The 72,089-nt window shown below is 39.2% G+C and overlaps 3 protein-coding genes across 3 annotated transcripts; 2 read left to right on the forward strand and 1 right to left on the reverse strand.

Annotated features, from left to right (window-relative positions):
- Positions 1-2,514: 2,514 nt before the first annotated feature.
- On the reverse strand, positions 2,515-53,336 carry LOC146450914 (uncharacterized). Its single transcript, XM_085099721.1, has 30 exons — positions 53,240-53,336; positions 53,130-53,157; positions 50,457-50,716; positions 48,480-48,621; positions 46,903-47,316; positions 46,346-46,529; positions 44,300-44,784; positions 42,213-42,347; positions 41,052-41,251; positions 40,099-40,240; positions 39,415-39,878; positions 37,849-38,071; positions 36,546-36,718; positions 31,748-35,685; positions 30,619-30,917; positions 29,708-30,060; positions 28,959-29,159; positions 27,919-28,044; positions 25,926-26,135; positions 16,990-17,253; positions 16,078-16,491; positions 15,170-15,391; positions 14,537-14,761; positions 12,847-13,790; positions 11,903-12,050; positions 9,819-10,208; positions 9,009-9,321; positions 7,900-8,127; positions 6,387-7,358; positions 2,515-5,751 (listed from the first exon to the last, which is right to left on the reverse strand). Exons 1-30 carry the CDS (start codon positions 53,303-53,305, stop codon positions 4,970-4,972), a joined length of 12,945 nt encoding a protein of 4,314 aa, XP_084955847.1. The 5' UTR covers positions 53,306-53,336; the 3' UTR covers positions 2,515-4,969.
- Positions 21,924-23,306, forward strand: LOC146450915 (adenosine receptor A3-like). Its single transcript, XM_085099796.1, has one exon. The coding sequence runs from the start codon at positions 22,040-22,042 to the stop codon at positions 23,057-23,059; it is 1,020 nt and encodes a 339-aa protein (XP_084955922.1). The 5' UTR covers positions 21,924-22,039; the 3' UTR covers positions 23,060-23,306.
- A 3,529-nt stretch (positions 53,337-56,865) lies between the features above and the next one.
- LOC146450916 (major facilitator superfamily domain-containing protein 6-like) lies at positions 56,866-63,735 on the forward strand. The gene has a single exon (XM_085099819.1). It carries the CDS (start codon positions 58,427-58,429, stop codon positions 60,194-60,196), a length of 1,770 nt encoding a protein of 589 aa, XP_084955945.1. The 5' UTR covers positions 56,866-58,426; the 3' UTR covers positions 60,197-63,735.
- Positions 63,736-72,089: the final 8,354 nt, after the last annotated feature.

The raw sequence follows: 72,089 nt of genomic DNA on the forward strand, positions 1-72,089 counted from the left end.
ACGACAAAACAAAAACACTAAACAAGCAAGCAATCATTTTGTTAGAGAGAAACTAAAATCGCCTGGCTATCACTTCTTAAACTTAAACTTCTTAAACTTAAACAAACCCGTGACTCGCCATCTGCTTTTAATTATTGAAGCAAAGTTAAACAACTTTTAGCGAAACAAATGACCGAACACGAAAATTCAACTAATTTGATACTTGAAACTTGACTTCCATTTCAAGATTAACTCATAAAAAGAGAATAAATCGTAGATAATTTACCTGTCTTAAAATGCCGAACGGAACGTTCTTTGAAGTTTCATCTTCGTTAATCCACTATTGATGAACGTCAAAGCCTTGCTCTCTGCGTCGTTTTATCTGTCAGTTTTGTAGTCCCCCAGCGTGTTCCTGTCGCCTTGAGGTGCATTAATACAGATAATACTCCATAAAAGCTCAGAAACAAGGATTTAGAAACTCGAAGGCTAACTTTGCGAACGGCACCATGTGCCTGAATATGAGAGATGAATTAAAGATCAATTTTAGCAGTATATTTGCAATTCAAATTGCTTGATGAGAAATGCAGATTACAAAGACTCGAAAAGACAAGTAAAAAAATACAACGATTGAGTGGAAATGACGACAAAAAATGAAAACTGTAGTTTAGGACGTCAGGAAAAGGACAAAATTGCAAACTTGAAACGAAACTTAGTTTGCGGTGGAAAAATTCTTATTAAAATTGCAACCTGCAAGCACTAGAAAATGAAAAATGTTCAAACTGACAAAATGCACGTGCTTTCCGTTCCCTTGCACGTGCACTTGTGTTGGTGCACGTTTTACTCGTCCACTGCAAAACAACAACGCAAACTGGTCTAATGACGTAATTCACGCCTTCTAACAACCTTTTTTCAATTTAATAATCTAATATACACATCGGTTGGACATCTGCAGTAGATCCCCCAACCATTCTAGGAAAACAAAAACAAAACAAAACAAATCAATCAATCAATCAATCACCAGGGCCGGGTTGTTCGAAAGCCGATTAACGCTAATCCACGATTAGATTTTAATCGAGCCTTTCACTGGCTCGCTCGTTAAAATTGGTTTTAAAGGCTAATTTCGAGCTAAAGTTAAAGAAAGGTCTAAGTAAAAATTGAGGGCCAAAAATCTTTTGGAAGAATCTTTATTGATTATTAATTAAACTCGAGTCAAAGTTTGCGTTAATCCAGGATGAGTTCAATCGGGCTTTGAACAACTGGGCCCAGAGGATTGTAATGGATGCTGAAATCACTTTATTGTTAGGATGAAATTCTAGGGTGTGACCAATCAATCGCATAAAAGCTGTTAACAGAAACGCAACAAAAATCTCGGAGATATACCTTGAGCAAACACAAAACAAAACAAAGCGGAGAGTATCAGAAGCACAAGAAAATAGTCACTTTACCAAGTTTGAGGTTCTTGCAACCGCGTAGAAGGCTTTCATCGGAAATTTGAGGACGCCATCTCAGAATTAGAGACATTTGCATGAAATCTGGGCGACCTCTGACAAGTCACATCCTGGTTACTTCGCAATGAAACAACCAAACTTGGTAAACGTACGAATTTTTGTGTGATCTTTCTGGTGATGGGGTTCATTTCTTCCCATGCGCTCTTGTTACCATTTTTTCCGCCTCTTTCTGGATGTGGATCCACCCTACTGTACCCTACAGTATTTAGACGACTGAATCTACACATTGTTCAATAGATGCCATTATGTAGCACGGTAATTTATTATATGTACTAAATTAATTAGCACAGCCTACAAGTATTCTCTTATTTCTAGGGATGGAAGAGCGAGCAAAACATGCAAGCATGCAGCAACAAAGGCACTCCTACCTTGTGAATCAGAAATAATAACCAAAATGGATCGCAATCAACCAATCTAAAGCCATGAAAGCTGTTGAAAGAAACTACTTGTTTTCTAAGACGTCCTCTCATTGATAGCAATGCACGACTAATGAAAACTGGAATCGTAGACATTCCCGATCGTCTGGGATGGTCGCAGACAAATTAAGAAAATCGGGGGAGTTTCTACTTTCACGACGCGTACCGTCGGGGTCGTCGGCAGTTTTAGCTCGTTACCAATCCTCTAAATTGCTTCATTCCAGTTCCCCACTTCCCCCAACAAATTAAAATGGCGTCTGTCACCGATCAATACCTCAAATCTGGGACAGACGTCTGGCAATTTCCCGATATCTCGGCAAAATCTGGGACGTTCGGGAAACAGTGAAATGCCCATCGTCTGGGATTTTCCCGACATATGAAAACTAGGCATATAGTTTACACCAATTAGGGTGCGTTCAATTGGCCCTTTTCCGGAAAAGAAATACGTATAATGATTACTAGAAATCCCTCATGAAAGGTTTTTGGAGTTACTGGGGTACAAAATGGCTCTTAAATTCAATGAACTTGTGCCAGCGAAAGTTTGCAGAAATAGCTTCCCAAATGTACTTCAAAGAGAAATCTAACGGCCATTCTTTTTCAGTTCTTATTCCGGAATACGGTCTATCGAACGCAACCTTTGTGTTCGCGCGTTGTCGAAAGTGGCACATATATGTTCTCTCAAGAGCCACAGGAAAAGAAATTTTCTTACAGTGGGATTCTCACTGCTCGATTCCATATGCCATAATAAAAAACAGTCTTGATATCCTGATTTCAGTGATATCATGTTGTACATTGTCCTTGAAATCTGTGCATGTACTTTTTCCCAGATGAAGTATTCTATAAAGAAACACTTCAGACAAGACCTGGTTTAAGTGAATTGAGCTTTATTACAAGCAGGTCAATGCTCTAGCCTTCTAAACAGCTAAGACAAAGTGTTCGATAAACTATTCTAGTTTATCAGTTTATTAAACTGGATCTTAAAGATCCTTTGAGGCTCAATAATGAACCAGCATCTAATCCTCCTTACAATGTCTGTACTTTATCGAACATACAGGACGTGAGAATGAAGTATTTGATCAGCAAAGGCCTTTTCGGAGTTGCTTTGAACCTCATTACGAAAGTGAGGCTATATGCAAAGCTTTTCATGTGAAAATTAGTTTTGTTTGCATATGAATGAAAACTAATTTTCATAATAAAGACTATGCACGGAGCCTCGCTTTCATAATGAGGTTCAAAGGAATTCGGAAATGGCCTATAGGGAACTTTATCACTCGGCGGCCAAGTTGAGTCTCAGGAGAATAAAAGCTTTGTTTTTGCACGGCAAGCCTCGTCCAGACGCGAATTCAGTGCGAGGCTTGCCGTGCAAAAACAAAGCTTTTTATTCTCCTGAGACCCAACATGGCCGCCGAGAGATTAAGGTGTTACTAATTTCGGGGCTCCAAGGGTTGAATTAAACAATCGACAACAAACTAAGTTTTCTACCGTGGTTGAATGGTTTAGCCTCGTACGACGAAATATTGCACACAAATAATCCCTTAAAATCGTTGCGAGACAGTGGCTGTAATCGCTGCAGAAAAGAAGCATTGAGTTTTGTTGGCCGTAACAGTCAGACATGCTTTGTAATGATTTTGCACATTGCGTTTGCCCTTTTCACATCTTTTTGCAATTTGCCTTGTCTTGTTCCGCCAGAAATGTTACACGAAATATATATAACTTCGTGTAAAAGAAACGTGTTCAAAATTAGCGTAACAAAGACTTGATATAGATATCATGATAAATATTTTAAAACAAGTTATCCGCCTGCGTCCTCTTTCAATTTAACCGTCCCCACAGTTGGAAAACATGGTTTTCCTTTACATATCAAGGTTTTCGGTGACATTTTGAAGTACGCCGCACCAGATAAAACTGTAGCTGTCGATAAAGGGAAAAGCGTACTGTACAAAAGCCTTAATACGAGCTGAATTAATAAAGAAAATTATCAGGTAGGGATTGCATTAAGTTGTTTTAAGAATGAGATGCGATACGAAAATGCTTGAGTTTAAGCTTGGACCAAAGGCCCATATCCTCCCATTGGGGATAAGGATTTTAAGCCAAGTAATTCAAAGGAATGACCGTCCAACAAAGTGGTCATAATCACTTCCCAGTTTTAAACTGTTGTCTAAAGCAAAGACATGCAGTGTGAAGCTTTCTAACAACGGCGCAGCAAGTTTACCGCTCCTTCAAAGACGCGCACCCTAAAGCGGGTTCGTTTTTAAACAAGAAACTCTGGTATAAAAGCCCCTGGCCATTCTTATCTTCAGTTGTCAATCAACCATCAGAGCGTAAACAACTGACAAACAACATGCGTCTTTTCAACGAACATAACTGATAAAATTAGCTTAGTTTTAGGAATAAACCCTGTTAACCGAATTAGAAACCGCTGTCTTACAGTTTTGCTGAACGGTGTCTAAATTTGCATTTCACACTCACAAAGGTGGAAGGAGGGGCTTGCCCTTTTATAGCAGAACTTCTTGTTCAACGCTTCCGCATACATCTCGGCGGACGAACGGTTTCCTTCAAAGGCTTCAAAAGACCCAGTTCACGGGTTGTGGTTGTTCCATCCATTTTGTGTTTCTGTACTCGGTATGTTTCCGACAGCCATCGATATTAAGATCGTCTACAACAATGTAAAATGAAAGTTCTCACTGAGCTTCAGAGCTTGCGTGTTGAGGAACAGTAGCGCTCCCTTGTTCGGTCTCTTCGGGCATAAGAATGAAAAAGGTTGGAATTGTTTGAACTCAATGAACTCCCACTACTCCTAACAATCGAAGAAGAAAAATTCCGGGAAAACCGGTCCTCAACAAAGTAATAAATGTCGAGAGGTTCTAGATTGCTCTTATTCTGTAGTAATTTTCTGTACAACATTATGCAAGGGAAACTGTAGCTAATCTAAAACTTTAAATGCCTCGATGTGTTCACTCACTTGTCGATTGTCATCACGTTATTTGTGCGACAGATTCATTCTACACAAAGTAGGATAATGAATGGAACGCCATTCGTAAGCGCATTTCGGAATACGACAACCTACTATAATATTTCCATGTATATATCACTGAGAGAGGATTTCCTGTTCCGGGATGACGCCGTTCCTTCGGTGCTGGCATGCGAACTTACAATACTAATGCTTCGAGACTGACTGCTTATATCTTCACTGCTTTCGCGAGAGCTGTTCGGACAGGATCGATCTCTTCCCTGTTGATCGGTATGAAGTGATGCTGCAGAGGGTTCATCAATTGTTGAGTAGATGTTTCCAGCCTCGCTCGGTTCCATCTCCTCTTCAATCGAGTCCAAAGATCGCAACTTCTTCGGTGTCTCGTCCATTAACCCGTATGTAGGTTGTTCAATGGCAATCCAGCCCTTCAAGGTAGAGCCAATATCGTCGTCCGGTATGGAATCGTAGTCTTCTTCATCGGAGTCCTCGGTCTCGCAGGTGCTGGAATGGTCTTCCGAACAAACGGATAGCGCATTGAACTTAGACATTATACCTCGTTCGCGTTGTTTGAAGTAAAGGTCTTGCACCTCGTCCATCGTATGCTTGGACAGGAACTTAACCATGAGCGGGATTGCGTTGGAAAAGTCATCCTCATCGAAGTTTGCGTCACAATGAAGTAGATAGCGAATCAGTGTTGTTTTCTTCTGGTTTTTCTTTTCGACCTTGAACCAGTTTGCCTGGCGTTGCTCCTCTAAACTGATATTGACTACTGTGTATTCGATATGCTCAACGCGATCCTCGATATCTGCCATCGCCCTCTCAAAGTCTGTCAAATTCGGTTTGTATAGCGGCTTGAACGGAGACGTCACAAGCCTCCCTATATGATAGGCAAGTATGAAAGAAAAGAGAGAATTAGGCAGGCGCGTGTCACAATAACTTACTCGTTTGATAGCCTCACTTCTGTTCATTCTATTTATACTAATTGTTGTGAGTTTTGCCAAAACTGCACATTTTTCGAGGATTATCGAATTTCTGAAGGCCTTGCTCAACATTTTCAAAGATTTCCGAGCTGCGCTTATTTTATCAAACATCGCGCAGGACTCCAGGGATCTTTTCTGAAGCGACCGAAACGTCATCAGAACAACTGGAACCAAATTCCAGACAGTTTGTCAGAGTTCATTACAGTAAACTCCCGCTATCTTCAACACTCAAGGGAAGAAAAACATTCGCTCAAGAATGTTTGAGATATTGCAAGATAGACAGTAGAAATGAAAGTAAACGGTACCCAAGGGGCAGGGGAACCTCTTCGAGACAACGGAGGTTCGGGTTGGTTGTTATTGGAGAAAGCAGTAGTCTACTGTATGCCATCCCGAGGACAACTTGCCACACGCCCAACTATTTCTTACATGCTATGTTGCACGTTGTCATGTTTCCGGCAACTTGACCCGAAAGGCATTCCGAGACAAGTCGAAAAAGAAGCGCCATGCAAGAAGCAATACAGTCGACACTTACCAATGTGTTCCTTGACCAGGTAGATGACGTAGTCGAGTACCTCATGTTCATTGGGTTGATTGCAGACATCATTGGCCACTTCAGCAAAAGAATCGTTCACAATCGACAAGAACACGTTCACTATGATCAGAAAAATGAACACCATGTAGGAAACGAAAAACATTGGTCCAATGAGTCGGTTGGAATTCTGCAGCCCTATGAAATCAAACCCTCCAAGAGTCATGGATAGCATGGTCTCTGCTGCTGTAATGAAGGTAGCGTAGTCTTCGTTCACTGGACCGAACACAAGGAGGGCTGCGTGGGTGTACGCTATGAAGAACAACATGAACATAAAGAAGAACGAGATGAGTGGCCTGCTGCTGACTTTGATGGTCTGCACAAGCAATGATATCCGCCGATTGAAGCGAAGCAGCTTGAGAAACTTGAGGAATGCACAGAAAACGCTGAATCCTAATACGCCCAAGTACACATCGTCAAGGAAGATAATGTAGTCAAAGCTGATGAATTTATCAGGATTTGCTCGCATGCGCTGGATCGCAAGTTTGGTGAATCCCAGCTCTGCCAGGTATATAAAAATGGCGGAGAAGGAAGACAGAATTACGAGGCATTCGATGTAATTCCAAGGATCTGAGAAGTACTTCTTGCCAAATACAAAGAGTTGCTTGCACTCGCTGTAACAGAAAATGCAAAGGAATGCAAAGAACACAAATTCGAACGCCATCACCACAGTGGATTGTACGCCTTGGTAGCGGTAGAGCCGGACAGTCCTAATCTTGGGGGAGTGATGATAGCCCCCGGTGGGCAGTACTTCCGTTAGGAGAGTCACTATACTGAAGAAATTTGTGTACGCGTTGTACACCGTGAACTCTGCAAAAACAGCGCGAGTGTATCGGTCGATCCAACCGTCAACTTGAAGATCTTGTATTTTCTCTTGGGATGTCAGCCGCGCAGAGTCAAGATTGTACACAAAACCTGCAAGTGAACACTGTTGGTCATTATCTTATATCTCGTCACAAAATTAAAAACGAATTCAGTAGAGCCCACAACTCACGTCATTACCCCATTAGAACAAACAAATTGGCCAGTAATTCTATTTGTAATCATTTTGCACTTGAGAAAATAAATTGTTTCTTGATCCCGTCATTCGAAGATTGGAAAACAAAATTAGTTTTCAGGATCTAATTTTTTTAAGCGTTACAAGCTTACGATTCCTTCGCGGAATCTTTTTCAAGTAAGTGGGAGGTTAATTCATGTCACGTGGCTGGAGGTGGTGTAAGTCACGTGATAAAATGTCCAAAGAGGACCGCTGGTAGGTCGTGGTCGTCGATCCCTTACAATCCCTTTTAATATTAGTGTTAACAATTCTGCTTATTGAAAACTCCGCAAAGCAGTCGCCTGTGTAATCCCAGTAAATGCTCTTCGGAAGGTGACTGCTTCAAAGAGACTTGATTGTATAACTACCTACCGCTATCGATTGCAAAGCCCTCCAGCTGCATGACGCGAAATCACCTACCTCCTCCCCAGTAATTTGCGAATTTTCCCCACAACGGTGTGCCATTCAGATTCAAGGCGCTCTGCCAGATCCATGGAGACTGGTGTTTATCCGGGAGATTTTCGACGTCACTGTCCTTCATGCGCTCCCAGCCTGCGTAAAATGCCCCTTCCTCCTCGTCTTCCCATGAATAGTAAGAGGTGCAATCTGGGATGGTGTCAGTCAGGTATACTGGAAGGGTGCAGCTATCTGCAAAATGAAAGGCATTTTAATCCAGAGCAAATCAAACACGCATCAACAGCTGTTATTCGTATTTTCAACCTAGTTATTAAACAGCAAAATAGCAAGTCTATAGAGTGTGTGCACGACGGCCATGTTGGAGGACCAAAACAATACAATGATTTTCCTTTGGGAAATATATTCTATTTTTATGCAAACATCTTCTATTGTTTTAGTCCTCCAACATGGCCGCCGTGCACACACTCTATAGTCGGTATTCATTTATAATACACAACGCAGCAAAAGTGAAAAGAATGCTCACTCAAGACAGTGTTATGCTGCCAAAGATTTGAAAACGATTATGTGTAAGCGATACTTTGAATGTAATACACATTTACAAGGCCTTCTTGAAATGTACATCTTTCGAACTATGACTTCTTTATGAAATTTTTTGTTTGTTTGATTTTGTTATCGAAATTGGATAATTTTGGATTGAGTGTAGAAACATTTCCGGACATTTAACCACCCACTGTTAATGTCATAATGTGAAACAAGGAAACGTGAACGGATGTGGTGCTTTCAGCGTGGACTGCAGCATCTCTGCAGCGTCTTTGAAACTTGTTTTATAACAAGTCCCCCGACTATAACGTCATGGCAGAGATTCTGTGTGAGCTCATGAAATAGGTAAACCATGCGACCCAGTTGCCTTTTCCTTTTTCGTTTTCTTTTCCTCTGCAGTTTCTTTTACGTTTGTTGGTTTGTTTTACGACAATTAGTAATGCGACTCTCTTTGAATGGTGATAACTGTCTCTGCTTTCACAAGCCGCTTCGGCAGGAGGTCCGCTGTTAAGCAGCTTATCTTTTTACATTAGCCACTTTAACCAGTCCCCAATGGATAAATGGACACCTACCATTTTTTACTCTCAGCTGACGTAACCGCGCTACACCCACGACATAAAACAATCCTCTGTCAGCGGTAACACTCTTGGGGAAGCGTTTACTTTGGTCAAAGGACTCGACGTAGTCATCAGAGTAAGAACCGCCACCTTTTCTTTTAGACGACAGTTTTTGTCCTCTTCCTCGGCGTGTTTTCCGTGCTAAGGCCTCCTCTGTCCACATTTCTTCCTCTCGTTTGTCAATGAACGGGCCATACCAGTACTGCGGCTTCAGCGAAGGAACAAAGGTGTTTTCAATCCACGCCCATAACTTTGATGCATCAGTATTCTGAAATAGCAAGGAAATCACAGGAAGACTTAGTTTACTAAAACTATAAGAATGACTGTGGCCAATCACACCAAACGTAAACAACTCACTAGGCAGAACTCCAGGCAAATACCAACTAAATGGGAATAAAATGACTGGGAATTTCAGTGGCACATCCACAGAGTGGCTATTCGCCCACTGTTTCCAGATCGAATTGGAATTTGGAATGTTGGTTTTTGTGGAAGGAGGAAAACCGGAGTGGAGAAAAACCCGTTTTATTGGTTACACGGGATCAGTAATGAAAACAAGATGGAAACAGTTCTCCAATTGATCAGGACGGATCAGAGGGAAGAAATTCAAATTTGGTGCTATTGAACTATAGCTTAGTCTGATAAAAGTAGTTTCCCGAAGAATATTCCGCTCCTCCGGTGGATTTTCGATCCTTTCGATTTTGTCACTAGTCCCGCCCAGACTAGTAAAACGTGGGTCTCCAAGGACGCTAAAATTCTTGTAATTACCGTGTCAAAAGGGGACAGCAAAGTGTAGTCACTCTGAACAAAGATTCCCGTGACTGCTTCATTGACAGCAAAAGCTTGCGTATCACGGCTGCCGTAAGCCACCACACACATGACAAGAATGAATATGAAGTACAGGAACATCTCACGGATAATGGCGTTCATCTGCTTTTGTTTTGTCCGCTTTTGCCTGGAGAAATGCAACTCTTCTTCACACGGCGGTTTCAGGACCTTGCTGCCTTTTCTCAAATCCAAGCCTTTCTCATCCTTTCCGTATGGATCGTGAACCCATTCTTCGTCTTGGTCGAGTTTTGTGCTTTGTTTTCCATCGTCGTCGATGGCTTTATCAGGATCTTTGACGATCAGAGCAAACAATATGGCAACGATAATGACCTTTAAGATAATAACAAAGACGTAGTTTATTTTTACCGGAAAAGGTTTTTCCAATCCGACTTTTTTGATCTCAAGGGCCTAGGTCAATGCCAAATTTTATTTTGCAAAAGTACTAAAAAACAAGTAAAATTATTGATTTTACTTGAATGGTCACTCCTCTGCATTTATAAAAAAAATTGTTTTAATGTAGCTACACTGTAGCACTTTATTCACAAACTCATGTTACGTTTACATGGTCAGATTTTCCATATATTTCCAATGTTTAGAACCACCTACTATTTAAGGAAAAAAAATTGAGTTGTTGTGTCTTTATATCTACCCACATTTAAAAGATGATAGCACCTTGTTCTCCGGGCCTTCTGAGGTGGTAGGTGTAGAGAGACCATTGCCTAGTTCCTAGGCCTCTCTCTGTTTTTCATCTCGGTCAATCCGTTTCGGGTCACTTGGTCCGGCCGTTCGCCCCGGATATGTCACCGAAACGAATTGACCTTGAAGGCCTGGGAGAAAGCCGTACAGGGACTAGGCAAGAGAGAACACAAGCTGTAGGCGAGAGTTTTATTGGCCATTCACACTTTATGTGCACATTTGAAAGCCCACTTCAGAATCAAGTATACTCGAGGTCTACTTTCGAAAGCCGAAAGAATAGATCTTCAGGCATTTATTGCGCACAACTGAAACATGAATAAATGGTGTTCGTCCGAAAACCACTTCAAAAGTTCTCAATTATTGTTTTAAATACTTTCAACTCTTGGGAATTCTAATTTTAGCTTCCGAACAGGAATACAATGAATTTTTCTAGGTTGCGCGTCTTGAGTAGAACATGTCCTCTGCATTGCCGTCATAAAAGTTAGTAAGTGTCTTGTATCCCTGTGTCTTGTACAATGGGCCATTGTACAAACCCAGAATTGATCCAACGACTCCAGGAAAACATTGAAAAAAAAAATAGTCAAGCAAAAACAAAAGAGACACACAGCGCAGTACCCGTAGAATAAACATTTGCTCGCCCATGTGCTTTTTTATGTAGAGCTGTACGGTCACCAGTCTAAAACAGCTATAACAATTGGAGAAAAGTACAGCAAGAACCACCCAGAGAACAGTTTCTCGGCCGTAAAATGAGGATCGAGAAACTAAAAAAAACTCAAAGCCGATCATCGTGCGACAAATGATTAATAATAATAATAATAATAATAATAATTATAATAATAATAATAATAATAATAATAATAATAACAATAAAATTAATTCATCTCCTCATCTCCACATCTCCACATAATACATTTGAGAAAAATAGTATAAATATAACGGGGAAGGGGCTAAAATAGTTTAACTAATACTTAGCCCTAAAGATCGAAAAAAACAAGGATCATATATTATTGATTTTCAAGGGAGAGATTATATAATATACGTAATAGAACATAAACACACATACAAAGACACGAAACGAAAAGTAGAAGAAAAGAAACAAACATAAGCTTAATATTGGCGATCTTTCTCCCGAGCTCGAGATTTCGCGGCCATCTTACTTGGCCGCTGAACAATGTCAAAGTACAAATGATTACGCCCATTCAGTCGACGTCATTGCCTGAGGTAAACAGTTTACAAACGAAACCTCGCCATTATTAAAAACGTACATTACTGATTATCATTAGTGCTTAGAGCTGCGTTTAAGGATGCGTAAAATCGAAATCCCATACCTTGACTGGCTGTGATATAATCACGTCTTGCCAGAAGGAGATCATCATACTTGAAACCCACCTCTGTGATTTGACCTCACCAAATGTCAGTGAATAGAAAATCGTAAACGCTGCTGAGGCCGTGGAAGCCAAGAAAATCAGCACGTATCTTTACGAGAAATAGAAATACAAAATACATTAATGTTAGTACTTATATTGATTTGTATCTTTGATATTATAGCTCAGTCTGCCTTCTTACTTAGCAGTTAAAGTCATTCTTTCTTTTTGTCATCCTGGCCCGCCTAGATTAGCTTTGCTACCTGCGGCGCCAAGAAATGGTACATGTAAATTTATACAAACACCTAATAAAGTTGAAGTTGAATTTCAATATTTTCTAGGCTTAAACTAGTTCAATTTCAAATTGTTTATTTAATTTTCCTTCCGGTTTAGTAGTGTTTAACGCATTTTTCTCCTCTAGTTTTATTTTATTTGTTATTAAATATTTTAGAGTTCTTTAGATTTTGTAATCAAAAATGCACAGCATTGCTCTAGGTTAACTGTAGACAGAACTACCCAGCACACCCAAAATTCAAGCCAAAATATGACCGTAGTAAACTGTAAACAGAAATTTAAAACTAGTGTACCAAATACCTATATTTTAGTGTAAACGTACTGCGTATTCTAGACCCATGCACTGTATATCCGAAGCCACTGAACGACCCTGGTTGCTGTTATTCTTTCTGTATTAGCAATCGAGTAAAGTTTAGCTTTTCGCTTGTTGTAAATATTGACTTTAATCTCGGAGTGTGACATTTGAATGAAAATTAGGGAATGATTTTTTTCAATTATTGTTATTGTTTTTCACTATTTGGAAAGCAAACTTTTGTTAATTTATTTTGTTGTTGTTTTTTTGGTCGTGGGAACTATAAAGACTGAAAGGGTTACTACAAAAACTCAGTACGTACGCGATATAGATTGTATAATGAGGAAGAGTAAACTCTTTCTTTTCTCCTTTCTTGTCCTTATTTTTCTCATTCTTCTTTCCCTCTTTTTCCTCCTCAGGTTCATCGTCAGTGTCGCTGCTGTAATCATCAAACTCTTCACGCTGTTGAGCTTTTCCCTGAGGATCTTTTGGGGACACGTCTGGGATGGGCAAATGTTTGGGTCGGGCCTTCCTGAAGATGTTCACAACAAGCAGATTCACAGGAAATACCACAAGGCTTGACATGACCCCAATCCCGATCTGCCTGACGGAGAGCCTGATAGGTCCAATCTTGACTTCCACTCCATCAGAGTCACCTCCCTCGCCGTCCTTATAGAACATGGCGTTTGCCACCATGGTACAGGTGAGGATAGACAGACAGCAGGAGAGACGTTGGACGCGAGTGAAGGTGCTCCTAAGAGGACGATAGAGTACTGAATACCACAAATGTCCATCGCTGAGATTCTTTCGCACTTCAGAGCTGAAGAGAAAGTTAAATTTGATCAAGTCTGCCTTTGAGCCGGGTAGAAGCGTTCGATCGATTTGACCATCATCTTCTTCAACAGCGAGCCACCGGTCGCAGATAAACCACACCGTCTTTTCAGTTTGTAGGTCACGAACAAGGATTCGAGAGACAAACCACGAAGGATCGGCACCCGCGTTGTTATGCCAGACCCTTAGTTGCTTTATCTTTCCAAGCGGACGCGGAACCGTCAATAAGAAAAAGTCTATGCTTCCTTGTTGAAACTTTTTACGAGCTGGATCCGCATCATGGAGACGGCGTGGTTGGGTTTGTTCCAGTTTACCTGTCAGCACTAAGGAGACATCAGCAGTGGTGCCCGCACTCCTCTCAAAACCAGTGACAACTGTGATCTCATAACCATACAGGTCCCTTGGATCGTTTGATGGCAGAGGGGTCACTCCAGCCTGTTGTAGAAAGGAGAAATTAACATTTAAAAAACACAGTAAATGGTCCTAAATTTGAGATCGGAAGTGTGTATAAAAAACAAAAATCTTTCTAGTTTAGCAGGCTTTGAGACTATTCCCTCACAGGTTCTCTTAAGCCATTTGCCTATAGACGCTTAGCCCAGATTACACAATTATTAAGATGAAGCGGTTTTGTAATGGATAGCGAGAACTTCACTATTAAAATGAATCCGCGTTTTTTCAAAGGTCGGCGCAATTATTCCAACTTGCTTTAAATGTCAAATGTAGGTGAAATTTTCTGGAGATGAATTCTTGGAGACCGCACCCAAGTTTAGAAAGAGAAAGGAAAATTTTTCGTCGTGTGTTTACCATCTCCATAAAACTGGCCATCAGGAAATTTCACGTCCTAGTCGTGCAGTGACGGCAAAGAAATGTACCAAAACGTGTAATGCACGCGCAGAGTTGTTGTTTTGGTTTTGTTTCGTTTCCGTCCCCGTCACGTTGCTAAAACTGCCTAATGTTGTATAAAGCAAACCAGAGCTATCACATCGGGCCAATCACAACTATGTAAAATTATGCAACAAGCCAATCGGAACTCAAACAAACAAGTGCAACCGGTGCTAAGCGCGGGAAAAAACGAGAACGTTAACTTATTGTTTTGATTTTTCCTGATTGATGGAAACTTTAGTTTGTTTGTTATGAGTGATTAGAGCAAGTTACAGAACAAAACAAAAAGTGTCGCTTACCAACTTTAAGTCATTCTTGTCCCTGCGTCGCGCCCATATCAACAGCAAAAAGTAGAGGAGGAAGATGGAGCTTACTATAATAGTGACAGTGGGATTATCGAGCAGTTCAGCCAGGTTCACTTTACCCCAGTCGATCTTGTTTGGCGGAACAAAAAAGCTGCTGGTGAATGACGATAGATGGGTGCACAGACATTGAGTGTGAGTTGAATTAGACAACGGTCCGACCTAACAGAGAAAATGACAATTGATCAGGGCCCAGTTGTTCGAAAGCCGATTAACACTAATTCCCGATTAAAAGTTAACAGTAGTTTTCGTCTCGCTCGTCAAAAATGTTTTTAAGAGTTGCTTTAAGCTAAAGGTAAAGAAAAGTCTAAAGCAAAACTGAAAGGAAAAATATTTTGGAAAATTGCTTATTGATTAGTATTTAAGCTCGAATCAAACTTCACGTTAACCAAGGATCTGCTTAATCGGTCTTTGAACAACTGGGCCCAGAAGCACATTTGAGAATACTTTATAGATATTCAGATATTCGGAGTCTTACCCAGCACATCCGTGTGCTTTTCCTTTTCAATTCATTCCAAGACGAAATTGAGAAATTTGTCACTAATTTTGGTAAAAAAAAGGGTGCCTTACCGTACAGCCATCACCAATCCAAGTGTTAGTGATCGTGTTCCAGTACAAACATTCTGAGGTGTAAGCAGCAAACAGATATTCTACAGTCGTGTCTTCTTTAGCCACTTCAGCTCCGGTGATTGTGCCGTTGTACTCGATGATAACAAAATATTCCCCTGCAGCGGTTTCGTTGAACTCACTGTTGCTGAAGAACAACACCTCGGGATCTCTTACCTCCCGTCTCTGGCAATGATAACAAAAAAAAGAAAACATTGCATGAACGTCTGAACGTCTCCACAATCGCCTCAGGCATAGTCTTGGTGGAGAGGTTTTGCAAGAAAAAAAGGTGTCGAAACTCTCGACAACGGCCTTCCTAGCTCGGATAGAATTAGTCACCACCGTAGAGAAATGGCCATTGTAAGAATATCTTCCCTTTCAAGATGTCCTTTTTCCTTGTAACTTAGGTTTAAATCTTAAATAAACTTTGATGTATGTATCTCTCAGTGGCTACAAGTTTATGAGCCGGGAAGAAAAGTAGGGGAGGAAGAGGGAAAAGCGATTATTTCATCCCCGGACCAGCTACACTTTTCCTAACCGAAAATCCAAAGGCGTAAGCTCGAGCCTCTTATCCTTCAGCGTAACAGGGTAAAAATGCATCGGTAGAAAATTTGGCATGTTGTGGAGAGCTGGGAATCAGGGAAAAAGAGAATGGATGAAAGATCAAATGCATGCACCAATCTGACGTGGAATTCACACGCCCTTATCGACTTAGAATTTTGCGTGAAGTGCGCCGCCCGGGATTTAATACACTTTCCCTCTTTCAGACCTGTTTATGAGAGTTATCATGTCCGTCTGAATTAACATTTTAACTGAATGGTAAAAAGATATTGCTGTCTTGAAATAAAGATAAATTCAAAAAAATATCAAACCTCATTGGTCGAATTACTGGAGTATTTCCCGCCGCCATCAGAAAACTGTTTAAGAATTCGCACTTTATCCTTTCCATCCCCGTCCATGGTGGGCCGCTCTCCTTTTCTAAGATACACAACAAGCGATGGCGGCTCCGTGAAGTTTCCTTGCACGTCTATGTCAATGTTAATAGAGCTTTTATTGTGCTCTACAAAGAAACTGTGCTCCAGCGTCTTAGTGTAGTCCACTTTGCCTTTAGACGATTTCAGAGCATCGTTGCCTTTCTTTATCCGCAAGTCTACTGGTTCAGTGAGATTGATGATTTGTAGTTCTTCCTGCGTGCTGTAATTGCGAATTTCTAATGACAGCATGTCACTGTTGATGATGAGGGCCGAGTTTGTCCACAGGAAGGGCACGAAAGTTGTTGATACTACCTGTTATGGAACAAAGAAGAAAGAATTAAATTCTAGCAATTTTTTGTTCATTCATTCATTTACTTAGAGCGGTTTTCAATTTAGTGTTGCAAAACCAAAACCAAATTAATTTCTGTGGCCAATCACAACAGATGTAAACCACACAATCAACCAATCAGAACTCGAAGCAAATACATGTAACCTGGGAAAACGCGTGCGACCATTGGTTGAGAAAATGGCGCGAACTTTGCCAACCAATCATAGAGTCTAGTAAAGCAAAACCAAAGCAAACGTGAAATTACTTTCGACACTCAATTGAAAACCGCTCTATTGGTACAGTGAAAAGTAAAGAGCACTACAAAGGAAAGTTCCACTGACGAGCTTTTAAACCACATTTTTTTTGTCCCAAGTTTTTTTGTCCACAGGCTCTGCGGATTTCACAATGGTAATAGCAGAGACTTCAAAAGAAGGATACAACAACTTCAACTTTAAAATCAACAGCAAGAAGAGATACATTACCAAAGCATCAATCACAAACAACGCGGTTTTATTCCCGTCCATCATCGTTGATAGTTGCCCAAAGTTTTCTGGTAAATTAACCGCGCCCACGCCGCAATAGAGATTGCGTCCCACGTATCCCGCGGGATAGTCCCGATTCAGGGTAAAGTAGAGTGACGGCGAGCGCACTTGAATAGGTTCCTCTTTTGGAAGGACGTGTCCACGTAAATATGAGTCTGATAGCAGCCTGATATACTCAGTGATGCTTTCAATCATGGCCTTTCCCTACGAGTAAATCAAATACAGAACATAAATATTTTTATGTAACAAATGAAGCCCGTAATATAAATGCAACGCACTACAAGACACAGTTCAAGGATCTAGAGTTTCTTCTCGGCGTCCACCAGTTTTCTAGTTACTTATCGATATCCTCTCCGAAAAGATGTTATTTTCTTTTCAAGATGTGTATTTGACCGGGAAAATATTCTGGGAAGAATATCCTTTCACTAGTGTTCATAAACGATAAACTATTTGTCGTCGGTTTTCTGTCAGGTATTTCACCAACAAGGGAGGGACTACTCGAGGACAACTTGAGGGCAATGTACATTAGGCCCCGGTTGTTCAAAGAGCGGATAACTTTATCCTACGGATAAATCGCTATACATTGGATAAAATGGATTAGTTGGAGTACATATTTTCCACTGGACAGCAATTAATCCTTTGGATAGAGTTATCCGCTCTTTGAACAGCCGGGGCCATGTGAATTGTTGTCAGCAATGAGCATGAGTAGATCTCAATCTATATAACGCCCAGATTGTGAAAAGTGCGTGAGTCACGCGAAAGGATTTTGAACTGCCAAAATGGTTTACGGAAAAACAGGCCTGGCTCTAGTTGTTGAAAGAGTGGATAACTTTATCCAGCGGATAAAATGTACTCCAACTAATACACTATCCGCTGGATAGCCATCCAATTTTTAAACAACCGGGACCTGGTGATCCGAAATTTTCACTGTTAAAATTTTGTCAGGCTAAAGAGAAGCATTTTCATACACATTAAAAATTGAATTCTATCCCTTTTGTCTTTATTTTGTAATTACGGAAATTCTCTCAAAATTTGCCAACTTTTACTTTTTCTTAAGAAAAATGCTCCATAACACTACAAAAATAGGGATGTGTTGGGAAACGCTTATGCTGTAAGCGCTAGTATATCAAAATATGGGTCTTCCTGATATTGATTTACTGTTGGTAATAATCATTTTGTGGAAGTTCGGCTAATGGTTTGATGACGTCACTGGACCCACCCAACACCACGTGACCAAAAAGAGAAAATTGAGCAAAAAACAGAGTAAATGGCATTTTTGTTTAGAATTTCTTGAATCATAGGTTTTAAAAGTCCTTTCGAAAAAAGGTGAATATGCGTTTTGTCTGCGACGAATAGTTACGAAGGGATGTAAAGACAAATGTGTTGATTTGACCCATTTTTGCTTCTCGTTTTTCATTTTTGCATCTTCGCAAAAAGCATGCTTACGTTTCAAGGAAAACAACTTTTCTTTCGATTGACTTTAAAAGACAGTATTTAGGCTTTTTTCTTGCCAAAAAACGTTTCCCTTTGTTTGCGCCTGAAGTTGAATGGCCAGGTTGCTATCGTGCAGTCTGGAGCCGTGCTTATCGTTTCTCAACGACTTAAGTTAAGCTTTAGTCTAGCTTTAAGCGAAGAGTTGGCTCTTGTTGGTAAGCCTATGGCGCTTGAAGACGAACAAGCCTTCTGTGCCCCCGCAAGCACGATGGTGTGGGTCAGTTTCCGCTGTGTTTGAAAGAGCAGTTTTGTGTTTGTACGGGTAAAAACGTTTTAGAAAACCTTTGCTACCTGTAATCTACCATCTTTGCTTTTATACACTCGCTATTGTTTGCACCGACTCACGGATCTTTCATTAGCATTTTGCCTTTATTTTAGCATTTCGGAACCATTCGGGCTGTGACTTTCATGATAGGAATTTGGAATGATTTCCTTTCACGTTACTTTCTGATTTGTTTCACGTGTCCATTTACTAGGTTTTAATAAATAAAGTTTCCGGAAGAGGTATTTGCAAGATCCTAAAATTTACGGTATTTCCTTCTTATCTCTATAAATGTGGTATTCGCAAAGGGACTAGGCCTGCCACTGCGAATGTGTACGTGCTAGTGCTATAAAACCGGTGGGTGTAGGTGAATGGTGCAATTAAATTAAATCAACACAAAAAATGGCAGAGCCAAGGTGAACTGGGAAGTGACAGCTGAAGGCTCCAACACGGTTCCTTGCGCAATATCGGGAAGATTAGAGGGAAGATCGCTCCAGATCGCGTTCTTAAGACGAAACTGTACTTCTTCGTGTTAGTGTTGGCACTTAGCGCAATAAAGTTCAAGAACGAAATTGCCTTGTCAGTCTCTTCTTAGGACCGTTTCCTTGTTTACTACTTTGTATATCATCGATATTTTAAGTCGGGCCTTGAGGCTCAACCAATGCAGATCATTTTGGAGACTTGCTAGTGTCGCCGGGGTATTGTCGCAACACCTTTTCACAAAACGCGCAGCGCGTCTTTGGATTTTTTAATATCATTACAACATTTCTGGGTATCAGAATCCGCATATTCCAACTGCTGTCTCACCAGAGCGAGGTATACCTGCTCTTTGACTTTTTCAAACAATACAACCTTGGCAACGCAGTTTCTGAATTACGCGACGTGGCCTCGATAGAAGCAAATTGGTCTTCCCTCTAAAAGATTGATCGTCGGTCTTCCTGTCCAGTTTGCCCCTCTAATCAATAAATCTCCACTGAAGACAACTATAGTGGTCATTTTCATTTTCTAAGAGGATTAATGTGGTGTAATATTTCTGTTCTGACAGCCCGAACACGCGTTGTTTGAAATACGAAATTATGGCTTTATCAACGGAGTTGATAAGGTAATTTGATCACCGTAAAGATATTAGAGTGCTGGCGTTTAACCGTTCGCTCTGACAAAGGACTAACGCGCGAAACGTCAGCACTCGATGAATAAATTCCCAATCAACCCCGCTGACGACGCACCACATTTTTTTTTAAGGGGGGAATACACCTAAATTTGAATGAAATTTGAAGAAGTTTTAAGAAGGGATAGAAGGAAGAAAATGATTTTTGGAACACTAACAGACAGTTGATACCCACGCAAGAGCACCCCAGGTTGCCAGTGGACTAACTTGGTGTCCGTCTATTAATTTTTAACCACAAATTCCAATTTTAAAACTTCACTAAATCTTCAATATTTCTTATTTCTCTTAATTTTACCAATCTTTCTAGAAAAGCTACTCCTCCCAAATATACTCAAAAATCACCCAAAAATTCACAAAATACCCCACAACACAGAACGAGTGGCAGAAAAATGGAGTTCAGGTGTAACTGCCCCTTTATCCGTTTAAAAAAAATTTGCTTATGCGAAACATTGAACAAATGTTGACGGGCAAAACGTGCGGGCCAATATCAAAGTTAGAATTATTAACTAAAAGACTGTTCCCATTTTCTTTCCCGAACAAAGCTCAATCTACAGTTACTATGCAGTAAACAATTTTCCGGGCTGTAGCTAAAATTTATCTCTGACAGAGAGATCCGTAGAAATTAGCTAGCAGGTAGATTTAAAAAAACGAGAAATAAATTAGCTACCAAGCGGATTGAAATTCAAGAACTTTTTCAAATATTAATTAGCTTAATACTTATGGTTTGGAGTCAAAGAAGCTTTACATTGTCTACAATATTTTGAAAACTGGCCTGGAAAACACTTGCTATTTTCAACTTGAGAACGGGACGAACATTTTCACAAAATCTAGTTGTCGTAGAAAACCAAAACACTGCATGTTAGCCAATTTTATTTCATTTTATTTTATTATTATTATTATTTTTTTATTTATTATTATTTTTTTTTTACTTTTCTCTCTCTCTCTCTCTTGCATCAGCTTGAAATAGCGGGAACTAAATCCGCACCAGATCAACAATTCTCGGATAAAAATAAATATAAACTAAGAAAATCTACTGAAAAAGTGTGAGCAATCAGTACAATGAGCAAATAGAACTTAAAACTCTCCTGAGCGGAAAGGTGCGTGAAATTGTCGGTCGCGGAAGTCAAATTGAAAATTCGTGCCAACCGCGTACTTTAGCCCCGACATACGTCAGTGAATCCTTATTGCTTAAATTTTATTCACACTTGAGCTCGAGATTGCCGGAAATGCGAGCTCCTGTACGGGTAACTAAAAGTAAAATATTGCACTTGTTTTTGAAAACAGTCTAACTTTTGTTGCCTATGAAACAAATGAACAACATGGTCCAATAATATATCCGCTAAAGTATTCGTTGCGCTGAACTGAACAAAACATTTTGCAGTTTCGTAGAGATGTGCTGTAAACGGAAGAAAATATAAAATTTCGAATTTGTGATTTAAAAAAAACAACAACATTTAGATGATCTGTAAAAATGCCATTTTCCTCATTTCCACACTTTCACCTGGTTGAGGCAGATCTCTACTGAATAAGCCTCATCGTGTCGCTATTTCGTCTACAACTTCTGCACAGTTAAATTTTCGTGGGCATCTATTTTTACATCGATTTAATATTTCTGAAAAAATTACGCCGACTCGTAAAATTATTACTGGCTATCGGTCTGTATTTTCAAAGTGCTTGCAGTTTGCGCCTGTATACAGATGTCACTTTATAATAACTCCCAGACGTCCGGCCTGTTAATCACTACATTTAATCTTGCGACTGGTTGAAACTTAATATGCACCATTTTGCCATAGTCAATTGTTTACTTAGCTACATCACGTAGATCAGGTATTTAATCATAGCATACGCTTATAGGGTTTACCTCAACCAATGATTAAAAAGATGAACCGTTTAAGTATGGGTCAATTTGACGTCTGCGACTTTTATTCCGAGGAAACTTTAAAGACTAAATTAGACGAACAAGACCAGCTGTCTATCGCTTTAATATTGCATAGAACTGTTGCTATCGCTAAAAACTGATATCCAACAATTCGGTCTCACACAAGAGTTTTTACGCCTTGGTTGAAATGGAAAGTAATTCAGCCAACACTACGTTGAAAGATGTATCTACAGGCAATGATGTTTCAAAAGCGAAAGGAATAGCCTTCTGCGTTTGTTTTATCCTTGCACTTGTTTTAATCGTCGTTGGCAATGTGCTTACAATTTTCCTCTTTGCCGTCAACAAAAGACTTCGAAAGAAAAGCTTTTTCCTGGTCATCAATATGGCTGTTGCTGATCTGTTCCTGGGAGCAGTTTCTCTTCCTATTTACACATACTTGGTCGGAGGAATGTCTCAGCTATGGACGACGGAGTGGGATACCTCAAGGGAGAATTTCTACAGATTCGTTGATGATTTTTTTATGCAGGCCGCGTTAATGACTGAAGTCATGATATCCATCGAGAGACTTTACGCCATTTACTGGCCATATAAGCACAGAACACTTTCAAAGCGATCATACTATATACTAACTTTAACCGTGTGGATTTTGGCTGTGGTCGCTTCTTTGGTACTCTTTGCATTGTTCTTAACAGCAAACAACAACGGATTTTTATACTTTTGGCTGCCATACACCCTGACTCAAACATTCATCGTATGCGGTTGTAATATCGTCATTTGCAGAAAGTTTCAACAAAGTAGTAACGCTTCCCAACAGCAAAATAGGGCGGCCTCACGAAACAACCGCTTGACAAAAACTTTATTTATTGTATGTTTAATTAATCAGTTGTCATGGCTTCCGCTAATTATTATGAACATTTTAATTCTCTTTCATGTCTGTGAAACATCGGGATGGCCTTATTTCGCGGCAAATGTTTTAAATTTCTCCAACTCTTTCGTAAATCCACTTATATACGCATTTCGAATTCCTGAATTTAAACAAGCGTTTATAGGCTTGTGCTGTCGTAGAAGGAAAACTACGGTCGGAATTGTGAAAAATATTAATGAAGGAAACAAGAACTACGGAGCTTCTGTACTGACGCCAGAAAAAGCTAACTCTGCACAACTGGAACTGGCGTTGGAAAAGGATGTTATGGATACGAAATTATAGCTCATCTTGGCATGAAGGAAGACAAAGGAAAAGCAAAACACGGTAGCGAACTGCAATGTTGGTTTGTCAGACCTAAAAAGCAGGGTTTTCTCACGGTTAAAAAATATCCAACAGCCGACTCTTTTGGCATTTTCGCGGGATGTTTAATGTGGCCTCATTTATTCCCATTGTATGCTTCGCAGATTTTTGAAACTATCCTAGCAAATGGAAAAGTTTGAGTCACAAAGATAGCGTGATGTTGTTTCCGTATTCCTTGTGTTACGCTACTTATCGTTGTACCGGAAACTGCGATCACACACATGGCCTGACTGACATTTTTTTATTCTGGTTATGTAATTTCAATAAAAGTGTAAGATTACAAATTGTTCTCGTTTCACTAAAAAAACAGAAAGAAAAACAGGCAAAAAGCTTTGCTAAATGAAAACGTTTAGTAACAATTGACAATCAAGCCTTTAATCTTTTTGTGAAGTGGATTTCCAGTAGCGTTTAAGCATCAATTCGACAAAGTGAGGTGATGTGTGTTTTAGCTTATCAATGACCTTTCCTCCTCGTATTGTGGTTCTACAACTGTCAAACAGCATGATTCCTTCGCCAGGAACTCTCCAATTTCCACTGCTTTAACTGTCGAGTGCTTCTTAGAAGTTATTCTTTCGATTTACCACTTCAAAAGGATTAATTTTCTTTTCCAAAACGGCATAGTTGAGTCTAAAACATGTAAACAATGTGGCCGCCACGATAGAGGACAAAAACATCCTTTCTAGAATTTAATCCAGGTTTAATGAATAAATCAAACGATGATTTGACGTTACACAGGTAGGGATGAGAGGGTCCCCTCCCTCGTGATATACGCGCCCATGATAGATTTTGATTAAGCCGTTTTTGTTGAAGACAATCAGAACAATAGATCCCTTCTAGGAGAGAGCAGAGTTTAATGAATAAATTAATGTGCAGATTCGAAGCTACCATGAAGAAGAACAAAAGATACCCAGTCCAGTTTTAAAATATGTACTTGTAGTAAAATATGTTCACACGCCATCTCATCAGTCAGACAAGGTACTAAAATTTCGTGCTCATAGACTTGGTTAAGGTGTTACGAGACAGTTTTAGAGGGAACACACTTTAGTCACAAAAATGTTATAATCTCGACACACGAAAGAAGATAAACATTCGAAACTGGCGAGAGCGAGTTGCGAATCAACGCTTCTTGGCGAAGTATTTTCCCATACCGAGTGTGTTGATGCTTCCTTGATGATTTCTAAAACCTTTTGATCTACTTTTGATCAAGGATGAAAGAATAAGAAAGCTAATGGGACAAATAAAAAACATAGCAAAATGCCATTTGTTGATTTTATCTCCTAAACAGTAAGTTTTTTAGCTTAAAATTACTTTGCATAACACCGCTGCTATACACTGATTATGTCTTATTTTTAATGCTTTGCTCTCAAATTAATAGCTTTAGATCAAGGCGGTGTCATACATTTACCAACGTAGTGAAATAGCGATCATCGAGACGCATCTGTACGACACGTTTTAGGTAATTTTCTGTAGTTAATTACCGCCATTTGAATGCTACGTACAGTTTCATGAAAGCTATCTATGTACGAGTACAAACATAAAGTTGCAGTCTATTGTATTTTGAAATTATTTATGCGTTTTTCTTTATGTTGGAGGCATTTTACGTGTCATATTTTCTTGTGAGTTTCGAGGCTCCTAATTTTAATAGTAGTATTTGGAAGCGACGCATGGGTCGTGAAACCATCTGGCTGCTCGATCTTATTTCATGATAAGATCAAGTCTGTCTTCTCATAACTACAGAACATTACTGTAGGAAGTCTCACTTTTTATTTACGTGTATTTTTCTTCACCCACCTTTCCTTTTTTTAATTAATTTTTATTTTTTTACAAGCTGGTAAAAGTTGCTGTTTTTACTACTTGAAACAATTATGTGGAAACATCAATCATATATTAGAGTATGAGGAAGACTTGTTCTTGTCAACCAATCGTAGCATTTGGCTTTCCATCAAAGTTAAGGTGTTGTGAGAAGTTACCAAAGTTGATAAAAGTTTTCCTTTTTTTACTAAAAAAATTCAATTTTGGTCCACTAAACGACCCACCCCCCTCTCCCCTTGAAATTAAACTGAGGAAGAAATCGTTTAGGACCCAAACGACAGGTGTTTTTAAAGTAATTGGACAAAGTGTAATTCACAAGCAAGATTTGAAGCGAATCTTTTTTGTGACCAATTTGTGTAATGAGGATCTTTAGGAGACAACCACTTAAGTTGAAAATGTCCGAAATGTGGCAAGATTCGTCCGAAGTTTTTTGTCCGAAGTTTATCGTCCGAAACATTTTCGTAGTTAAAGTACTTCACTTGTCAACCGACTATTAAACAGTCTTCACCGACGCCGATCGATTGAAATTTACATTAGAGCTGCTAGATCAAATTTTGTCCTGATTGATATTTTGGTAAAATCGATCAGTATTGCTATGACGACGATAAACACCTGAAGAGGGTTCTTTTACCAACAGTAAACTGGTTGTAGTAAGACTAGATAAAGTCGCAACTCGCAACTAAACGCAACTCGCAACTAAACGCAACTCGCTACCGAGCAAATGCACATAACAGGAAGGCAAGTGTACTTGCTTAGTTATTGTAAATAGGTGTAGTTTTCAGTCATGCAGTGTCACCGCACCGTTAATGAACTCGCTACCGCACTAATGCCAAACACTAAGTACCCACCCAACACTCAACTGGGAGGCAGGCAGTGTAGCTTTTATGTAGTATCATTGCGCTGTGAGTGCCGTTTCAAAGCAAATTGTTCCACTCAGTACCCACCCAACACTCAACGTTGGAGCAAGCGTACTTACTGTCTCAGTATAGCTTCTAAGCAGTGTCATTGTGTTGTAAGTGTTGTTTCCAAGGAACTCCACACTAAGCCAATGCGAGGCAACACCCAGCGTGTTACCCAGGGCTTCAGATACAGCATCTAGTGCCCCCCAGAGCTCGGTAGAGTCTGTAATGCGAGAATGCTCTATGATCAAGGTCACTAAGCTATACAGGGTCTTGTTCAGAAGCAACTGAAAGAGACAAGAAAAACTCCATTAAGTATTTTGTTTATTTATTTTATTGATGCATCGACACCTACAATAACAACTAGATTGACATTTACATTCACTTAGGAAAGCCTTTATCACCTAATGCTTCTCGGCAAATATTTCCTGTTCATCTGTGCACAAAATAACAAAAGATATTCCTGTTCGGGTTTACTCTCCGTTCGGGAAAAGATAAAGTTAGAAAAGTATATTGCCTTATTCACGAATGATCAAAAACGGTTTTACACAGAATGGAAAACTTGTATTCAGTTGATTGAAACTTTGTGTAATGCCATTACAGCTTTATTGTACACTCTGTTTTTTTTATAAGAACGTCTAATTTTGGAGCTGAGGCTGAACGTTCTTATATTTTTTTGCGATTTGAGGCTGAAAACGTTCTTAAGATGTTCTTTAAAAATTACATGGTATACACTACATGTATTTCAGTAAATCAATGCGGACGTGACCAGGAAACCTGTCAAAGTGCATTGCCTGCTGAGATAAGGTATCAAGAACTACTGATTATGACAAACCGAGATGTGTGTCACCATTGTTAATGTTATACAAAACATGCCCTTGAGTATTTTGGTTAATTTACATTTTTTACCTTCATTTTATATACAGATTAGCAAAATAAAAACGTTCTTAATCGACTCTCAGCCTAAGGAATGTTCTTAATACGTTCTTAAAATTTTGGTTAATCTCAGCCTCAACGTTCTTATAAAAAAGGCTCTTATAAAAAAAACAGAGTGTATTGTAAAGTCAGTATGCTTGATAATTTCTATCTGCAATGTTAATCATCGGCATGGATACAGATACCCGAAAAGTCAGCTTAGTAGGCATGCTTTAGGTTCAACAATGTTGAACACGGTGGCCAAACGAATGCAACATTGTTGTTCACACCTGAGAACAAAATAAATGTTGGACGATGTTGAAGACGATGTTTGATGAAAATCAAACTTCGTTCAAAGTTTTCCAACATCACGCAACATCCTGCAACATGTTGGATTCAACAATGTTGGACTATGTTGCATCAAACTGTTGCATCCGTTTGGCCGGGTCTTAACGGGTCGTTTCACACATTCAAGCGAATTTTAGATGTCAGTTGCCTTGATCGAGGGAACGTGTTCGTTTCACAAAGTGATTTTGCTTTCGCTCGAACGCACAGTTAAGATTGTTTTTGTTTTGCAGAAATGATATCTGTATTAGGGTCAGACTAATGGCACGATCTCTTGAGTAAAATAAAAGAAAAATTTAAGGGGATCTACTTCAAAGGCTAAAGCTCAAACGCGCAGGAAATTGAATTGGATCAGTATAAGTTTTTCTCGGAGCTTAGGCGAAGTACGACCAAACATGAAACTATCGACATTAATCGTTCAGCAGCAAAGTATTTTTTCTGTTTACTGAACCTTTTGAGTATTTCATGTCAAACGACTTGGTAAAGTGTTTGTAATTCTTTTAAAATTGGTTTGTTTTGAACTACCACAAACTTCCGAGTTTGAGTCATAGTTTTATATTATGGATTCGGAATTTTACGGCATTTTCAAATTACACTCAAACTATCTACAGCACCCCTTTAGAAAAATAAAGAGCATTCTTTTTTACAAGCTTTTGTAGTATTGCTCAAAAGGTATTTGTAAATTTTAACAAGTTCGCCGTTCAGAATAGAGCGAAGTTCAACTTTCCAGACTTTCGAAGGCGGCTTAACGATTTAAAGGCAATGTCACAATGTGTTCTGACACCACGTTCAGATAAAAGTCCATCTTACCTGGATCTCTTGGTCACACTCATCAGGAATAGCGGCAAGCGTAGCTAGAGCATGCGCAGTTTGTCTCACGGTGCGAATGTTGTCCATGGGGATGTCAGACAGTGTTTGGCCCATACGGTTACGGAACTAAAAAAACGCAATTCACACAAAGTTAGCGTGAAACAAAATTGTTTGTTGCAGTTTCAAGTAGAAAGTTCAAACAAAACAAACGGTAACAGCAACGAATGCTGTTGCCTTCCAGGGCGTCAGGAAATAGAAAACAGGAGGATTCATTCACCAGGCTTAAAATATACTAATACAATTACTTTTTATTTCATTGCACATATGCCACGCATTGGCATTCAAATCCTAGCAGTATGCAGGATGTATGTCCCATGAACTTAGTTTAATGTCCTAGCTTCCATGAGTCTCCTGTAGCTCAGTGATAGAGCATCCGAACTAGTAATCGGAAGGTCTTAGGTTCGACTCCTGATAGAAGCACTCGGATTTCCTTCCTCCGATTATGCCTGTGTCACTGATTGACTAATACATCATTCTCCGGGAGGATTTTTTGCACACATAAGCATAAACGGCAAAATTAGCTACAAACAAATGCACCCTATAAATAAAAGAGCTTGACAAACTTAGTACTCTCTGAAAATTTGATCATAATATCTTAAATAGAAATGAATTTTAAAGACTATCACTATTTTACAACTCTGCTGGCAATACATTTGGCTTTGCAAATTTCACAGTTTTGAAAGCTAATTTCCCGTGAATATTTAACGTATCACAGTCATATTCACCCTGAATACCAAGTGTGACATGTTCTTTTAGCCAATTATGGTGTCCATTTGTTCATAGCACATTCTTAGCTATACGCTAACGAGGCAAAACGTAAACAATGACGTCAACAAAGATTCTTCCGTAGGAAATGTTTTTTCTTTCTAGCTTTTGCTTTGCGACAAAAAAAGCCCGCTGCTTGCATTGAATAACACCCGCCCTCAACCATTGTAACCCAAATGTAAAAAGAGAGCGGATGATATCTGGGTAAAACTTACTTTTCTAGCCAGATGTTTATAATCTGTTACATTGGATCCACGTTTAGATATGGCGTTTAACCTTGCCGAAGCAGCCAACACAAACTGATCGGTAAACTGGGAATAGGATTCCATCTCTAGCGTTCGAAGGGTGCCGTTGATGTTCATTTCTTCCTCGAAAATTTCCATTATGTCAGAGTCGTCTTTTTCACTTGGTAAGCTCTGCAACAAGAAACACATTGTGAATCAAGACTATAGTCAGCGTCTTAGTCAATTTCTGTGAGATTCTGGTTTTATTTAAGACGTTTTCTTGTGTTAAAAGGCAAAATGAAGTTGAAAATTAATGTTAGTATCTCATCCGATCCAAATAAATAGCCTCAGGCTTTGTATAATTGTGTCAGACGGTACAAAAGCTGCACGGATCCTCACTGTGACGGTAAAGTTTGGATCCAGTTATGCAACACGCTAAAGTTAAAAAGTGGTAGGGTACTGGTTATTTTTGTAGAAAAAAAGGCCGTTCTGTTCTAGTGCCAAAGGTGCCTATTAAGAAACGCAACCCTCACTAACCATGGCATAAAGCTTTGGTTACAATTGCGTTGCAACTTTTGGGGGTAGTTATTAATTGAAATGGTACCATTATTGAAATGACTGTAACGACTTTGTTAAGCGTTCCAACGAAAACTGAACGACGTCTGAGTCGGTATTCCACATAACAACTACAGTGACGTAACAGCTTGGCGTTGTCCGTATTCTAAAAAATTAAATCTTACCAGATACTCAAAATGGGTTTCTGCTTTGCTTCTGCTTCTGTCGGAGATAACTGCCTTCATGAAAAGCGTGTAATTGTATTCTTTGAGCCCAATTGGCAGCCGAATTCGCCCAATGTTGGGCTCTCTAACGTACTGAAACATGTATTCCATACCACTGGGCGACGTTTTGTAAAAGTATTGGTACAACAAATCCGTGGATCCCGAGCTGCTGGTCCATCCGTCACAGACAATGGTGTTCAGGACATCTAGACCGACGATATCACCTTTAATGACACGACACTCTCCAACTGAGGGAGGGGAGGCTGTTTTGAACACATACTCAGCGAAACCCGTAGGTCCGTTTCCAAAGCGACCTTGAAAAAATTAGCACAATACAGGATGGATGTGACAGCAAAAGGAAGAGGGTATAATGGGAAAGAAGTTGTTTTAATCAACCGCTATTTGACTGCAAACACCTTGATTGGTATAATCCTTTTTTTGTTTCAAGGCAATTGATGATTAGCCCTTCTTCAGCTCCCAGTCCGCTAGGTCAATTAATCAGTCAATCAATAACATTATTCATGTGTCTTCTATTCCAAATAGCTTAATTTTGTAATTCAGTGAGAGGTGACAAGGACAGACAAAATACCAGCAATATTGTTGCCTTCACAAAACAAATCCTCACCTTCCGTCATATCCACTACCAGCTTGCTACCGGGAAATCCACGGAAAGAGATTTAGGGTGCGTTCCTTTGGGATTACCCAGATCAGGCTCAATGAACCAAGATCACTCGGATCATGGTGCATCAAAGGAACCGAGGAATTCTTGCCCAGAGTGGACTCCTCGGTTCCTTTGATGCAACATGATCCGAGTAATCTTGGATCATTGGGCCTGATCTGGATCATCCCAAAGGAACGTACCCTTAACCTACCTGTTGCTTTGGCGGTGTACGTTCTTCCACCTTCAAGGCTGTTAGCTTTTAAGATGAGGAACTCAGAATCAATCCCTGCCCGGCTCATGGACAGGAGGTCCCTGACTTCAGACCAGTCTTCCAAGTTAAAAACTTTCTTTTCCAGTGCGTTTTCTGTGTCGTTTACACTTGGTTTGATCCACAGACTCCAAGATATTTTCATAGTGTTGGTTTGCTCCAGATTACAGCCTCTGCAGGTCACTATGAGCGATAGCTTGGCAGCTGGACTATGATCGCCTGGGGATTCATCATACGGCTTGCTGTATTGAACAGAACATATACGATCAATTATCATACCTAACGGTCCGCTTACAATTACAATGAAAAAGGCAAAACAAACCGATAACAAAAACGCAGAGGCCATTTAACAGCACTCAATGTTCAAAAACTAATTTTCATCACTGGGAAAACAAAATGAGAGACGGGAAAGCTAGCGAAAAATTAACACAAAATTTCCTACCGGTACTTGACGTTTAAAGTTTCCCTTATCATTAACTGCCTTATCTTTTAGCTCACAGGTTGCACAAAACTTAATCTGTGATGAAATAATCTTTGACTCTTGCAATTCAATTTTCCGAATTTGAACATATATGTTAGTGTGAAATACCTGTAAACAAGCTGGTGAGCCTAGCTTGCTGGTCTCACAAAAGCTAAGCGTATTATCACAATAAACTGCTTACATTACATTACATTACAACATCTACACATCAGTTACACTGGATGCGAGGAATTTTGATTCAGTTTAAACCATCATTTGAAATTTTCAACGCCAACCTGTCAAACAATCACAACACGAACCTTGCCCATGCGGAAGAAAACTACTCTGAACCCAGTTGTTTAAAGCCCGATTAAGCCAATCCTGGGTTAACGGGAACCTTGATTCGAGTTTAATCACCAATCCAAAATTGAATCTTTTGTCCCTCACTTTTCACGTATATTTTTCTTTACCATTAGCTTAAATTTTAACGAGCGAGATGAAAACCTGGATTAGCATCCGTCGGCTTTCGAACAACCGGGCTTCTAGACGAAGGCGTTTCATCGCTGAGTTTCTCTCATAAAAACATAGACAGACTAGTAAATATATTTTTACCTTATAACCATCGTGGGTGGATCCTCGTATGTGAGAGATATACGAACAAAAACCTCTCCCATTCTTGCGTTTTTGGTGAGGAAAAATTTGAATATGTAAGTCTTGTTAACTTGAAGCAGGCGTGGCGGGATCTCCACTAGCTCGGTATCAGCCACCAAGCGTCTGGTCCCATTCATGAAACATCCACCATCCTCAGAAACATTGCTGCAGTTTGAGCATTGTTCCGGAAAACTGGGGAATTCATAATCTTCATCGGCTGTCTTGCAGTACCAGAAGTACTTCAGACCCCATTTGTCGTCTTTTCCCTGATCTGGATCATGCGACGGTGATGCATCAAGGGTTACTTTCCTATTCACAGACTGAATCCACGCGTTGCCACCAATAATTCTCGCCACTAAAGGTGATGGCATAATTTCTACAAAAGAGACCGCCGCTCTGTTGACGAGAGGCAACCCAACCATGCTCACATTGAGGCGAAGCATGTACCTTCCGTAAGGCAACGTTCGCTGTGGAACGACCAAGACCGACAAGGTGCTGTCAAAGAGATCACTGCTTATGATGGTACCATTGTCCTCCCCATCTGAGATCTTGGTGAGATCCCAATGAAATGCACTCGTTCTCGATGCTAAGCAGTCAATGATGCATTGGGATTTTATCGTTATGTAATCGGCTCGGAAATACTTCGTCGGATTATGGAACGATCTCCCAGCATCTGGTATTTGCACCACCGGAAATTCGCAAGGGAGATGAAGGATAATCACCCTGCCGTTAATAGTGATTCTGGAAACATCATTCAAGGCTGTAATACTGACAAAATAATTAAGAACCCTCCAATACTTAAACAAGATAGTGAAGTTAAGCGAAGGTAGAACTCTGATATCGTTTGTTGTTAAAAGCTCGTTATCACAGGTCACACCGTCAAAACTTCTGTACAGGATCCTCGTGTTGTTTCCCAAATCGACAAGGAAGCATGACTCAGTACCAATCTGCCCGACTGTGATGGACAGCGATGTGTTAAAGACAATAACTGTGGGACTGTTGTTTTCAAATGTAACATTCAACACACTCTGCATCATCCTAATTACATGGCTCACCACCATACTACTGATGGAATTCCTGGCTTTAAGGGTGATGTTATAATGGAGAGGGGAGGCAAAACGATGCTTCACACTTGTCTCATTCGTTTCATGAACCGCACCATCTCCAAAATCCCACGTGTAAGTCACTGCCGTTCCATCGGAAATGTTAGCCACAAACAACACTGGATATTCCAATGGAAAACTGTCCTTCTTGTGGCCCTTGCCTGGTGCACCATACCCGGCGTCTCCTCCAGTGTGGTAAGCCAAATTTCGCAAATCTTTGATACTTTTTTGAACGTCTACCCAAAGATTAAGGCTTACAGAGCTCACGTCATTTTTCATTGTCATGTTCACTGGGATTATCCCAGGGGTCACGTAAGAGCTGGAGATGTTTATAGACTGTACTCCTCCAAGAGCTATGTCCGTTTTTTTGTGACCGTCTCCCAAATCCATGTCGATGGTAGCGTTTGTAGGTGGGTGTGTGTTCAGTCCTACGGATATTGTAAACGTCACTGTGCCTGGAGGAATTTCCTTTGGACTATTGGAAGTAATGTGGATGTCTTTTACAATGTACTGCACGAATATATACTTGAGGACTGTACGTTTACTGACAGCATTTGAAGCTGTGACATTTAGTAAATAAGCTCCATGGTCCCAGTATGTATGGGCCAAAGAGTCACCGCTAGACCTCAATGAATCGCCGGTAAACAAAGATGACGACCTCCGTCCATCTTTGAAATCCCACTCCACGGTTACGTTAGTTCCTGTATCGATCGAGATGGAGCTTTCAGTTGTTGCATTCACAATGATAAAGGTGTCGTTGTTAAACAGACGGAGGTTGGTTACTGCCTTATCAACCTTCATTTCACGGGTGACAGTCAGAAGCGGTGTTACTAAATTCCACACTTTCACCGTCAAGAGGTAGATCCCAACAACCGAAAAATATTGCCGGCTAACGCGAGTAACTCGAGACTTGTCTTCTGTAGTGTAGTTTTTTTGCATGGTGAAGTAATTGCTGTACATATTCTTCAGAGTAATCTCAACCTGCATGCTGGTCCCAGTTGTCACGTTAATGCGCAAATCGAAATCAGCATCAATAGATTGCACATTTGGGGAGGTGACTATAAATCCTGTGATTTTCTCCTGCACAATGGCGTTTCCAACTGCGATAGTATTATACAAGCGATTGCTGCAATTAACAGTGACAGTGAATATTCCAATGGCCAAGTAAGTGTTCTCTACTGGTAGTGTTAAGTTCCAGTAGTGGCTTCTGTTCCGTTGATTATTGGCACCAAATTCCCAGTCGCACCAAAAATCGTTTCCACCCGTTTTGTTAAGCGTGCAAGGGGTTGGCGAGGATAGCTTTGTCGGAGGACATGTTATGTGAAATCCAGTCAGATTATAGACAGGCTTATGAACGAATACTTCCACCAAGCAGGTTCTTTTACTTACAAGATTAACAAATGTCATGTTGGCCGAGTAGTTAGCGTGCGGGAAGTAACTGTGCGATACAACTTTATTGTATCTGGTACTGCAACTAACATTGCGGCAAACCAACGTTTCGGTTGGTACTTCGACAACTGAAGAACCATCACCGAAATCGATGAAGGCCATTGCGTTACTACCTTGCGGATAGGATGCATTAAGCTGAATAGTTTCATTGACTTCAATATCACGAGCAGCATGGATAACCTTACAGGTGAGGTTTACAATGGGTGCCACTACCCGTGCTAGCCCCGTGACAGTCTTATTTGAAGCTAAGTTGTATGCTGTTACAGTCACATTGTAGGTACCTTCTTGGTAGTAAGTATGTATGTAGGTAACAACCAAGATGGTTACGGATGGAAACGACTGGTTGAGGTAATTGCCATCACCAAGCGACACGTTATAAGTGACATTTGTTCCTCCTTCAACAACCCAATTGATTTCTGTTTCATTTCCGTGGCTTGCAGGAGTAATATTAAACAAATAAACATGTTCTACTCGGTTCAGGACGCTGACTTGACAAGCACGCTGTGTTGATGACAGAAGGTTAGCAGCTGTCAGAATAAATGTTTTCACACCTTCTTTGTCAAAAACAAATGGTATTGTTTTGGAGATGTTCGTCCAGGTGTAAAACCATTGGATTTCACCGCTCTGGTTGTAAGACGTGTCTTCTTTGCCAATTGTTATTCCGAAAGTCACATTATGACCGGGGTGGGAAGGTATCGCTACGTCAAACGATTCATTGGTTGGCACAAAGTCAGGCACAATCAATGTCATGTTAGCGATGGTGATAGTAACTTTCACGCTAAAGCCAAGCGGTTCTGAGGCGATAGTCCCTTGCTGTGTCCAATGACCGACTGGGAAATCCCCCAAAGAAAGCTCCATTTTCGATGGAGAAATATAGACGAAGTCGATGTCGAACCTGTGCTGTGTTCTCACAAGACCAACATTTCCCGACAAAACGTCACCGACATTGAGGTGACTGCCATTCAAAACAAAAGCACTCCCTCCTGAGTCTGCGTTAAGAATTCCGGCCCCGATATTCTCAATAGCACCAATAGCCACTATATCAGCTGTCCGGATCGGAACACCTGTTTGACTTATGTTCATGATATTAAAACCCACCGGCAGGTAAAGCTTAGTACTATATACAAGCTGGTATTGGCTGCTCAGAGTTGAATTGAAGTAAACACCGCCTGGACACACTAATAATCCCAACTGACAATCAATGCTTTGTGCACAAAGGACGCTCGACAGTGATGGGCACATGTAATTCAGGTTTCCAAGGGAGCACTTAGGCAGCGAAGTGGTACAATTACCATCAGCGTAACAGTAATTGGTCTCCGTTGGTAGAATACAAAGAGGACGGAGTATCTATAAGGTAATTGAGAAATAGTGACTGTGTGATTGAGTGCGGCAGTCAGTCACCAGTGCAGGGAAGGGAGATTGCCAAGCCTCAGAAATCTCAAATTGTGTTTCGGTAAAGAAGGCTAAATTCGGGAAAACAAACTTTGAACAAAGCTTCTTTGTTTAAACACGAGCATTTATCACCGAAAATGAAACGACCATTTTTTGTGTCTTTTCACACTTTCATCGTTTCAAATACGGTGTGTGTATCGCATGACCTGGCAATGATTTTTCGCAGTGTTACAGGATCGGGTTGTCTGGTTTTCCCAGTTTGTAAAGACGGGCGCAACCTGAGGAGAGTGTCTAAACTACCAAGGGAGGGGGGAGGGGGGCCCTAGTCAGGGTACACCCCCACTCCCGCTCCCCTCAGTAGTTTAGATAATCTCCCAAGGTTGCCTTCGCCGTTAAACCAAAATGGCGGGAGTTCGATCGAAGCGTACGAGTCTCGAAAATCCCACGGAAAAATAGGGGACTGTGAACATTCTATTGTGATAATTATTGCATATAAAACTTAAAATAAGTTTTACTAAATTACTGATTACTGATCTCTGGAAGACCATTATTGCAATGAAAGTGACACCGACATATAAAAGATTTCTTGATCCGTGTAAAGTTGAACAGTCACTTGCTGTGAAACAAGGGGTCTACACTGCGCACAAGTAACCCTGTGTATACCAACACGGAATGTGAACAGCATCAAGGGCCATTCATTCGTCTATGTGATGGGATCGCCAGGCAGATTAAGGGAGGGTTGCATGCGAAAACAACTACCTTCAGGGGAGGGGGGGGGGGTGATCTAAAGAAACATACATGTTGATAACACGTACCTGAACTATAATGTAGCCAGGATAGGAGACGTTAGATTTCAGTGCTATCAGTGTTCCACTCTCTCCAAAGTAAAAGTCTGGTAAGATGATGGTTTTGTTGGCCTCTTTTAAATTCATTTGATTTTGACTAGGAGAAAATGGTGTTGTGTAACCCACTGCTTTGGGATTCGTGTCTGAAATAAAATATTTAGTACACCTGGAATCAATACACGCTCGATATTTCCATATTTGCTCTAATTCAAACTGATAGAAAATTCGCATGGAGGGTCTTACTTCTCAAACAAATCCTCTCTCGAATTACCCCTTCGTAACATCATTAGGGAAAAAGAGGAACTGCCAAAGAATGTATGCAATCATCGGCAGAACCTCTTCTCTAGGGAAGGAAATGTCAAAGATGGCAACAACCAAAGGACTGTTAAGTTGCTTCCTGTAGCAAGTATAGTGTGGTGGACAAAAGAGCAAGCGATGTTCAGAGGAGTGGGAGGAACAATTCAACACATATGCCATTTTAAAGAACTTGCTAGAGCAGTACAGTAAATGACAGAGAACTATCTAGCAGTGTGCAAGCAGTACCATTGTTAGGAAGTGTGAGCGAAGTTTCAAGTAGTTTTAAAAGTGTCATCGATATAGAGAACCATTGTGTAGCCCAGTTCGTTGAAGGAGAATTGGTAAGCCGTGATCAAAGGGTGGTCTGAAGTTGATGAAACTTGACAGTGAAAAAGAACGAAGGAATAAAGAAATATGTTGTGTTTGACAACTAACTTACGTGGGAGGTGAGTAGGTGCTAGAATGGGGAGAAGTAAGAAATCACAAAAAGTTTGGCAAAATGAGAATTTTTTATCAACAACCAGGTTAAGCCATCGCATTCACGAGTTGTGCTTGTGTCTCTTTTGTTAATGAGATAAATGGAAAACAAGTCAAAAAAGCCATGAAAGCCCTCAATAATATTATCCAAATGCCTTTGCTTTTTTTTTTTGTTTTGTTTTGTTTTTGTTTGTTTGTTTGTTTGTTTGTTTTTTTTGGCTTGGCATTTCCTATTGTTTTAGAATTTCGAGCCAAGCCTTGATTTCCTTTTATCCTTTTCTGAACTTGTTAATCAATTAACTAAAGATCGTACACTCCTTGAATTCTTTCATGCTTGTTATGTGAGAAGAAGAGTGTGATTTATGTAAAATTTATGCACAATTTCCTGAATTCGAGTCTATCCCTGAACATCGCAGAATATTTTGGTTTTTTTTTTTTTGGAATAGGGTGTTGTAACAGAACAGAGCCCCTTTAGCGCCGAACTAAAGGCTTATGCTACCTTCCATTGTTGCATTATACACGTCACCAAACGGAGTTTTCAGTTCCATGTCCAGATCCATCCCAGTATCCACCTCCAGAGTACACTTGAAATCGGTCCAGGCCTCCAACACGCTCGGGCACTTCAGGCTTTTCCCTGTCAGCGCGAGAGTTACGTTGATAACTTTCATGTCAGCGAGTGTTTGACACTCTCCGTAATAACCTATAACAGTTTCTGCATGTACCTGACGTGATGAGAAGAAAAGCTGATGTTTTAGCTGTTTCAACATTCCAGTGGCTTAACTATATCTCTTTCTTTCATATTCTCAACGTAAAATTTACAATTAGCAAAAAATGCTTTAAAAATTTCGTAGAGCAAGCAGGCATGAAGCAATTTTTATGCAAGTTACGACTTTTATTAAAGTAAACATGTTTCGGATGAAACTTTATCCATCTTCCGTGCAGAAACCCGCAAGTGGGTGTGAAATAAATACAATAAAGCTAATATACCCTTCCGCGGTTTTGTTTTGTTTTGTTTTGTTTTTTCAACTTTTGATAAGGACCTGCTAGCGAACATCCATCGACACTACTGGAAAGAGCGCCTTAAAATAAGTAAACTCGCCAAGTATGAAAGTGATAATGTCAGAAGCGAGCGAAGATAACGCTCTAAGAAGTCGCGAAATTTTACACACGTTTGTATGGTGGGGGGGGGGGGGGCAAGTTTTATACCCCCCACCCCACCATACAAACGTCTGTAAATTCTTGGGACTTTGTGGATCCATATTCTTGTTAGGTTTCAACATATCACTCACACACTTGGCAACTTTATTGATGTTAAGGCGTTCTTTCCAGCACTGTCAATGGATTTTCGCTACCTGGTCCATGTCGAAAGTTTAAAAGACCATGGAAGGGTCTATTACAACGTGACGACAAATACATTAATTCTTAATTTGTTGTTTGTTATAAGTAATTGCTATTAGTCATTTGCTCTAAATTTATTGTCACGTTGTAATTAGCTACACTGCATATTACTTGTATTTATTTCAGACCCGCTAGCGGATTTCTGTACTAAAAGATAAATGAATTTTCATCCGAAACATATTTACTTACTTTAAAAAATTTAAACACTTCAAGTTAAAGACTATAAGTAAAACAGAAAACTTTGTCTAGTTTTTTTTTTCCAAAGAATATGTTTTAAGATAATCTACACTAAATGTTATTTTACCTGTGATAATATGGACGAGTTTGAGTACTTATTTCTATAGATTCAACCCACAAATTTTAAAGGCAAAAATTTACAAATTAGCGCCCAGGAATACCTTAAAACGATATTAGCATTGCGCAAAATGGTGGGAGTCCATGTAATAGCAAAGCAGGTTAGAGCAGTTCACATCTCTGAGAAATAATTTAAAGGACTCATCGTAGAATGATTCTGAATCCACTCAACTTGTGGATTCAACAGTTGATTTCTACTGCTGCTTGATTCCATTTTGCTAAGATTCTTATAGAATAAGTAGTAGGCTTTTTGCTAGAAACTGAAAATTGGGTCCATAAGTACAATGAATACAAACACAAAGTTAGTGAGTACCTCATGTTCTCCAATAGTAGTGAATACGTAGTCATAGTAACTTGCTCCCTTGATATTCATCGCTTTTCCATCACCGAAATTTAACCACACATCTGCACTTTCATAAGATGGCGTTATAGTTATCCGTACCGGGTTAAAAGCCTCTGTGGCTTCGGCAACAGACAAACTAAACGGAAACACAAACTGTCCTGGTGCTTCATAAATGCTGTAATACAAGTTGCTTCCGCATTTGAGCGCCTCGTTCCCCGTGCATGGATAATAACATGCAACATCTGCAATGCTCTTACTAGCATCAGGTGCGGTATTGGAGCAATAGCATTGGCTGCCCCATGCAAGACCAGCGTACTTCATACTCGACTTTCCACAGACTGTAACGCAGCTCTCTGGAGTCAAGGTTGCTGCGTTGAAGTCACTAGCTATGGTCATTCCACTGGGTGAGAAGAAGCAGCCCAAATAATTCACGGCTGTAGTAAAAAGATATGAAAGTTAAGAGAACTAGGTACTCGCTAGGTAGGTGTGTGCATAAGTTGCGTAACTCCGGTCTCCTTAAAGCCGGCACTAATGAAGTGAAGAACAAAATCCAATCGCTTAAGTTTTGACTGATATTGGAATTTTTCGATGTCCATCGCAAATTACCAAAGCAAACAACAAAGAAAGCTGTCACATGAACGTAACAAAGCTTACCATTTTTACTAGCAGCTACACCAACTCTCATTGCTATTGTGGTATTCCAAGCGATCGGATAAAACCTCAACACTCGGGCCGTTAAATCAGGACATAAACTGTTAGACGTTATGGTTTCGCCATTGTGATTACCCACGAAATGCTGCAACAGAGTGAAAACATTTAGCGTCACTAATGACATTACGACGTTATGTAATGTATGGGGGGGAAATAAGGATTTTCGTATATTTTTACACTAAGGAATCACGGATCGTTGAACAGAACTGTACTCAGACTTACCATACACAAAGTCCCATAATGTGATTTATTATGAGGACGATTCTGATAATAAGAACAATGACAATGAGGATGGTGATGGTAGTGGTGATAGTAATGAAAGTGACAATCATAATGATATCGATGACGATGACAAAAACAAAAACGATAACAGTAAAGATGAGGGTGGTGAAGCTGTGGCGATGATAATGAGCAGGATTAGATTGATGATGATGATGATGATGATGATGATGATGATGATGATGAGGAGGAGGAGGAGGAACGTGAGGAGGAGGATGATGAGGAGGAGGAGGATGAGGAGGAGGAGGAGGAGGATGAGGAGGAGCGAAAACAATAGAATTGAGGAGGAGGAGGAGGAGGATGATGATGATGAGGAGGAGGAGGAGGAGGAGGATGAGGAGGAGCGAAAACAATAGAATTGAGGAGGAGGAGGAGGAGGAGGAGGAACCATTTGAATTGAGTAGGAGGAGGAGGAGCAGGAGGAGGGAAAACAATAGAATTGAGGAGGAGGAGGAGGAGGAGGAGGAGGAGGAGGAGGGAAAACAATAGAATCGAGGAGGAGGAGGGGGAGGAAACAATTGAATTGAGGAGGAGGAGGAGAAAGTTAAAGAACGTAACAACAACTCAAACGATGCTGAATAAACGATGAACTAAATAGACTGATAAACCGAACTTACCTTGACAGTGCCATTGGCTTTGTAATAAGACCAGACGCCGCCACACAGACTGTACGAGAGCTTGTACTTCGTGACCCATTCAGAGCAGCCACATCCTGCCTCATCCCTCCCTTGTGTCAGGATTGCAGTGATGTTCCTTACTTGAAGTAGATCGATTTGGAGGTACTCCGACTCCGATAACACCTTGGGGATCCAAGCTCCTGTAAACAGTAAAGCCAAGTCTAGCTTTATGGGGAACAGAAGGTTCCATGTACCTTCCTTGATCAAAGATTTTGGTATAACAAAGGCCTTTCGTTTACTGATTTTCAATTTTTGGCATAACATCTTCAACCAATCCACTTTTAAGCTTCATTACTTGTCCTTTTTTGAAATTAATTCCTTTTGCATCTAAGAAAGGTAAAATGTGGGATGTTCTCCATCCAAAAACTGTGAGGGGTCTGGTACGAGTGAGGAATTGTGTGGGGTGGGGAGACACAGAACTTTTAAATTGACAACTGGCAGGCAGCTGTAGAGGGAAACATTTTTTAGGTGAGACACGTCTAACAACAGCTACGCTACCCTGAGGGACCGCTGAAAATTGGACATTCTTTTCGGCGCGCTGTCCATCCGTCGACTTATACACGGTACTTAGATTTAATAATACTTCCCTTTATAGCTTGCGCTAGTGACGGGAGGGGAAGCGATCAGTTTAGAGTCTAAGAAGATAAGCTGGGGCTAGCAGCTGTTTGACTGCCGGTCGTGCGGCCGTTTTGAGGCTAGCAACTGACGCAGAATTCATCAGCCCGGAGGAAGTAGGTGCCAGATTCTCGTACATCTTGAGAAAAAAGAGTGACTATAAGCCTTTTCATTGGACTGCGATTGTTGTAGACTGCGATCCCGTGACGTCGAGTAGATCTAATGTAGCAGGATCGAGAAATACAATCAGGAGGCAAGGTCTTCCTCAAGCGAACTCACAATTCCTCACTCGTTTCGCTCTCCCCATAGTTTCTGGAGTGGGGCAATTGGGATAGCAACATGAACTTTCAAACTACTGTGAGGAGCTGAAAACTTTTTTCGATGGGCGTTTTGCCTTTGTACTACTCGTCTACTCTTAATGATTGAAATATGTTATAGTAGATGCATTGTAGAGCACATGATCAGTTCGCGAAACAATAGCCATACCTGTGAAAGAGCCCTCTTCTTTGACCGAAGCCCTTCCTCGTTGTGGTGCGGATAGTTCGCTTTTGCTTGACGAGGCAGAGAAGGCATCATCAGGAATACCACCAGTGCTAACACCAAACCACTCTGAAACTGTGTCTGAGATAAAAGGCAAACAAAACGGTTCTCGATCGATTTTTAAGGTGATCTTACACGAGGCAATGTTTTCCTGTTATTTGCAGCGCAGCACCCTTGCCAGTAACGTAGCGGACGAAATTGCGTATTTAACCACCCCCATCCTGCTCTCCTTCCCCTTCATAAATTCTCTCTAAAAGAAAATGTCGTCACGGTTCTCACTCTTCGCAAAGATGACCAGTGTAACAGCACCTTAAGGTGCGGAGGCAGGTTTGGTGGGTCGTTCTTCCGATTGGAAGGTACGTTGGTCGATTCTGTTCTCCCTTAAATGTTGTTTCCTGACACCAGAGTCTTTAGCCACAGATGCATGGACACAATGTGAGGTAGGTATACATATAGACAGGTACTCACGACATGTTAGGGAGACCTACAAATCCTGGAATACTAAGCTTACGATGTACTAGCACTCCATCTTATTCTAGTGGGGAAACCTGACGTAAGCAGTAGCACCGATGCGCCACGTTCGGACTGGACTTCACCAGAATAACTGGTCCCTGTAGCTGAAGGAAACACGGTTTCTAAGCAATTTGGAAATAAGGTTTCGCTGGCCTTTGCCCAATCTTTGTCTCCGATAACATGTCTTTGTTGTGAAATCTTTGGGTTTCCTGCAACTATTTTTGTTGTAATTCAGCTGCACAATCTCTTGTTTAGCTTTTGCGGTAAGCCGAATAAAAAACCATTTGATAAATTTTATTCAATCTGTCAGGAAAATGTATGTCTTCTGCTGTTTCTGACTCGTTTCTTATTGTTTTTGTCTAGCTTCAAATAAACTAAACGGGCATGCGGACCACGCGTTATTATATCCAAGTCCCACAGTGTCTTTAGTTCTTCCTTTATTTTCCGACTTTTAGTGTGCGGTGAATTTTCAGACCTTTCTCCAAATTATTTTAAAGAGATCCTACATATCGGAAATCGCAAGGCCTAATCGGTTTCGCGCGAGCTTTAAGAATACTATGCAAAAGAGTGTTTCTGTCTGGAGACTACCAGCTGATAAATGCCCGAGGAAATTTGATTTTCTTATAACAAAAATGCAATTTTTAGAACATAAAACTTCAAAAGGAAACTATCAGACCGATAACTACGAGACAGAAGCACTCTAATTGGTTTTATGATTTCACCACTACGTTACTTCAGAACGAAAATCGCCAAAACTGACATTTCGAACTTTACAGCTCACGAATTTGACCGGCAAGGCGAAAGGTTAAAATAAAAAAGACAACTAAACACGGAAGGTTTAATACAACGACAGCAACCCGTTTTAATGGACTAGAAGAATAAATGCGAGACGATTTGTATCCATCCGGGTATTTCCACCAGACGGACCCTGCCGCCTGAAAGTGTTTCTCTGCGCATGAACACTATCATGTGCACATGAGCTATTTAAACCAATAACATTCGGAAAAATTTATAGATGGACTACAACAGCTCATATCATACGCGTGGAGAAGTTTTCCAAGTAAATAATGAAAGTTAATGTAGTAAATACTTTACTTTTGAGTCGATGGGCATCTCACTTGGTTAGTAAATAGACTGAATCATAATGGCGATACTCGGGATTACCTTTGACGCCTTATGTGGAGTGCTTATTCGTCTATTAATTGCGGGTAGGTTTTTTTTTAATGCAAAGTACAAACATTTACTGCATTTTATAATTATACAATCAACCAAATATCATCAACGATTTACGAATACAAATACGGTTTCTAAGTGTCTAGCATGTTTTTTTTTTTTTCTAGTTTTGACGCTAAATGATAGAACTTGCACAAATTGACAACGGTTACAAAAAAAGAACATTACATTAACTTAGAAAGAAAAACAAAAAGAAAAAAAACCTATTGTCGTATTGCGGGCAGGTATTATTTTTAAAAAGTTAACGAGTTTTAGTTGAAACATTAAAAAGCGCCGTAAACGCTTACCTGAAACAAAGTCATTACATTTCCCAACCTTTTGCAGCTCCGATAGGCTCATAACCACTTCATAAACAACCAAATGACTCATGGAGGCCGCTATATTCGACACTCCCTCGCCAATTATCATTGGAGCATTCTCAGCACTTGGTCTCAAGGACGACGACTGTATACCGCGAAACGCCCGTACGAAGTCCACTAAAGCCATGAGGCCCGAGCCAAGTGACCACGTGAACGACGCGTGATGCCACTGCTGAAACGTGACGTTAAACTCCACGGACAGTGTTAACTGCGTCATAAAAAACGTGGCTGTTATAATGTTGGATCTGACTGTTATAGAAACATCTGTTTGGACTTCGGCAGAATAGAATAGTTTCTGAACATCCGTTCTGTCCGGATCAGTGAGTTTGAACCAAAACGCGATCGTCAGGCCATTGGTACAAAGAACAAGGTCACCGATACATAGTGAAGTGCCGTTTCCTAAGGCAATGGGCCTGTAAACACAATAGGTTCATAAATAGTGACCAGCACCCATTTTCTCTCCACGATATCACTACACTACTCTACAATACCTACCCACTTGATCAAATACACAGGTTATGAGAATTAGGGAAATGATCACCAAACGTGAAATGTCTTGATGTATGAAAAAATAAATTAACCCAACTAGTTCCATAACAAATACACAGCAGTAAGGAAAATATGCAGGTTTATATCGGGGATTGTCTGGACCTAGCTCCACATTCTGCCATCTTTCCTTGTAACCCGCTACGCGTTTGACATTTTTAATACCTCCAGCATGAAGGAAATATCTCATACGAACCTAGCAAATGACCCGGGGCCAGGCTTACGAAACCATCCTAAGATGTATTTTAGGTATTGCTTCTAGAAAAAAGTCTATTGCTGGACTAACAATAGCCTATTGGGAGCATTTAACTACGGATAGAGCCTCTCACCCCTCTCCCTCCTCTTCATAACTTCTCTCTAAAAGAATATGTCGTCACGAGCCTCTATAAGCACTTATAGGAATCTGAAAATTGCTGCAATTTGTGTTCGGCCGGTTGTTTTAGTATTCCAGATTGTGCTACCACTACATTCCAGCTTAAGATCAAGGAAGCTCTGTATATTCATTGGTTGAAACCTTCTTTAAATCAACCGGTTAAACAAGTTAATTTAAAACTCTTTGTTTAGTTTCTTCACAGTTTATACTTCCTTTTGTTATTTCATCCTATCATTAGCAATTCTAATTATGGTTACCTTTATATAGCCATTCATTAAGCTTTGAAATTTAACTGAAGATAGCTTATGTTGAAACCGTAACATGTCCCATTTTAAACTCAAAAGCGTTTTATTTGTTGTCTTGTCACCTTAAACCTCAGTCAGGTAACATGTGAAAATGAATTCCTTTTCCTTTGCAAAGGACAAAAAATGTCGTTAAGAGAGTGAAACGAGAGTGGAGAGAGAGAGGTAGAGAGAGAGAGAGAGAGAGAGAGAGAGAGAGAGAGAGAGAGAGAGAGAGAGAGTGGCATTGGGTAAGAATGGATTTTTGGAGAGCCGAGAGCAGTTAAATTAAAATTTGGGATATAGGGTTCTCTCCCCTGACATTTTCTCCGACCTAAAAATTCAGCTAAAGAACCCAAAGAGATCAAACTGTGTTAGCGTAGAAGATATCCCTAACACGATCTCTCGAAAACAGAAAACGGCATTTGAAGTATTTCTCTAAAATATTCTTGTTGGGTATCCCCGACGAGTTTTCAAATCCAATTTCTATCGATTGGTGGTAGTTTTTCGTACGATCTAGCCTGGTATGGTCGTCAATCTTGTTAAGTTTTCAATGTTTTCCCTTTCACAATTACCGTTAAAATTCGTACGCACGTAAAATTTTCGCGACAGTGGAAATCCACCTTTAGTCTTTTTAACCTCAAATTCTAGTCCACGGCTGGCCGTTGCACAGACGTCGAACTGCATATTCCTGACTATAAAATCCAGTGAAAGGACAAGACTCAACAACTGACTACATGTAATCGCATAAATGTAGCTTAGTGATAGTCTTACCCAGTTTCAAATAGGTCTATTGCAGCAGTCCTCACAGAGTGCCATCTAGGGCCGCCGACCAAAATGCTGCTTTTCGTGGAAATGTTGACACCTTTTCCGTTACTTACACCTTGGACGTCAAGTACCCCATCACCAATTGTCTTGTCCAAAGGCCAGTAATGCGTCGAATTTTTGTGACACTGGTCTACAGGGTCGAAATTACAGAGATTACTACAGAGATCATATTTGTGGTAATTTGAAGAAGACTTGATTCTGCGCACAGTTTTATAAAACCAAGTATATTTTATATTGTGCCCTTTGCAGCTAGGACGTCACGAGAGATCTTTTAACTAATTTAGGTTTATAAACCTAAAGAATACCAGAAATGGAAAGTGCATTTCCAAATTAGCACAATGGCCAAGTATGAGAACCGCTGAGGTTTAAGAGTTCGTTTTAATTTTATGACGGTTACAATGTCATAAAAAATTAAATGATTTGTGTGGAAAAGTTGAAGGAGAAGAAGCATACATCCCACAACAGAGAAACAAATAAGTACAAAATTAGGTAACGTCTATTACCTTTTCTGTTGCACAGCAAGATTGTCTGATTGTTGTTTGGTTTTCCAAACTTGATGTAATAAATCTTTTGATGATTGGCTGTGTCATTAAAATGAAGTACGACGCTATTTCCTGAGCCTAAAATAACACCCGTACAGCGGTAATCCACCCAGAACGTGCGCCAGCCAGCACCCAGGATATTGCGAGTGTTTTCCCTTTTTAGGAGGGTTTCGACAGCGGACTGCACACGAAATAACTCGGTGGTGGTGTCGATCTTGAAGATGTACCCATCATCTGAGCTGGGTGTGGTGATAAGACGAACGTCCATAGGCTCCTGAGATGCCATGTAGACGCTAAACATCACTGTCTCGTCAACGAGAGCAATAGCGCCACTGTCGTTTGACGGAAGCAAGTCGATAAGGTCACATTGCCGATCTGTAAAGTGACATCACAAAGGAAAACGAGTGTTTTAAAGGAGTCTTCACAGGGTCACGTGGAGGCCGATTAACGTTAAACCATGATTAATAGGCAATACATGTGGCTATTTCCCTTTTCTTTCGTTGCAAACGTTTATAGAAGGTTTCAGTCCCTTTCACACCAACAAAACAGGTTTAATTAAACCCGGTTTAACAAAATGAAAATTGGTAACAGAAAACTGAACCATTGGCTTTGACATAGGACTCAAGTAAACTTTAACTTATGCTTTAATTTGTGCTAAATCTGTAGTCGGCAAAAATTCAAAAGAAGCTTCTAAGAAGGAAACAATTTTAAACTGTTTAACTAAACAGCTTTTAAACGTTTTTAAACCTTGGTGTGAATTGGGCTAGGTTAGGAAAACTGGCAAATTCGTTTGGAAAATCGTCACCCAACAGACTGGCCGACCCTTCAGATCTTAATAGTAACCTGTATAATATTCTTGTTCTTGACATATTTTCTTCGGTACTAGTTGGGGATCCTATTCTTTATTCTCACAACCTGTATATTTGAACAGGCAGTGATGTTGTAAGGAGAAATTTTAGACACTAATCACTTTCGTCTTTACATCCTCCAATTTCAAGTGAATTCTTCTTTCTTGTCGGAATCTTTTCACTAGGGAGCTTAAGCAACGGCAACGAAAACGTCACCCGAAAATTTATCTTTATTTCATTTGTGCTAATTCGAAATTATTTCAACTAGCTCAAGTTTTACAAAAATGGCGAACTATCCAGGAACCAAATTGGTAGGAAAGGCGTACAAGTTAAAAACGAAAATTAAAAATTCACCGTCGTGGTCATTTCACCTTGTTGTTTTGCAGAAGACGGCAAAGAAATGTACCAAAATGTAAAACGCATGTGCAGAGCGATTGTTTTTGCTCATTAAACCTATTGCTTTGCGGCGTTGTCGTTGTCGTCGCCGTCGTCTTTGCTTAAGCTCCCTAATCTAAGATCTTAGATTATTATTATTATTATTATTATTATTATTATTATTATTATTATTATTATTATTATTTAATTTTTAAGCTCTAAGGGGCCAAGTTCCTTGTCATTCACGTAAAACGCGTCTCTAGTTATAGTGTTCTATAAGACCAAGTATAAAGGTTTCCACTTGTTCGTGCTTACCTTTCATACACTCGTCGTAGTAAACCTCAATGTCCCAGTATTCACCAGCCTCACTTCTCACTAGCTTCACCCAAGATACTTTCCGGTCCGAGAAGGTAAACTCTTCCATGACTGGGTTGAAATTATTGGATGTCAAGGTTATCTACCAAAAAAGCGTCAAAACGGAATACGGCTATGGTTTTTAATAGGCCATTTCCGAGTTGCTGTAAACCTCATTATGAAAGCGAGGCTAAGTGCAAAGTTTTTATTATGAAAATAAGTTTTCATTCATGTGCAAACAAAACTAATTTTCATATGAAAAGCTTTGCACTAAGCCTAGCTCTCATAATGAGGTTTACAGCAACTAGGAAATGGCCTAAAGAGTGTCGAGAGTCATTCGTACTTGCTTTGGTTTTGCTTTTCTACGCTCTGTGATTGGTCAGCGAAACTAGCGCCACTTTATCCATCAATGAAACAGTAAACCACTACCAATCGCACGCGTTTTCCCGCGCTTGGTGCAGGTGGCATGTATTTGCTTCTAGTTCTGATTGGTTTATTGCGTTCATGCGCTGTATAAGTCTGATGTGATTGGCCAGACTAATTACTTTGATTTTGTTTTTACCTCTAAACTGGTTGAGAGATTAGCGCGAGCAAAGCATAGGCAACATTATTTTAGACACTCAACTGAAACCCCTCTATAGTGTGCTTAATTTGATCGCATATGCCTCGCTCTAGGCTTCACTTCTCAGCCAGCTGTTTGGGTACAGCATTACCCTCCAATATGTCAGCCATACAAGGGGGATTACTTACTTTGTGACCCAGTGTACGCAAATCAGAGCTAACATGGCCGAAAGCCAATGACGCGACAAATGTTGAACGATGTCTAGGCGTCATCATAAATTGCTTGATGTTTCTTTTGCTGTTAAACATGTTGCACGTTCTTCTTGAATGTCGTATTTTCAACAATCAACATCACATGATACATTGTTTAAGAACTGATCAATAGCCGATTCATCATTTGTTGCTCAACAAATTTTAAACCGTGTATCATTGGCTTTAGGAACCTTAAACAACCTTATAAAATTAGTCTTAGTTATCTTTTTTGTTTATTTTTGTTTTGTTTTAAGGACGGTGTCTACTAATACCGAAGTATTTTTGTCCGGTTTATGACTATGCGGGAAAAGCAGATCTCAGCAAGGGCTATTGGAATCCAAAAAGAAAATCGGGGGTAACCATGCATTTTTCAGAGATAACTAAGCAATAATAAATCTTAAAAGCCCCAAAATATAAAGCAATATATGGGATTTTTTCCTAAATTGACGCTTAATTATCTCTGGAAAATGCATGGTTACCCCCAATTTTATTATGAGAAACCAAAAGCATTTGCTAAGTTCTGCTTTCTCCGTATAGTTTTAAACCGTGCAAAAATATTCCTGTATTAGTAGGCACCACCCATAGGAGACCCGAGTATCTCGAGATGCACAGAACGTATGCGCAGTAACAATAGTAGGCGCGTCCTTAAATTTGTTAAATTTGTCCAATGAGGCCGAATTCAGGAAATAAATTTCTTGGCACGGAGTTGAAGTTCACAAAGAGAAAGGAAATTCCATCTTCGTGCTTTCAAATTGTCCAAAAAACCTTGACATTTTTGTCGTGGTGACAACAGCTGAAATATAATGTACTTAGATGCTAAAGAAAACAATAATCGTCTGGGGATAAAGTACAAAACTGCAAACCTAGAAATGGTTAGACTTTATCAAATTTGATTTTAGGGCAGGAGATCAAAAATCAAAATTGCCTTTCTGGTGCAATTTCGGGTTTTCTAGCCTTTATCAGCTGTGTGGCTTGTTTTCCACTTCTTTGCTTTCATCGCTGTTGACGTTTTTGTGTAATACAACCTGCGGGGTTGGCTGGCTTGTTTGTGTCTTGCTAACTAAAGACAAACTGAGCAAGCTTGAAGACCCTGGTTATGCTTAAGAAACAAATGCGTTGCCTTACCACTTCCGAAGAAGCATCTGAGAATTCCAGGCTTACGTTACTGATCTGACCAGGCTGTTTAACTCGCAGCTTGTTAATGAGAAAAGATTGCGAGAAATCGACTTTTATCCAGTAAGGTGACGCACCGTCTTGAAAAGCAAACGCTCCACTTTTTCCATCAATTGCCTTTCCGCATGGTGTACCAGCAGCGGATGGACTTGATGTACAGTTAGCGCCATTTTCCAGCGAAGCAACGTTCAGATGCGTGCACTGCAGCCAGCCTGAAAAAAAAGAAGAAGAAGAAGAAGCTTCATGAAACAGTGTGATTGCTCTTATACCAAAGTCAGGTATTCATGCAAAAGCATAATACACAATGATAGAATAATTGGGTACATTAACAAATAGACACCGATTAACCGATAGCCCCTAATTAGGATTTAAGATCCAGGAGTAAGTTTAGAAGTTTTTTGTATGGAGACCGGCAGAGGTGTAGAACACAGCGTTCTTAGAAGTTTATTACATTCAAATATGAACTGTACATTAATATTAACTATCTCATTATTATATTTTATTCACTTGTTATTTTCATTGAGATTATGTTTTATATATTATTATATTAATATAGTTTCATTCTACCCTCTGTGTTTTGACACTGTATAATACATACGTAGTTCCTATATTATAGTTTGTATTGTAACTCTGTAACTTACCCTAACAGGTTGCAATGAGTTCTTAATAAATGTTTATTATTATTATTTTACTATTATTATTATTCTTGCTAAAACGCTCAAAACCAAGCACGAAGCGCGCGGGCCATAAATCAACGGTAAAAAACGAGGATCCGTAACTTACAGTACGCACCGAGAAAACGAGGTTAGTAAGATATTTATTATATCTCTGAGGTTAATTAGGCGCGCGGGAAAGGAAACTAGTTGAAGTTTAGCGAGACATACAGTGAAATACGGCCTGCAAAATTGACCAATCACAATTTGCATTGTCAAGGTCAGGTCATTACTTTTGCCTTTCCTGTACTTGGTCCCTCAACTTTTAAATTACTAAATAAATTAATACCAATCACACCGCGCGTTCTAACTGAGAGATATACAGTGTCATAAGTGGGTTGAGTTTGTTGTTGGTTCTCGTCTTTGCTCCGAGAGGTTTTTCTCCGGGTTCTCCGGTTTTCCCCTCTCCTCAAAAACCAACACTTCTAAATTCCAACTCGACTTGGAAAGTATCCCCAATTGGTGCTCTGCGCTAAGGACATTGACACTTAAAGAAAGTAATTTATTTTATTTTTATTAGTCTCTGTCTGTTCGCACAATGAGGTTCGTGAGGAAGATAAAAAACTTTTATGATTTTGTTTGACTTCTAACGAACGATAACTAACAAATCAAACTGTTGAAGGCGTGGGTTAAACTTAGTCTAGAAATGAGACCTGGTGTGTTTTATATCGTCAGCGCACTTCAAAATGTGAAAACAAACGCCTGAAAAACACAATTTATTTGGATTAAGAAAAAACTTAAGGTTTTTGGCCCTTTGTGATACGACTTGAAACACTGGCAAACTTGAATCAATGTCGACCATGAGGCAAAATCTAGGCAGTCGTTCACTATGGAGATCGGTAATGGTGTAGTCATTGTGGTAACTATAAGTCACTGACAATTTTGGATTAGTAAACCAACCAAAGTGATCTCGATGAACCTTGAAACACCAAAAGAAAAACCGGACAAATTTCTATCGATTGCAAATTTTAACCTACTTTTCCCTGACTTGTGCCTTCATTTAACGCGCAATCTAAATGCATTTAATAAACTCGACTTAAGAAATTGCGACAAGCTGTGTTTCAAAAGCAAACAGTCAGACAAAACAACTGCCTTCATTTGAAGACAGTTTTCCAATATTACGGTTTTTCTTTAATCAGCCTAGCTTCAAACAGGTTCATCATAATTTATTTATAACACAACTCTTTTAGTTTCTTTAGTTTTACATTGGCGTTGCTTCTTCTTCGGAAAAACTTTAAGAAGATATTGCAAAACAGCGACTCTGAAATAGGCACTGAAGTTAATTTTACCGGACGTGAAGACTGCGATGACTGAAATAAGTAAAAAATTGTTGAGTTTGAAGTTTGTTATAAATGATGTATGTAAAAACTTGTCAAAGGCCAGGAAAAAATTACAGTTTTCAAATCATCTGATCTCATTCCACATTATTAAATGTTTATGTATAGCTCTAAATAGCTGACATGACTGAGTCCCATAAATTTGGTTCAAATAAATAAATTTGGTTAAATAAAGGTGACGTTCATTTCTGACAAACGTTTGGCATTGAATCTCCAGTATAATTAAAGACAAGCTCGTTTCGTCATGGCTTATGGAGTGCAAGATGAAACGTTTTGGGAAATCAAAACAGTATCCCATCTAAGTACGTCTTGTTACCTCTCATTTGAATGGCGGTACTAAAGTATCACTAAATAGCTTTCATTTGAATGATCACACGCTAGGATTTCGTCCACAGACTCAAAAGTTAGCATCACCTTGTACAGCATAATAACCAGTTCCATCGTAAAGTGCGGCATTTGAGTGGTCACCCCTTAGGATTTCGTCCTCGGACTCAAAAGTTAAAAGTTATCAGTAACAATATTTTGTGGTTCAAGGGTATATGTGAATATGTTAACAAAATCGAAGTCGTACTTACGTGAGACTGAGTAGGTGCACTGTGCGAGCTGTATGAGAAGGAAAAGAAAGAAAAATAAACGTAATTGTTAAGTGTGCGAAAACATTCAAGACGTGAAAAAATTTACAGACCTGGATGATTTCCAAGAACAACGTAAAGATGAGTAACAGAGGAAGGGAAAGCTTTCCCTCAATCATTCCGTTTAAGATGTTTTCACTTTGAGATGAAACGTTCCATGATCATTCTTACTCGAATTTATTATTCAGAGATAAGGTGGTATGTTGAATATGAACTCAATTTCTTTGACTTAACAGTAAGGTGCATGAAATATGCCTTTGCTAAATAACACCTGATTGGTTTAAAATGGTAATAGGTAGATTGCAAGCCAGTAAAATAAAACTAATGGCAGATGTTTGTTGATTAGAATTCAAATTGCGTTTATTTAGAATACCCCAGATCTCCGATGTCTTAATATTCTTTATCTTTCTAGAAATCTTGTCAGTTCTTCGTGTCAATCATTCTTTGAAATCTTTGTGAAGTCTGTCAAATAGCGTTGAGTCACTCACTTTCAATATAGCTTATGTGAATAAAAGCCATGAATTACGCTTTTTAACTACACTCCGAGCGTGTTAACTGTAAACAATAAGATATAAAATATCTTACTATTTCAACATTATGGTTTTACTAAAACACTTTTGGAATAAAACGTGCGAGGATAAATCTTATTTCACGATAAACGAGTTTAGGCGTAAGTTTACAAACTGCAACTGACTTCTTTCACGAGTTTGTGATTGAAGATAAACGAGATCGAGATGACAGTAATAAATTATTAACCATCTAATTTGCTTGCACCTGGTAACAAGCTACGTACTTAAGCTTGTAACGATTTCTCAGTTTTGAAAAATTAAACTTTAAGGTCGATATAGAACTACGATGTTTGAGTCTAAATATTAACAAAAGGGCCAATTTGTGTTTTATGGCAAGGGACTAAGGGTTGAGTAATCTTAATAATTAAAATGATTGAAAATGTTCCCTCTCGTTCATACATGCCACAGTCTACCACCACTTAGGAGGTATACTAATTTTAATTCCCTCTTTCTTGGTTTTTGAGTAATTAAACAACAGATTTAAAACATTGTAAAGGGGCTACAATTGAAAAAAAAGTTATCGTATGCAAGTAACAAATTGCTTTTTGAAAATATGGCACACAGCTTCAAAAGCGCTGACATGCCGTCAGCGCAAGGCTCTCCTTGACAAACAAGCTGTCAATATGAGTAATTTATAAAGAAAAACAATAGTCTATAATTTTGTAATTGTACAGAAGTCAAAATTCACTGGGCTACTAGCACTTCTGTCTTCTGTCTCTATGCGAGATGCTTCTCTCAAATTTACACGTTTTCCATTTGAGTTCTTTTCCAGCTCCCTGATAATTTTCATGCCCCGTGCAGAATTAAAAATGCAGAAGTACCTGCAATTGCAGAGAAAAATTCACGAGACACTTGACGAAAAAAGCCCATTGAGTTAAAGGGGCACTCTCAAGGCGACTTTGCTGTATTTTGGTCACACCTGTTCAATTTTTTGACACAAAACCTTTTTGCTAACATGAAATTGCTCTTAAAACACCGGAAAGAAATCATTACGGGACTTGTCCAAGGGAGACCTAACTATTGTCAGTTTTTAGAGACTTCTCTAAACTGACACAAGAAGAAATTGGAAAAATTGGCCAATTTTTTCAAGTTACAATCCATTTCCATGGTAACCATCCGCAGCCAATGATGAATAATACTTGTTTCTGTGCACTAGTAGGGTTATTGTTAACAAAACTGAATCATTATTTTAACGATTCCATCGATTCAAATATGTTTTTTGTCCACTCAAAATGACACTCAAATAGGTTACACTGCCCCTTTAAACAACATTAACAAAAACGTTTTCACTTGGAGCACCCAAAGGTTTGCACTGTCAACATTACTAAGAGGAAGAAGGGGGGGGGGGAGGGTAAGGTGCCTTGGTGTCACGATCTTTTTTTCTAGAGAGTGATGGTCACAGAATTAATTGAATCGATCGTCGGATAAACTTCGGAAATTTGCGTGAAATATTCGGAAAGAGTCGGCGGTCTTTCGCAGTCTTCGGACGCTCGAATTTCTTTGTGTCCATCTTCGGGTATTTTCGGCCAATCTCTTGTGCATCGATAACTTAGTTCATGGTATATGTTCTCGTGGCATACGTTAATATTCCATTATTTACAAAGGCTCGTGTGTATAACAAAACAGAGTCAATCGTGGGATATTTCACGCGAAAGCACTTCATAACCTAAGGGCGATCTTTGCTGACGGCATTGTTTACAACGTTGAAGCTCCACTCTTTAAAATTTGACGGTTTTCAAAAAGGAGTACCTCTTTCACTTTTCAGCATTTTCTCTCATACTTTTTGGATTAAGAGAATGTGACACTCTCTTTAAATTTATCGTAGTTTTTCGTTTGGCAAGTTTTCCTAGCTTTATTAAATTTTCGATAATTTTTGATGATGAGTAGATCAAAGACTGCCTACGTAAACAGAGATCGGCCCATGGACACCACAAACAAAGTTTTTCAATGCGACTTGACGATTATTTTTGGAAAAATTTTATATTTAAAATTTATAGTGTAAATAAGGAATCAAAACAAAACCCCTGAAAGATGACATCCCAGTTCACTTAAATTTTAACTAATAACTGAGCTTTGCAAACATAGCGGACAAATGCTGAAAGTGAAGCTCACCCGGCTCATTACTCTAAAACGGGTATTAGCTCTGCAATCTAGCAATATCTATTTTTTAAAAAAAAACTCCTTCCTTTTCAGAAATTAACTGATTCTAAATGCACTAAGTCAGTATTCTTATTAAGTACCGGTAGTATTGTGTCAACAAACTCTGCGTGAGACGCACCTGCCTCGCTAATTAGTTGGCCACCCTCCGGTTTAACTTTAATGAGTGTAAATTTTTTTTTTTTTTTTTTGGCATTTAACACTCAACTTTATTTCAATTCTAAGTCATATTTTATGAGTGTAAATACCGGGAAATATTGTCCTCTACTCGTTTCAAAGTCTTAGAACTTTGAAACAGCAACCTTCGTTTTCTTTGTTAATTCGTGTATGTATGTGTGTTTCGTTCTTTGTTTTCAATATCTGCGTGCGAGCAAAATTGTACATACAATGTAGTTAGATGTACCGCTATATTCCTTAATTAGTGATCCTGATGTGTTAATTTTCGTTCGCTTGTTTTCATCTTTGTAATTTGTCGGGGATGATATAAATAAATAAATAAATATAAATAAGAGTTCTTTAAATATTTTTGCACCCCCTATATTACTCTGTAACTCAGCATGATCTAAGTAGCCTTCGAATACAGCTGCCTCTTATCGCCCCCAGCCACGAACAATCCTGTCAACAATGCGGTAATTTCTCAAACATAAATACCTATACGCTATGGCAGGGAGCGCGTGAGGGGAGGGCTTGGGAGGTTTAAGCTCCGATGGATTCTGATCTTTAATGGAAATTTATTGGGTATTTTCCAGATTACCTTTCGGCATTGTCAAGTACGCTTTTACGCTTTTTTTTTTTTGTTTGTTTTTTGGACAACCTTATGGCACTCGAACAAAAAAAGCAAGTACAATCCCAAGAGTAAAATTGAGAATGTTAAACATGATGACAACTTTTAACAACTTACATAAATGCATCACTGCGATACATACTATAAGAAAATTCCATCAAGACTAAAAACAAAACCTTACGATATTTTTGGATCTTCACTTTAAAATGTTAAGTTATTGCCAAGTAAACTCCTGTTTTACTTTTATGATACTCTTTTCAAGAAAATGAAAACATGAAAAGCGTTGGAAAATGGCATCCATTGTTTCTTACTCGATGTCATGTCACTTTGTAACTTAAAAAAGGGAATTGTCGCAGGCTTTTGACCTTTTTTGGTGAAAATGGTGAAACATTACCTTCACTTAGTTAAGCTCCTGTTGATAAAAAAAACGTTTTGGATTTTTTGAAATGACACTAGATCCCAGTGACTGACCAAAAATGACGAAGAAACAATTTTGATGATTATTTCCTGAAACTTCGAACGCCGAGAAAGCCTAGCTAGTATTTTATCAGTTCTTTGTTTCTTTCTTTGCTAAAAGTCTCTCCTTGTCTAAATAATGCATCACAACAGACTAATTTAACACAAACAACTTCAACCAAAATCACTTCATACAGGCCTAACTTTTGAGCCTATGGATTACTGAAAAAAATTAACTGTGTTCACTTATATGAAAGCTACTGAACATTACTTTTTGTGATGCTGTTCAGTACGCTGTAGGCATAATGGGTACGCAAGGCTAGGTACGAAAAGAAACCTAGAAAAAATTCTGGCTCGCACAAAAATCGAACCAATGACCTCTGGAATACCGGTGCACTGTAGTACTCTGCCAACTGAGGTATCAAGCCAGCTGTAAGCTGGTATTTCTTTAATTCGAAATATAGAAGTGAAGAGATGGAACTGAAATATATGAGTTTCACCTGTTTCCCTTCCACTTTGATTTAACTTTGATACCTGGCTATCGAATTAGAGCTCACCCCAAAGGAAATGTAGACAGACATGTTAACGCTTCTGTAACAGAAATGTAAAAGCTGCAAGAAATCCTGCCTATGAAATTGCAAGATTTGACAAGCTTCAATGAGAAACTTAATTAGCACATGTATGCCTTACCTATTTGTTAAGAATGTCAAGTCTAGGAGATCAATAATGGGATTTAAACCATTTTGGACTCTCACAAGAGGTCAAAATAAGGGGTATTAAACTTTTAGTCATATCAACTTATCAGGAGCTTTGATTTGTTACAAATGTCAAGTTAAGGTGATCGAGTACCGTATGGGATTTGCTCGCTTACAAAGTGTCAGAATAACTTTATTAAGAGTGTAATCATTGAGTCACATTAGCTTATGAGAGGTTTCAGTCGTAGGGATTTAATTAGGAGAAGTTTGAGAAAATGATCGGTTGAAAGAGGTATTTGTACCGAAAGGTGTGACTGTGTTTGAAAACGAACTGTAAAGAAGCGATTGTTCAGTTACATGTAATACGAGCACGCATTGCGGACCAGTGGCCGCGCGCAAACTAGGAGACTGAAACTTAGCCACGTTTCACGAAATTCAAATGAGCATTCACGCGCCGGAACGCGCCACGTTTCAGAAAAAGATTTCTCCGATCAGCTGACGTTCGTTCAAACAAAGAACCTAAGCCCGCAGATTATAGTCGAGCTTTGCAAATGATCTGCTAGCATTCAAAACAAAGCAATGGACGCCCGGAGATTTCAAAGTACCAAGACGTCTTTGGTGAACCGTTCGCTGTTGCCACCGAAGTTCTTCAACCTGTTCTCATCCGCCAGCGAAGCGAGCCTACTACCATTTCTACCCATGTTTTTCCGCTTTATTGGACTTACAGCGTTTCAGAACGGAATCCTAGGATGTGCAAGACCTTTAGTATCTTTCTGGGCTTCCCCACTACTGCGGATTCTGGCAGAAAAGACAAACAAGAGAAAGTTTCTTTTGCTTGCCCTCCTATTGGCTGCAGTGATTTCTAATATTTCCTTAGGGCTTACAAACAAACATGAATCCTCTGCGGATTTTCGTTCATACATCTGCAATAACACAGAGAATTCGGAGCTGGAATACAACCACAATGGATCAAGCGCCAATGAATCAAACTTAAGTCGTATGAACGCATCGACAAATTCAGGAAAAATCACCACAACAGGTGAAGCAAACAAATCACCCGTTACATCATTTTCACCAACCGGAAATTATTCCACAACGTTACATAACAATGGCTCCTCGATCGACAATGCGGAAATGAAGAACTTCAATCGCATAAACAGCAGTGAAAGTGGCGATGATTTTAAAATCCATTCAAACTTAGTGATCACACACCATGTTAATAATTCACAGTTCAACAAAAGTACAGGACTGGAGGTCCAAAGCGATTGGTATCTTCTCTATGGGTTCCGTATAGATCACACTTTTAAAATTTTACTAGCTCTGGTGTTCCTCTGCGAATTATTTTCATCTTCAACCAGAGGAATAAGCAAAAGCATATTTTCTGATATTTTACATCAGAACAAAGGGTCCCGTCTGGGTGTTAACATTTGGTCATCAATTGGAACTATGCTTGGGGGCGGGGTGTTAATATTGGCCATAGGGTATCATGGCTGTGATTTTGGACTAAAAAACAGTTTCTACTTACATTTTTACATTTTTGCTTGTTTTGGTGCCATGGCCTTTGTTCTGGGTGCAGTGCTAAAGGAATATGAAAAGAAATCACTGTTGTGTCTGCGGTTTGGAAAGACCTTTGCATATCTGTGCTGTGATGTGAATATGATCTGCTTCCTCGCTGTACTGTTAGTGCTTGGAATGGCAGAATCTCTCATGTACAACTTCATGATGTGGTATCTACAAGACATAGGTGCATCAATTATTGTCATGGTAACAATTGTCATCACATCAGCCTTCTCAGAAATTCCAATGCAGTGCATTTCAAACCATTTGATTCGCTGCTTTGGTCATCACTGGGTGATCTTTGTATCCCTCTTCTCCTACGGAGGCCGTTTCCTATATTTTTCATACTTCAAAAATCCCTGGCTCATACTTCCCATAGAACTATTGCGTGGGCTTTCATATACAACAGTTCAATCAGCGTGTGGATCATATGCGGCTACTGTTTCTCTTCATGGCATAGAAAAGACAATGAAAGTTGTTTTCTCAACAGTTTATGAGGGCCTTGGTATGGGAATAGGTGGCATTGCTGTGGCTCTTTCATATCAGCTTTATGGACCCTTAGTTGTTTTTCGTTGCGCTGCAGGGGTGTGTGGCATTTATGCCCTGGTTTTTGCCATGCTTCAGTGCATTCTTGTATTGCCTGATGGAGACAGAAGTGGTGGAAAATTAAGGGAATATCAACAGATTAATTTGGATGGAGAGAGAGGAGACTTTCCCTTGCACACAGACTGGTTGATGGAGGCTCTTCGAGAAGAAGAAGATGATGAAGATGAGACTCATTTTATGAAATAATTGAACCAACATCATATTTTCTTTTCCAAAGAGAGAATTTAGGTAGCACTAATATTGCTTGCTTGTGTTATGCAAAGAATATGGAGAGCTACAGTATTTATTTATTTATTTATTTATTTATTTTTAATAAGATTAAATTTAGAAATACAGTTGACTATAAAAATAAGCGAAAAAACGGAATGATATTTCGGTGTCTTCCTGGCACCATTATCTTTTCTGTTGCATGACCTTTACTTGATAATGGTGCCAGGATGACACCGAAACATCGTTCCGTTTTTTCGCTTATTTTTATAGTCAACTGTCTTTATTTTTTATTTATTTTTTTATTTATTTATTTATTTACAACTGCACAGATTCACACAACACTTGGGCAGTTGTGAAAACAACAGGAATCAAAGTCCTGTACTACACTGTACATGTAGCTTACACACCCGACTCACTCCTTGAAAATTTAACATTTTCAATAGCTATGATTGTCAAAGGGCTTTAAAACAATTATTTCAAACTCCTTACACAAAAAATCTCGGCAAAGTTGTATTTTAATTAACAGAAACTTGACAAGTCTAAAATAATAAGCATCAAATATTTACATATTTAATTGGTCCTACTGAATATTAAGATCTTCCCTTCAGTTCAGTTGCACTGTTTGATCCCCCCCCCCCACACCCTTAACCCCTTCTGAGTAGAGAAATGCCCTCACTACTAAAATTCAAACATGATTAAATCACGTGAACATAAAAAATAAAAAAGTGCATAAATTTTGCTGTTAAGTAGTACAGATAGATACATGTAACATATCAGTTGCTAGGTAGCAAAAAATCTTTTTTTTTTGGAAACCATTCACAAAAAGTGAGAAGATCATTAACAAAGTCAAGGCCTAGGACTCATAGCAAAAGTCATAAAAACATATTCATACATACTAATCTGTTAATCTCCATGCAAATATGTTTACAGTAAAAGTTGCAGAGTTTTCAAACAATTATAACAAAATCTTTCCAACTTGATGTTTGAGTGATTTTCATTTTTAACAGTGGTCATTGAGTTAAGGATGAATTTTGTTAATTGTAATACCTGTAGGCTCACCAGACACAACATACCATTTGGGGATGGGGTGGGGCCAAGAGAGGACAGAGAATACTTAGCATAGTGCACAACTTGTGCACAATATTCCATTGTGACTTTGAAGACCTCATGTGTCATAGCATGGAGAGAATTTTGGTAACTGGCTGTATCTAACTGATGCACCCAAAGGTGTAAAAATTACATTTAGATATTTAATAGTACATGTAAATATTATTTAAAGCATGAAAGAAAGCAAGTTGATGACTTGTTTTGATTTCATTTTTTTTTTCTTCCATTTGCTCATAAGGAAGTGTTGGTTTAAAGTTACTTTAATGAGTCAAATGTACATGTTTATAAAAAGTACAGACGGATTCAAACCCAGTGAGCTCACTGCTTTGCTATCATATTAATACAAATTGCCAGTTCCAGATCTTTAACAGCAATGCACTATAATTTTTGCATCCAAGTGTTCTGATCTAATAATTAGAGTAAGATGTACATTGTGATTTCTTCATGGGGTTATTTTTAGTTCTTGGTAGGTTATTATTAATTTAGCAATGAGGGAATTGCAGGCTACTTCAGAAGCGAAGGAAATGTACATCATACTAAGAAAGGCTGCTTCATATAGTAACAGTGCAAATAAAAAACATGAATGCTTTGGTTTACTGCGCCTTTGAATAACACACGGACTCTGAAGTTCCAGATTTAACTAACCGTTATGCTTTTCACTGCCATGAATCACTCCTGCCAACCTCTTAGCAAACAATAACATTTGACTCAATGGGGTCAAAAGGTCATGTTCATGCGCTGCAATCCACTTTGTAGGTTTCGTTATTTTTGCAGCCAGCAAAAATGTGGCAGAAAAACATACAAATCATTATTTGAGGTTGAAGTTCTGAGTCCATATGTTATTGAAAAGCGCAGTAACCTTATTAAAATAGGTCAATCTTTCAATGTGGCTACTTTCAAATTCAATTCAAACCACAAGAAAAGTGTAACCAAATACAGTGATAGCACCAGTTAATATTTTATCATATAATTACTGGTGCAATCTTCATCATCTAATTTTCTACAATTTTTTCAAAGTGTTATAAATGAAGTGGTCATGGTTTACTGATTTGCATAGTATGCTTGTTATTGTAAACAGTAAATTGTTCCTTCTGGTATTTTTCTTGCCCAGCTGGCACTTTGCCTTTTTTTTAACTAGCCTTAACAGTAAATTTGTTTCAGTCACAAAGTATGGTAGCCTAAAGGGAACTGGCTGTAGCAAAATCATTTTTCCACATTAATTTGCATCTACTAAAGTACAAATAAATAAGTTGTACTCAGTACAAAAAAATAATTAAATAATAAAATAAATAATTATAATAATCAGTACAAATAAATAATTATTATAATGCATTTATGAATGAAATTTCAAATAAATTTAGGGCTTGGGACTGCATGTCAGATTGCATTTGACAGAACAGGAAATAAAAAATGGTGTCTTTGCCTGATTTCTTTCGAGACTGAAATGTTGCATAATTGTTTATCTAATGATGACTACCGCAGAGCTGTCATTACAGGCCTTCTCTTCTGTACAGAGGCATCTTTTGCACTCAAGCAGAGACAAACAAGGGACTCACTGGAGAGAGTGAAATAATGAAGAGTGTGGGGAGCATCGTCCCCATGCTATATTTTTTTTATTCCTATTTTTCTTCCCAGCATTTCCCACTTTTCACTCCTTTTGTTCTAAAGTAGCCTCTACAGAAGGGAGAGATAAAGGACCATAACCCAAAACACCTGCCACAGATGAATACCCTTGTTGGGACATTGATATTATTATGGATGATCTTCGCTGTTGTAGATGTAGATATTTGGTTGGGATGCCAAATTAAGTGCAACTGCAGCCAGTACCCTCCCCACTCTTGCTGTCCACTGCAAGAGTGGAGAATTACTATTTAGCCATTGCTCTAACCCGCTGATGTGGACTGCTCATCCAGTCAATGCACAGACCTTGTGATTGTGAGGAGCAGACTGATGAGCAAAACATCTTTTTTATTATTAAATTATGGCTTCATTTGCCCCTTACTTGTATATTAGTTAGTTAGTAAATTATTAGTTGATATACTTTTCTGCCTAACTTTTTAAAATTTAAATACATGCATGCAGTCAACTCTCTTGTAAGCAACCACCCTTGGGGCACAACAAAGTGGTCGCTTACAGGAAAGATCATCAAAATAAGCCTAATGCTGGATTGATTGATTAATTACATAAAAATATTACCTTAGCAGCTAACATTAGGCGAATGAAAACTAATTTATTTGATTTTTCAGAACTGTTCATTCTTCTGATGAAACTTTGTATATCATTTTGGAACAGATCACTGTAACAATTCCCGGTTACCTGCAGATCTAATTAAAGCGATGATCAGGCTTCTCTGTCTGTAAACTGTTATTATCTGTCAGCAGTCTGGGGTAGCGTCATTAAAAATTGAACTTTTTGTCACTTCTGAGTAATGATTTACTAACGATTATACTTGATTATGTTGGGTGGTCGCTTACCGGAAACAGAAAACAAAAGAACATGTGTAATTTCTCGCCTAAAAAGTGGTCGTGGTCCCTTAGGAAATTTGAGTGGTGGTCGCTTATGAGAGAGCTCTTGAAACAGTATTTAACTGAGAAACAAAATGGTTGTTTACAAAGTGGTCAATTACGGGAGGTGGTCGCTTACAAGAAGTGGTTGCTATGAGAGAGTTGACTGTAGCAATTTTTAGTTGAGAGCCACCCTGAATTAACCTCAAGTTAGCTTGGTGCTCAACCCTCTCTAAATAGTATCATCCTCATCATCATTGTTATTATATTATTATTATTATTTCATTTGAAAGAACCCCGAGACTGGGCACATTGAGTGGATTGTCTACACAACTTGGATGGATATTACTTACTTTGAGAACGACATGATACAAAAAACTGGGATCATGTGTCTTATAGGGTGCCTTGATCGACATATCGAATTATAAACTCCAGTACATAGAATATTTTATTGGAAACCCACACAGCCTGAAAAAGCAAATATATAATTTGCAAGTAGTCCTCCTAACTTGGTGACTGCATATTGGTACATGGAGACATGTGAAAACTGCAACCCATCAGACTCCCGGGGGGAAGGTACTTCCTTATAAGAGGCAAATGGGAATGTACTGCTGGATGGGGTCGCATTTTTACTACTGGATTGACTATAATGGGGTTGCATTTTTAATAGAGTTACTAGAATGGGGTTGCACATTTTCGGATTTTTGGGGTAAGAAAATTCTATTACGTAGGGATTCAAAATGGTCTTGGTTAAAAAGGTCAGAAAGTTGTTGTTTATTAAATGTAACAATCACCGCGCATTACATTTCGTTCTTGAAACCACAACTTCAATAAACCAGTTATAACACAATAGCACAAAACCACCATTTCAGAACAAAGTAGATGCATAAATAGAAAGTTACTTAGTTGGGATCGCGAAAATTACATTTACTCAAAACTGACTAAGATGGGGTCTATAACTGGCCACAAAATGAACTATTATGGGGCAGGGGCTATGAAAGGCCAGCGGCACATACCCAGCAAAACTGAACCCAAGTACCCCCCCCCCCCCCTTTATTGTTTCCCTGGCTTTGAAAGTTGTCTGGAACACTGCTCTCAAATTCATTAGAAAAAACCTGATTTTTATTTCAAAATTTCTCATCATAGGGTATTAGGGTACCATGGACCCATGTGTATGGTACGTCGCCATTCAGATTAATTAATACATGTAGGCAAGATATTTATCACAATATTGATGCATATATTGACACCAATACTGTGACATCATCACCCAAGACTCATAACAAGATATCATTAACTACATGTTTGGCAGTCAGTCCAGAAACAGGCTAAAGTCACTACATCTGTGTAGACTTTAGGAAATATTTGGTTTTAAGCACAGACCACTGCAAAGACCAACAAATTTAATAAATAGAGACTACCCTTCACTCCTTACCACTGATGGCATGTATCGATTACCCAAATTGGTATCGATTACTTTAGTATCGATATTGGCATGCAAATACCATGATGAATATCATTTGAGAAATTATCTGTACTGTTTGAGTTCGTTGTTTAGATAACGTGGGTTACTTCTCTGGCTTTCGAATCGCTTAAAGAAAATTAAGCTCATACCTGTTATAAAATCTGCAGCATCTTCAAGCTAATGCACCAGTCGATTGAAACCCCCACCCCCCCAGACCCAGGACAGATAGGGGGATAATAGGGGAATATAAGCACTTTTGATCAAAGATCAGTCCCCTGGGGGTGGTAGATAAGATGTGTTTTGCTTCTTTATATGTCCCCACCTCGAGGAATCAGGGAGATTTGACTGTGGTTGACTGGTACCGAAGTTCGTCACAAAGTCAATCGATTGCACGTCGTCATTTTTTGCGCCATCCATATTGGCTTATATTGGCAAAATGCTTCGCAAAATTTGGTTTAAAGACAATTCAAAAGTAAGAAGAAAATTCATTCCAGTTCTTTTGAAAACTCTGCCTACAAATCCATGGTACAGCCATGTGTATAAAAATGGCAGTCGCCTTTGCCAATATCTCATAGGTAAGGTTGAAACAGAGATTTTAAAACCACTCATTTGGAAATGATATATAGACGATATATTTTCGCTCTGGACTTTAAGGAGCTCGGAGATAATGCAGTTCATTGAGCAAGCAAACAAACACCAGCCCACAATTAAATTTACGGCTGAAATTTCAGAAACGGAAACATTTCTGGATTAACAAACAGTTATAGGCGAAAGATTCAGAAGCAATTCAGTTCTTGATGTGCGTACGCAGTTCAAACCTACTGAAGCATTTCAATATACACACTTCTCTTCGTGCCACCCACCAGGGGTAAAAAAAGGCTTCATCAAAGGCGAAGCACTGAGACTCCTCAGAACAAACTCTTCTAAAAAAAATATTTGAAAAGCAAATTCATTAAAATCCTACATCACACCTACAGGAAAGAGGTTATCCCAAGAACCTTGTTCAAAGGACCCTCTCAGAAGTGCAATTTGAAAACAGGAAACTAGCACTCCTTCAAAAACCAAAGGAGAAACAAATCTTGCCTTTCGTTGCACAACACCACCCAGCAGTAGTGAAAGACTGGCATTTAATAGTAAGAGCAACAACCATTGCTCAAACAAATCTTCAAAGACCTGCCCCTCATATGTTACACTGAGGGGGCGGTCAGTCAAAGATATACCAGTGAGAGCCTAATTATAATGCGCTCTTGTACCCAATATGATTGCTTGTGATAATCCTGGCTCTCCTATAGAGTGGTTCCATTTCGAATGCATGCGACTTGTGGATGCACCAAGTCAAAAGCGGCTTTACACTGACTGTGCTGTTTAACATTTTCAAAGCAATCACTGTTCAGAACTGCTCTGTTGCAATGTGAAAATATTCATATTCTAGCAAAATTAAATAATCTGCAGCAAGTTTTGTTCAGATGTATTACAAGAAAACTGTTGCCTTATTAAAGTATATTTTGCTCCTGATCAATTCAGTGTAAACGGTTTCATTTTGTTTTGTTTTATTTGGTTTGGGGTTTTTAATCCCTTGCCAAGTTGTTCCCCGGAGTAGGGGAATTTGATCTCAAGATTTTTCCCCAGGAGCTGGAGGTTTTGGTATGATTTGATCAGGGCCTTTGTCAAATCCCCCTATCTGTCCCGGGTCCGGGGGGGTGGGGGTTTCAATTGACTAGTGCATAATGTTGCAACATCGAGCTTCTGCTCGTTACTCTAAAATTTGCGCGTGCTGTGATGGACAGGCATGGGTGAGTCTATGGTGCATAATGATTCTGTTAATGTTATTTACGTATTTTACAACAATCCTGGGCTTGATAAACAAAACACTCGCTTAGCCAAAAAGCATGACTTTTATTCTTGAAAGATGCCATGAAAATAAGCCTAAGTTAAATAAACCTTAAGCTAATACATTCGTTTTAAAAGAAATCATCATGATTCATAGCAATTTTCACTCTCTTATTTAAGCTTATACTATAAACAATCATGAATGTGATTTTACCTGGCCTCTCCGGCTACACTCTCAGGTCGTCTTCAGTCGAAATTGCTGTGGTTTAAGCTCAGATTGTTCAGCGAAATGTTTCAACACAGGACCAAGAGTCCAAGACTGCTAATGTGGCGCGCGCGTCTCAAATTTCCCGCGGTTTTCGCCCGCGGGTCGATACCGGTTATGTCAATGTTGAAATATTTCTTTCCGTTTATATAACATGATTTTTCTGTAGGAAATGACAGTTCAATAAAAATGACTCTTTCTAGAGATTAATTGACCAAATAAATAATATGTGCTTTGGTAATCTTGCATGTTCGGGGCATTCGCGGACCTTCACAGTAAACAGTGGTTTCGCCTACGAGTTGTTTCACTGAACGGTACTTCCTTGTATAAACCATACAGGTATTTTCCGCTCCAAAAGGTGGGTTTTAAAGTCATTTTGGTTCCGAAAATGGGTCTAGATTTTTAAACATTTTGGTCAGAAGTCTGAAAATGGCTATGGATTTTAGTGGCCTGGTGTGCGTTTCCCAAACTCTGAAGAAAATACTTCAGACTATTTTACATACGCAAAATTCATTACCGGAAATTCAATTTTTGATAATTTTGAAAACAAAACATTTTAAGTTTTCCAAGATTAAGAAACACATTAATTTACTTTACACGAAAAAATCGCAAATCTATAGAAAAGGGATAAGAATCTTGCGGACTTGGGAGCTTTGAGAAACGCACGAAAGGACTCAGTCAGATAAGTGTGAGTTTTCTGCGGTCGTTCCCTGCTTTTCTCGCGCGCTCTTTGTGTTCTCCATCCAAGTAAACCACCTTCTAGCGAGTAATCCAATATAGCACTCGATAAAATCCTTTTGAACACAGGGAACAACTGCAGAACACTCTCACTCAATCGGGCACACGACCAAGAACGTGGTGGCTGGGTCTGAAAACAGGTATTGAAAAATTACATATTTTTGGTGTCAAATTGGTTGAGGGTTTGGATGACCGGTGCCACATTCTCCCCAAAGATTCTCAATAGCCACCCCCCCCCCCCCCCCCACCACCACCACCACCACCAACACCACACGCATTTGGCCACACTTACGCTTTCATGTTTTTTTCACCTGCCCACACTTAAACGTTCTCGTTTTAAAACTGGGGGAGGTCTGTATATCAAGTATCCTGTCAATATTTCATGGTTTAACTATCCTCAGTATACCTCGACGTCTCGGATTTTCCATTCTCAGTGTCCCGTACCTTTGTGGAATTCTCTTCGATATCTGTTAACTGAGCCCCAAGGGGACCTCGTGTTTCATTTTTACGTTTTGTCTATCTACCAGACTGACTTAAACGATCTAAAACCTTGGCATACTGTTGAAATGTCAGATCTGCAGGAGTGTCGTTCATTAAAAACGTTTATTGAAAACGTGTTTTTGTGTAGATCAAAGCGAAAAACAGATCAATAATATTAATGTAGCTAAGGAAACGAGTGTGGACGGCACTCAGTAATGACGCATTTGTCTTGAAAGCAAACAGTTTATTACTGCTGTGTTTTAAAGTTTCTTATTAGGTTCAGTTTTTGCGTAACAGCAAAATCTTATGTTGAAGTTGCTTGGCTTTTTTCGTCGCCCTTAATTCAGTCTAATTTATTTTGCCATGTTCAAATTGTCTCAACAACAATCTGTTTAATTTTCAAACACTTTTTATCTCATATCAATCTGGGCTTGGATCAAAAATATAGCCATGTACTGGAAAAAGGAATTTATCTGCATTATCTTTTTCATAAAATAAAAAACAACAAAAGTTTTTCTTTCCAGTGATGAAAAGCCTAATCCTAGTTCTAGCTCTATCATGTATATTGGCCTAAGAAAGCACGTACTTAAAAGTTTTATGCTGTACTGTAAATATTTCGGACGCTTAAAATTTCGTACGCTTAAAAATTTCGAACGGTTTTTTTTCGGACACTTTTTTTGTCCGAAATTTTTTGCAAGTAATGTAATTATATTCATCAATGGCTGCTTGGTTATATAAAGGAGACGACTGGGTGCTATATGCAAAATCTCGTGTTTTATTAAACATTTACCACTACAACCTTTCTGTTATATATTGGGAAATTTCCCTTTGTTTGATCACACTAGACTTTCCCTTTGTTTGCTTAAACTAGGCTGATTAAGAGCAAATATATCCGAAACTGTTTATTGAACGCTGTACAAGGCTGAATATCCAATTTTTCGGGCTTATGTAACCGACCAAGAGAGAAGAAATTGAGCGCAGTTCTTTCTGTTTTTCGTTGCAGATTTTTATTTAAAAATTCTGGAACGAGCCAGCGTAAGTTTCCTGCCCCAAATTATCGTACATTTTTGTGTTCGAATAAAAAGGTGTATTTCCACAAGAATACAAACTGAGAGAATTCTTTCCTTGAAAAGTTTCAGACCGAGTCGCTTAAGACATTCAGGAAATTCTGAAGGTCCTATCACATCTTTTGTAACTTTTCTTTATTGACGCATTCTGCTCTGAAACCAAATTATCGCTTTTTATGTCTTCGATTGTTTTGGTGACTAAAATTAACTGGCATTAAGTGATTAGCATAATTAGATGTCTGCAAATCTCTAGAATTAGATGGAATCTGCAGGTGCTGTAAAGTATGAAAGGCACCCAACCAGTAAGTTCTCTTCAGCGGGTCTAACAATCAATCATCTTCTTTCCGCTGTTCCAACTTTCTCGAGAGCAGCTCTTGAGTTTCGATTGTTTGCTGGGAGAAAGAAAAGACGACTGTAGCAATTGCTTGACCAGTGGCTCGAAGACTTGTAAACTTTCGATACACTTGTTCAAGAGCCGCTGCGACCAAAATAGAATTGTATCCCACTTCGTGATTTGAGAGCGCAGGTCAGCTTATTCCACAGCGAAAAAAAGAAAGTATGAACACTGATGCCAGAAAAATCTTTTAAGATGAAGGGCGTTGTTAGCCACATTAAAGGAGCAGTATTTATCCTATTTGTTTCCCTGGTAAGTATGATCTTTTTTATAATAGAATCGCATTTTAAGTTTGGTTGTTTAGAATGAAGATAACTTATACCTTTTATTTGGCATGTTTAGGCTCCATGTACGTCAGGTTCTAGCTGTACTGCCGGCAACTATATTGTACCAGGTATTGATTTTTAGCTGACTTCTTCTCATAAAGGTTGACGAAATCGTTTCCTTCTTTTCTGTTTAAAACGAGGTATTTTTAAGTGGCGTGGTTTATTAGAGTCAACATTCAAACTAGTAGTACAAATTGATTCCCTGTTCCTTCAAAATTACTTGATTGTTTTAGGGCTTCGTTGTTTCAGGTATTTAATATAACGGGCGAACTCAAGCTTTTTTGTCTGACCTAGGGCTGGCGCGATATTTGCACTTTTGCTCTTATTCTGAACACATAACTGGTTCTATCAATTTAAGACGGCGGTTTATTACACTAGAAGTACAACTAAATTCCGTTTTCTTCTTAAATCATTTACCTGTAGTAGAGTCTCAGTTCTCGCAGATACTGAATCTAACAAACGAAGTATTGATCTTAACATTTGGGGTTCAGTACAAATAATCGTTCCTTTCACTGAAACTTAACAAATATTACTTGTGGCAGAGTGATTGACGATAGCGCTCAAATTAGCAAACTCATTCAATGACTGTGCTTGATATGATGTTCAAGAAACTCGCTCTAGCTTTGGTTTGTAGTCAATCCGATCTTCGGTAAAATCTTCATGAAAATAATAATGATCCCCTTAATTATCTCGGGACAAACTTAACAGTTGTGGTTTTGAGTAAGTTAAACGCAAAATGCCAAGCAGAACGGGAGCAATTATGTCCATTACCAAGTGTAATCAGAAGACTTAAACGAATGGCAATTATCAAAGTACGTTTATTCGCATGTATTATTTTTCAATGAAAATCTAAAATCTGTTTTATCATGTTCTCCGTAGTTTTAATAAGATTTTCCGTAAATGACAGCCTTGAACCTTGAAAAAATTCATCTTCGTAAGCCGAACTTTACACAGCCGTGTAGGGGATCTTAAAGTCATAAATAATGAAACAGTTCTACGATAACACCGGCGATAGTGCGTTGAACCATTTTGCAGTGAATACAGGCAATTTGCCGAATTCAAGTAAATTCACGTCTTTGCCAAACACCTTCAATATTCCTCAAACGCGTCTTTACAAAGCCCCCGAGCATTTGCGATTTTCTAAGTTAGAGTTATGCAAAGTCAATTTAAGCGTTATATTAAAATTTTTAATGACAAAAGTAAGGTTGATTTGTAATTGGGTCTTTTGATGTGATTTCCTTTGACGTATTTCAAACGTATTTTATTTTGTACGTAAAAGTTATCAAATCTCAAAAAATGAATGAAAATCACAGTTATCAGGTACGCAGACCTTGTTTCCTTTTTGTCTGTGTTAGTGTCTCTTGCTTATTCGAATTAAACCTTGAAATCACCTTTTTTTTTTAAGCTTACCTATAGTAATTAGTTTGATAAACTCTGAATTTCAATAAGTTAGATCTTTTTAACCCAGGCCCCCGCTGGTTCAATTTACTACCAAAGGAAACCGATTATACAACGAAATTATCGGCAATAACCATCTGACGTATAACACTCGAGAAAATACAAAATTATAAAAAAATTTCTGGGCAAATTGAAAAAAGACACACCACGGGAGAGTTTATATTTAGAATTGCTGCACTTTTGGATTCATCTACAAACTCACAAGTAAGAAGCACTTTGTGTAGCACAATAAACA

Source organism: Pavona decussata, unplaced genomic scaffold (genome assembly GCF_977016875.1).
Source record: "Pavona decussata unplaced genomic scaffold, jaPavDecu1.1 SCAFFOLD_416, whole genome shotgun sequence".
Lineage (NCBI taxonomy): Eukaryota > Metazoa > Cnidaria > Anthozoa > Scleractinia > Agariciidae > Pavona > Pavona decussata.

Coding starts and splice junctions, on each gene's coding strand:
- LOC146450915 (XM_085099796.1), top strand. CDS start 22,040: ATGGAAAGTAATTCAGCCAACACTACGTTGAAAGATGTATCTACAGGC.
- LOC146450914 (XM_085099721.1), bottom strand. CDS start 53,305: ATGATTGAGGGAAAGCTTTCCCTTCCTCTGTTACTCATCTTTACGTTG. Junction 47,317..48,479: donor CTACGACGAGTGTATGAAAG/GTAAGCACGAAC, acceptor GTCACTTTACAG/ATCGGCAATGTGACCTTATC. Junction 41,252..42,212: donor AGAAGAGGGCTCTTTCACAG/GTATGGCTATTG, acceptor TACTGTTTACAG/GAGCTTGGATCCCCAAGGTG.
- LOC146450916 (XM_085099819.1), top strand. CDS start 58,427: ATGGACGCCCGGAGATTTCAAAGTACCAAGACGTCTTTGGTGAACCGT.